Source organism: Choloepus didactylus, chromosome 4 (genome assembly GCF_015220235.1).
Source record: "Choloepus didactylus isolate mChoDid1 chromosome 4, mChoDid1.pri, whole genome shotgun sequence".
Lineage (NCBI taxonomy): Eukaryota > Metazoa > Chordata > Mammalia > Pilosa > Megalonychidae > Choloepus > Choloepus didactylus.
In genome coordinates, this window is record NC_051310.1 from 119,473,619 (window position 1) to 119,545,707 (window position 72,089).

At 38.0% G+C, this 72,089-nt stretch overlaps 1 protein-coding gene across 1 annotated transcript; it reads right to left on the reverse strand.

The window, feature by feature from the left end:
- Positions 1-43,532: 43,532 nt before the first annotated feature.
- LOC119533341 (ARL14 effector protein-like) lies at positions 43,533-44,255 on the reverse strand. The gene has a single exon (XM_037835395.1). It carries the CDS (start codon positions 44,253-44,255, stop codon positions 43,533-43,535), a length of 723 nt encoding a protein of 240 aa, XP_037691323.1.
- Between the last annotated feature and the right edge of the window lie 27,834 nt (positions 44,256-72,089).

The window sequence follows — 72,089 nt, forward strand, 5'->3', positions numbered from 1 at the left end:
TATTTTTTATTGTGAAATATAACATATATACAGAAAAGTGATAAATTTCAAACTACAGTTTGAAAAGTAGTTACAGAGCAAATTTCGAAGTATAGTGTGGTTACATTTCCACAGTTTCGGGGATTCCCTTCTGATTCTTCTAATAGACTAGAAACAGAAAAGAAATATTTTTGTAGTGATTCAGTAGTCATAATGATTTGTTAAATCCTAACTTCCCTGTTACAACTCCTCCCTCTCATTTGATCATTCTCTCAATATTCAGGGCTATTTGGGCAATGACCATTCTAAAACTTTCATGTTGAAAAGGAGTGTTGGCCTTATGGGATAGGGGAATGCAACAGGCTCATGTTCTGGGAGAGAGTGGTACCTCTGAGTTTCAGGGCTTCTCTGGCATAGGGACAATCTGAAGGTTTTAAGTTTCCGAAAAATATACTTAATAAGTAAAACTTTTATAGCATCTTAGATAGAGTCCTGGGTTTTCTTTAGGGTGTCCTAAACTTTTATGAATAATATTTTTGTGGGAAAAAAAAGATTCATTAACAGGAGAATAGCTCCTTTCCTCAGTAATTAATAAAAAGGTTTTCTTTTCTTTATTTTGAAGTGCCCCAAAGTCTGGGGCACTTCAAATAAGGTTTCAGTGGCTAAGATATTTCAAATGGGAGTCAAGAAGTCATTCTGGAGGTTACTCTTATTCAAGCTTCAGCCAGATATTGCAAATTGCCACAGTACGCCAAGCCCCAACCAACAGTATTCCTGAAAATCTGAAAGAAAATGCAGGGCTCTAAGACTCTATAAAAGTTTTAGTTATTAAGTTTATTTTTCAAAACTTAAAACATCCAGACAGTCCTTGTGCCAGATAAGCCCTGAAACTTAGAGGTACCAGTGTCTCCCAGAACATCAACCATTTACCTTCTCTTACCCCATAATATCGACACCTCTTTTCAACATGAAGAAGTTAGAATGGTCATTGCCAAAATATCCCTGAAGATTGAGAGAATGATCAAATGAGAGGGAGGAGTTGCAACAGAGAAGTTAGAATTCAACAAATCGTTATGACTACTGAATCAGATATTTCTTTTTAGTTTCTAGTGTATTAGAACAGTCAGAAGGAAATACCTGAAATTGCAGAAATGTAACCCATGCTATACTTTGAAATTTGCTCTGTAACTATTTGTCAAACTGTACTTTGAAATTTATCACTTTTCTGTAAATATGTTATATTTTACAATAAAATTGTTAAAAAAATTAGGCCTTATATATACAAAAATGTTTTGATAAAATATATAGTATTGGGTTACTTGAGATTATCTTTGTTAGAAAATACACTGCTTTTTTGCTCACTTAGCCCTTATTGAGTTATTATTTTTCTTTCTAGTTACTAGTTGACTTTAAGAATTGCATAAGTAACAATTTTTTTATATGGCACTCTGGCATTTGAGCACTTAAAAATTTAAAAAAATGATAAACCATGAGTGACTTCATATTAAGTTGTGGATGTGTTACCAATTTCAAAATTCATTGCCTAATGAGAATAAGAAATATCTATAGATGGCTGATATCAGACTGTGTACTTCCCACTTCAATAGAGCATATTTAGTACCTCTTAGAAATCAATTCTGTTCTCTTATAGCTCTTTATAAACAGGTTGTAAATATTTGTGGTTTTCTTTTCTTGAATTAGTCTACTTCTCTGTAATAAATTGAGTTTCTGTGTCTTGCAGAGCTTTTGGAGATTAACCTAAGAGGAATGGGTTTGAGGACTCAGAGATATATTACATTAAATATGTTCAAATATTTCCTTCTTCTTATATGTTGTCTGCAGAAATAGTTACTTCTACTCATTTGCCAAAGAGAAAAACTTTTCCTTATGTATTTTCCTTATGTATTTCATTATCCCTGTATAGAAATAAGCTTTCCTGAAATGCCTATTGTATCTTATTGTCAAATTATCTTTATTTTTAAAGCCAGATAAATTTGGAGACATTATTACTTGATAAATTCACTGTTATATTGTGTTTTTAATATTCTGATAATAAGCATAGCTTCATTGGTAGAAATTATGACCATGGTTATGAGACTGCAAAGCAGCTATAGTAATGCATGGTTAGATTCTTTATAATACTGCATTGGGTCTTTTTTTCTCACATCTTAGAAAAAAAAGAGACTTGAATTTTGCAGATTATCACCTTGTTTGGTCTATTGAAGTACTCATGCCTTCCTGGCCCCATTTTTGCTTTTTAATCATTAAAATAATATAATTGAATATCACCACAAAGGGCTGAACTTTTAAAAATCTATAGCCTTTTCTTTTCATTTTGTTCACATTGTATTTATGCTACGTGAAAATGCATTTAAGGATCTATATATTACTGAGGGAAATAACTGCAAGTCTTTCCCTTTTACATAATTTCATATTTAATGATAAAAAGAAAATCATGATGTCATGATGCCCATGGTTCCTCTGGTATTCTTTGTTATTAATTAAAAAATAAACCAGATTTTGTAATTCCCCAGTTCCTTGGGGATTTATTTAAAAAGCAACCTGAATTTTTACCTTCATGCAGAAACACTGCATTGTTTACAAGATGAATATTAAAATAATACAATTAGAATGAAGTGTTTCCCTTTGAGGGCACTCTTGAGAAAGAGAGTGAGACAGACAAACACCTTGGGATATAGCACAGAACATATTATCTGCAAAGCTGATTTGATATTAATGCATTCTGCTAATCAAGTTTATTTTCTCTATTGACTGAAGTTAACATTAATCCTTTAATTTGCAAATACTACTGCTCAAAAAATTACATTTCCAAGTCGATCGCTGGTGGTTATGCTACATGGTGTCATTGTAAGCTTGCTGCTGAACAGATTATTTACACTTGCTTTAGAAGATGAAATTATCCCTAACACATCTTTCTTGCAAAATTAGTAGAAATGCTGGTTGCTATTAAACCTGATCAGCTGGTATCACAGCAGGGTACTTGTGAAAAAATTACTTAATACCTCTTTGTTTACAGTCTTCACCGAGGTGAATATATTTAATGTAATTATTCAACCGCTAACAGCTACTGATGTTAACTATTTCTGTTTAAAGAAATTGTATTTTTTAATAAAACCTATGCCACAGCAAAGATTTTATTTTCTTAAGAAATCATTTTGGTGTGTGTATCTAGAAAAGGAGTCTTAATGAAACAGTCCTGTGCTGATTAAGTACAGAGGTATTATTACACAGAGGAAATTTGATCATTCTTATATCTTCATAAGGGATAGCATATAGAATTTAAAATTTAGATTCCTTAATCAGTCATAATTTATAAGATAATTTGGAGAAAATTCACTTTATGGGTGCCTCAGTTTCTCTCTTTAAATAGCAGTAAATCCTTAATGGGACCACTGTGAATTTAGAACAATCTTAGATGAAAAAAAGTGACTAATCTATGAACTTCTACTCTATTCTCAGCAATTACTGTTATAGGAAAAAAAAAAACACCCCAAAGAAGAAATTGTAAAAGATGTAAATATAATGCCTTTTGGTATATGTGTAGTGCCTGTTGATTTAAAGGGGAACCATGCAAATGTATAGAGTAGAATCTGATTCTGAGTCTCTGATTAGCTCAACAGTTTAGGTTTTTAACTTATATTTATGTTTAACTACATCCCCCAAGAAGCTCTGAGAATGAATATATTTCATGTTTTGAATCATCAGACCAGTTTTAAATCTACTTTGTCTTTTTCTACATGAATAGTCCTATGTGACTGGTCGGCTAGCAAGATCACTTGGTCATCCAGGAACCCTCTAATCCAAGGCACATTCTTTTTCTTGGCTCTGATACATGACTTTAAACTGGAAAAAAAGTTGTTTAAAATACATTGTTCCCAAAGCATCACTCTAAGGAGAAGGTGGCAGGATTGGCTACTATTTTGGTGTTTGGAAAAGCAACTTAATGATATTCATATTAGAAATGATAAACCCAGAGAGTTATAACTTGTCTGTCCAATGTATTATTAGGCTGAACCTCAGCTCAATTCCTATTTTGATGAAAAGAATTTTGTTTTCTTGTGTTTATTAGAATTCTTAAATGTTTAAAAATTATACTTAGAACAACTTACTATTATATAATAATTTTATAGCTATGTTATTATTTGTTGTAGATTAAAAGCTATTTTTGTTCACACCAAATCCCTACACCTAGCACAATTCCCAATGCATAATAGGTGCTTAACAAATATTTATTGGGCAAATGAATATCAGCTGCCTCTGCATCTTTTTGTTGCCATGCCCTTGTGAGACCTGCATAACTGTGTGAATTCCAGATAGCACCACCGCTGTGCCCTACCTTCTCCCCTGAAAAGTGTCACTTAAGGTTCAACCAGGAAAAAGAAACCACTCTATTTAAACCAGAGGGAATTTAATACAGGGAATGGGTTGCACAGGTGCCAGAATAGCCAAGAATATAAAAAGAGGATGGGATGGCAGCCCAGAGATAAGCAGCATCCCTAGTCTGGAGGGACAGAAGGAGGCTCAGGGGCTGGGGGTGGCTGATAGAAGCTGAAAGCACAGAGGGCCCATTCGACAGAGATTGAAGCTAAGCAGGTGATGCAGTTAGTGCCAGGAGGTGCCGGAGAGAGAGGAGAAATACCCTGACTTCTCCTTTGCCTTTGCCCTCTGGTCTCTCATTGGCCTAACCCTGCAGAATGCAGAGCATGGCTTGGGAGCATGGGGAAATCAGCCTGCACTTATCCCACAATACCGAGCAGAGCAAGAAGTACAAGGAATGCATCTGAGACCAAACAGGGTCCTGTCTGACCCACCACCAAAGGAAGGATGGTGCTTTAGCTATAATGCCATTTTCTACTTTCCATCTGCCTCTGACATCTCCCTCCCTTGCCAGTTACTCTGTTTTAGTAATCCCTCCCCCATTGTGACTTCACCAGTGACAGTGCACCTCCATCCTTTACCCCAAGAGAGCCCTTCATGAGACATCTGCCAATTCAAGAGCCAGCAACTAACCCATATTTTATATCCTGCTTGCCCAATCCCAGTAGACATGAGCTCAGCCCAGTAGACCTTGCTCTAGAGCTCGTCCACCAGCTTCCCAGCTGATCTTCTCACGCAAGGGCTAGACGGATGATCCGCCTGAATTCAGCATGGAGACAGCAATGTGACCTTCATGACCAAGGCTAACTTCCAAGCTTTTAGTGGTGTGATTAGGGCAGCCTGTGTATCACTACAATTCTAGGCTTAAATTTTTTGATAAAGACTTTTCTTTGGCAATCATTGGTCCTTCACACTTATTTTATAGTTCATCAGTGAGAGTCTGTGTTTTGAAATAAGGATGAGATTCAAATTAAGATATATTGTTATTAATATTCATGAGTTTTTCAATAAGTTTCTATTTTGATCTCTACAATAGTTCTATGATGTTAAGGCAGGATTTCTCAACCTCAACAATTTTGACATTTTTTTTTGCTGGATAATTGTTTGTTGGGGGCTGTCCTTTGCATTGTAGGATATTTAGAAGCATCCCTAGCCTCTACCCACTGGATGCCAGTAACACTGTCCCTGTGGTTGTGACAACCAAAAATGTCTCCAGACCATACCACATGGCCTTTGTGGGGTTTGGGGGCAGGACTTGCCCCCAGTTGAGAACCATTATTTAAGGGGAGTACAACTATTGAAATCTCCATTTTAGATTAAGAAATTGGAGTTTGAAGATGTTAAAAGAACATGCCAAGTCTTCTTGCAAACCACTTTTATTTTAAGTTTTTACATACGCTATAGTTCATATTTCAATGGGAATTCTTGGGATGAGAAATGTGCTAGTCTGGGGCAAAGTTAAAATTGGGAAACAAAATGCGAGAAGAAAAGATATTATTTATTTTGAAATCCATTTCTAGGCCTTAGAAATTAAGTGAGAATCTTGATTTTGATAAGAAAGTTTGTGGAAATATTATCCTAATAACTGTACGGTGTAAGAAATTGAATGTCAGGGCTACCGGGGCAGCCTGGAATTTGCTTAGCAGGGAAAACAGCACTGTGGCTTTCTTCCATCTGGCTTTGACTTAATGACTAAATTATTTTTGGTTTTCCTACATTTTAAATCTTTGTTTTCTTCAAGATAAGAACACCTTAATTTCCCTCATCACATCTGTCTGCTCACTAATGGGCATGTTTTCCTCTTTGTCAGCAGTTGGCTACCAGATGAAGTTTAGATAAATGGTCTCAGTTTATCTTACAGTTGTTTTATGATGGGGTTTGGATGGACGATCTACAGCAGATACTCCCAGTAAGAAGAGGCCTGCACTCTCTGCAGATCATTGAACCCATATGGATCAGAACAGCTGGAAGGATTGATTTGCTGCCTGAGGCCAGCAATTGAGTCACCAACAGTGACTCCCACTTGCTGACCCTCGTATAATGCATTGCAGTTGACGGAATGTTGATCACTACTCTCCATTTTGTGATGGATGGTGTTATTTAAAACTGATGGTCTTGTAATCCATTGGTGAATTTCCGCAGCTCACAGATGTAAGTGAGGCAGATAGTCAATAAATAATGCCTTGTTGTAGAGGAGCACACATTGCTGTCCACCATGTGGGCTAAATTGTCCTGCCAATAAGCAGGTGTAAAGTTAGCTTAGAGCTGGAATGGAAAGGCTTCTCTCAAAATAAAGACCATTTCTGGCTGGTATTACCTGCAAATATGCTGCTTTCCAGGCTTGTGTTTTAAGATGGCTTTATATGAGATGTTTGGTTCATGGTTGGTTCCTGAAAGCACCTGCATCATCTAGAATGCTAATTGATGGTTGACAAAGTTATGCAAGAGCTGGAGAATACAAAGCTTTACTGATATAAACACACCCACTCAGGCTGGGGTGGCAGGTGCCATTCCAGGAAAGGTGGTTTTCTTTGGTTGGGTAAGGTTGGACGAACCATCCACAGAGAGTTTAGTGGAAGGACTGTCATGTTGACATCAGCAAACTTTTCATCATCTACATAATTGCCCTGGCACTGAGTCCATGTTCCCCAAGCAACCTTCAAATTGCAGTTTGACTTTCTAACTAGTCCTATCTCCAAGCAGAGTATTAGGTAGAAAAAATAAGGGAAGTGTTCTAGTCCACATAGCAGGTATATTTTTTCATTATAAAAATTAATAAATTGGCATCAAGTAAAAAAAGTGAATAAAATCAGTTAAGGAGTTTCAAATTAGTAACAAGATCAGATGTAGTTACATTTATTTGTATGGGAAGAAGTAAAATGAAGCACCAGAGTTGCTTTAGTATTTCATCATGTATTCTTTAAAATAGTTTTCCAATTGTTTCATATGGAAGTCTTCTCTCCCCAACCAGATGTTAGGCTTCATCTGGGCAGGAGACATTTTTTGTGCTATTTTTTATATTCTATAGGACATAGTACAATGGTGGGGACATGGTTAACATTGATTTAAAGCCCATTGCTTATTTTCTGGCTATGCTAATACACTAAATTAATTAATTAAAGTAAAGAGGCATTTGTAAGGATGGACAACAGTTTATTACAAGTGCATGTGAAGTCCTATGAAATAATGAATTGGTTGATTTACAGCAGGGCCATCTGTAGTAAATCCCCATTTCTGTGTAATCCATGGTGCTGTTTTATAAAAGATCATTCATTGTGAGTTACAATATATGTGTCCCTTGAAGGTCAATGGTAGAGGCCACTGTGCATTGGCTTTGTATAGAGAATGGAAAATTCAAAATGTATAAGGAGGGTGAGTAGTCACGTATGCTGGTAGCACATTTATAATCTTATCTCCTGATGTGATATTTGGCTATCACACCACATCACTAAACATGAAGATTGGAACAGTGAGGAGCTCTGCAGAAAGGATATCTTTGGAATAATTCTGTCCCAAACACTGTCATGGATATCACTCGGCTTTATAATACTGTGACTGAGAAGGCTGATTCAAACAGGAAATTCTTGAATAAAGAAAAAGCTAGTATTGATTAAAATCTGGATTTATCCCCTATTTTTCTGGGTATTAATATATGTTAATATTTTTATATAGAGTACACTTCAGGTTGCTTTAAATCCTGGGTTGTTTATGTCTTTGCTTTGCAGTTGTGTTTTGTTCTATTCACATAACCTGTGCTTTCATAGGCAGAGTGCTGATTTGAATGCACTGCACCTAAAATTTCTGGTGTTCTACTTGGGTGATGTCTCACACTGTATTAGTTTCTTGTGACTGCTGTAACAAATGACCACAAGCTTGGTGATTTAAACTGACAGAATTTATTCTCTCACAGTTCTGGAGCCAGGAGTCTGAAATCGGCAGGGCCGCCCTCCCTCCAGAACTCTAGGGGAGAATCGATTTTCTTGCCTCCCCTAGCTTCCTGTGGCTCCAGCCGACCCTTGGCTTGTGGCTGCACCATCCAGTCTCTGCCTCCAGAGTCACATTGCCTTCTCCTCTGTGTGTGCTCAATCTCCCTCTGTGTCCTTCTCATAACGATACATGGGATTGCATTTAGGAATCACCTAGATAATAAAGGATAATTCCCCATCTAAAAATCCTTAATTTAATTATGTCTGCAAAGTCCTTTTTTGTCATGTAAGGTACATTTACAGGTTCCGGTGATTAAGATGTGTATATCTTTTGGGGCAGCATCATTCAGCCCCTCACACTCACCAAGACTGCCTGATGATGCATGACTTGTGCCAGCATCGCCTATTGAAAAACTAGGCTGTGTGTGATTTAGAGTGATCATAGAGAACAGCACTACTTTAGAGATGCTGCAGAAATCAAAGGGAACTATCAAATTGTCACTCTTCTACTTGTTTAAATTATGTTGTGTCTCTAGCTCTGTACATCTTTTTTTTTTTTTCATTTTTAAAACAGCTTTGTTGAGGTATAGTTGACATAAAATATACTGCATATGTTTAAAGTGTGTTAATTTGATAAGTTTTCGCATGTATACACCCATGAAACTGTCACCACAGTCAGGATAATAAATGCATCCATCACTCCCAAGTTTCTCTGTACTCCTCTGTAATCGTATCATCCCTTCTCCCCCACCCTCCCCAAGCAACCAATAATCTTCTTTCTGTCACTAAAGATTAGAGTGTATTTTCTAGAATTTCATATACACAGAATTACACTCAATATACACAGTATATACTCCTTTTTGTTTGGCTTTATCTCACTGCATAATTATTTAAAAATACATCCATGTATTTGATCCATGTATGAATCAACAGTTCATTCCTTTTTGGTTCTGAGTAGTATTCCACTCTTGGATATAACACAACTTGTTGTCTGTTCACCTATTGATGGACATCTGGGCTATTTCCAGTTTGGAGCCCTTGTAAATAAAGCTGCTATGAAAATTTGTGTACAAGTCTTCCTATGAATATATGCTTTCTTTTCTTTTGGGGAGCTACCTAATAGTGTAATGGCTGGATAATATGGTAGGTGTTTAACTTTTAAAGAAACTGCCAAAGCATTTTCAAAGTGGTTCTACTATTTTGCATTCCAACCAGAAGTGTCTGAGAGTTCCATTCACTCCAGTTCCTCATTGACACTCAGAATGCTCAGTCTTTTTCATTTTAGACATTCCAATAGTGTGGTGGTTTTTTATTTGCATTCCCCTAACAACAAATTACATTGAGGATATTTGTTATGTGCTTATTGGTCATCCATAAATCTTTGGTGAAAGGTCTGTTCAAATCTTTTTTGCCTATTTTTAATGTGTCTGTTTTCTTCTTATTATTTTATTATAAAATAAATAATTATTTATTTGGTTTTATCTCACTGCATAATTATTTAAAAATACATAAAATTATTATAAAATTATAAAATTATTTTATAATTATAAAATTTTTTATAATTTATTTTATTATAAAATAATAATTATTACAATTATTATTATAATAATAATTATTTTCTTATTCTTATTTCTCTTCGTTTTAAGAGTTTGTTTTGTATTTTGGGTTCAAGTCCTTTATCAAATATTTGATTTGCAAATATTTTCTCTGAGTCTGTGGCTTGTCTTTTCATTCTCTTAACAGTGTCTTTCAAGGAAGAGACACTACTTGTCTGTAAGGCTTATTGTAGTTCTACAGTATCAGGACTGTGATATTGGCATCGAGATAGAGAAACAGATCATGGAACAGAAAACACACATGTAGGGTCAATTGATTTTTGATCAAGGTAAAAATGCAATTCAGTAAAGAAAGGATAGTCTCTTCAACAGATGGTGCTAGAACAATTGGATATCTGTGTGCAAAAAAATAAGAACTTTTATCCACACCTGCATGATATACAAAAATTAACTTAAGTGGATCATAAACCTGTATGTAAAGCCTAAAACTATAAACTTTCTGAAAGAAAACATAGGAGAAAAATATCATTATAACCTTAGTTTGGAAAGGTTTCATAAATTACACCATCAAAAGCATGATCTTTAAAAAACCAAGTTTCCAAGCTGTGACATTTTGTTGAAATTTAATTCTGCCAGGGTATCCTATCCTCCAGCTACAGGGACTGTTATAAGGTTATCTTAGAACCACTGGAACTCTAGGAGACATTTCCTGTGAACATGAACTTCTGAGAGAGAGTTATTCTCTCTTCTGCAGGAGCTGTTTGTAAAACAGACTCTCTCCCCTATTTGTGAATGAGAAAGCATTAAATGCTTTGATTGTGGTCGACAACTATTTTGAGAACATGAGTGGATCCAGTCTTAGGGTACAGATACTATTATGGAGACATAGATGAACCTGGCATTTGGAAGATATTGGTTGAGCCTTGCCTGGATCATGCCTTGCCTAAAGCCTGGCCTTCCATTTCCTATTATATAGCCAGTAAATTCCATGGATTATTTTAAAACCACGAGTTGTTTTTACAGTTATTGAAATAGAAAGTATTCCATTTTTAAGAGGAGCTATGTGATTTGGTGCATAAATCTTTGTGATTAATTTTTTGATGGAGTGTATATTTCATCAATATACATTGTATGTTACTTTAAAAATTTATATTGTGCAGTTTGATAGTTTTGCCCTAAATGCCATTTGGCTAATAATCTAATATCTTTTCATTAGAACTTCCCTGCTATGTTTTTGCTTAACTAAAATTTTTTAATGCAATTGAATTATTTAGTTTTAGGTTTGTCTCTTGAAGCTAGATTTTCTTACAAAAATACATTTTGAGGATCTTTATCTTTTTTTAAATTCAGTTTTATTGAGATATATTCACATACAATCATCCATGGTGTACATTCAGCTGTTCATAGTGCCATCATATAGTTGTGCATTCATCACCCCAGTCAATTCTTTCCCTTACACCAGAAAGAATAAAAATAAGAATAAAGAAAAAGTAAAAAAGAACACCCAAATCGTCCCCCCAATCCCACGAGGTTTTCACAATCACACTGTGACCCCATGTAAGCTACATTGTTATACAATCGTCTTTAAGAATCAAGGCTACTGGGTTGCAGTTTGATAGATTCAGGTATTTACTTCTAGCTATTCCAATACACTAAAACCTAAAAAGGGATATCTATATAGTGCATAAGAATGCCCTCCAGAGTGACGTCTTGACTCCATTTGAAACCTCTCAGCCACTGAAACTTTATTTTGTTTCATTTCACTTCCCCCTTTTGGTCAAGATTTTCTCAATCCCACGATACTGGGTCCAGGCTCATCCCTGGGAGTTATATCCTGCATTGCCAGGGAGATTTACACCCCTGGGAGTAAGGTCCCACATGGGGGGAGGGCAGTGAGTTCACCTGCTGAATTGGCTTAGCTAGAAGAGAGAGGGTCACATCTGAGCAACAAAGAGGTACTCTGGGGGAGACTCTTAGGCACAATTATAAATAGGCTTAGCCTCTCCTTTGCAGTAACAAGCTTCATAAGGGCAAGCCCCAAGATCGAGGGCTCAGCATACCAAATTGTCAGTCCTCAATGTTTGTGAGAATATCAGTAATAACCTAGGTGGGGACGTCCAACATTTCTGCATTTCCCCCCAGCTCCTCATGGAGGCCCTGCATATATATTTTTATTCTCTGCCCAAATTACTTTGGGATGTATTGCTATTTCATACTAACCTGTACACACCTACCAGGTCTCACTTCGTATTCAAAGTTCAATGTACTTATGGTGTTCGAATAAACTGACCGTACAAGTTAAATTATTTAGTGTGCTGTAGAAGATATATATTCTGCACCAAATAAACATCTTTTCCCTTGGTCTCACACAGAAGTTGAAGTTTTAAAATACAGTCAGTATCGTCCTTTACCCTTTGGCCTGATATGCCTTAGTCCTAACCAGATCTGCTTCATTCATATCTCTAATTGATGTCTGGACTCTTTTTCAGCTTTTTAAGCAGTTGCTGTATGCATTAATACTGACATTCATATCTGCCTAGCTCTAGCTCTGAGGTGTCACACAGATACCCAAAGTTCCAGGGATCAGTCAGGTTATACATCTCAGAATCTGGAGATAGCCATTACAATTCAGGAATGTATTGGCTGACATTCCTGAATGTCAAGAGACCATTACAATAAGTATTTCCCTGATAAGCTGTGCTCTAAGATTCAATTCTAAGTTTACACATTGTAGTCTGTCCATATTGGTGAGGCATTATAGTGTTTGCCATTGTTTCTAGTATAGTTCACTCAAAATGCTGTCTACAGGATCCATCCACCTCATTGCATGTCTCACAGCTTCACTCCTTCTCACAGTTGCTCAGTATTCCAATGTATGCATACACCACAGTTCACCATTCCGTTTATCAGTCGATGTACCCTTAGGCCACCTCCATCCTTTGTGAATATGATTGCCATAAACACCAGTGTGCAAATGTCCATTCATGTCCCTGCTCTCAGATCTTCCAGGTATATACCCCCAATGAGGTTGCAGGACCTTTTGGCACCCACATACTCAGTTTCTTGTGGAACCACCACACTGGAGGATCTTTATCTTTTAATAATGAAATTTATCTATTATGATCCTTAATATGTTTGATTTTGCTGTTATTTCTGTCTTGTCATTTTCTTTGATCTACTAATCAGATTTTCTAATGACTTCCTTTATTTACTCTTGAATTTTGCCTTCCTGATTGCATTTTTTCCCTGTTTTCTAACCTCCCTCTTCCCCTACAGTGATTTGGATGTTCTGCTTTCTATTTCTATTTTACTGCTGGTCACCTTAAATTTGTAAAAACTACATTTACACTTTTCTATCAAGATTGAAATTAATCACTATGTATGACTTTTTCCACCACCTTCAAAATTTTGTGTAAATTATATGAAGTTTTGCACCAGATTATTAGTAACAATTTTGTACACTATGCTTCTGGGTTTTATGAAATCCTTGCCATCATCTGCATTGTATTTATGTCCCTACCATTAAGTCTCTAGAAAAAAATTATATATTTTTTTGATTTATTTTCTCACTGGTTTCTTACCACTCTTCTTCCATCTTGAATTCACTTCTTATTCTATTGGAATATATTCTCAGTTATGTTTTTTAGATGGTGTGAAAGAAAGTTAAACCTCTCAAGTCTTAGTTTTTTCAAAAAGTCTTTGCCCACATACTTGAATTATTTATTGAGTGTAGTGCTTTCCCCTGAACACTTATTAGACATTTTCCCATTGCTTTTTAGCATTCCATGTTACAGATAAGAAGTCTGACGTTAGACACACTGGAACCTTAAACAATTTTCTCTTTGTCCCTAAATGTCACAGATTTCTCTGAGATTTGTCTGTGTGTTATGGTTCCCTACTACCATAATTTTGATGAGATATTTAGCATGCTCTTTCCATCTAGTCAGGTAAACCTTTCTTTTCAGGTAAACACTCTCCTTAGTATTTCTTTGTTTCCCTCCATGTTCTCTGTTATCTTTTTCTAGAACCTTTATTAGCCAGATTTTGGATCTACTTGAACAATCTTCCATGACTCTTAATTTTCTTTTAAATTTTGTCATTTCTGTCCTTTTTTACATTTTGGGAAAAATCCCTCAGCTCAATTTTCTAGCTTTATAGATTGGACTTCAGTCATGTCATTTCTGATATTCAACTCTTATATTAGAATTTCTTTTTACTTTGGCTCTCATATTTTTAAATTCTTGGAACTCTGGATATTTCTTTCTAATAGTAGCCTGTTCTAGTTTTATGGCTATGATATCTTGAATCTTTCTAAAGATACTGAATATGCTTCTTGTAAGTTTTCTTCTTTTTCCTGCATTAATTTGTTTCCTCTCTTTGGAATATTACACAGAGGTAAGTTTGGCTCACTCTGCACTTTAAGTTCTATGATAAGACAATCCCTGTGACTCTTATACTTAACTACATCTAGGCTCAACCCTTGGGGATTGCATTCAGGTGAATGCAATTGTCACAATGCTCTAAAATATGAAGGTTCAAAGATTACTTTTTTTTTAAAACACAAAGAGGGCACTGAAATGGGCAGTTTTCAACTTACTGAGAACTAGTCTTCCCCATTAAATTGTGAGCCTTATGAAAGTTGATAATCAAGTTTTATTTAGCACTGTATCTGCAGCACTTAGCACAGTTCTGGCCTATAATTGTTGCTCAATCAATATTTATTAAATAAAAGGGTGAACAAATACATGAATTCCAAGTTTGACATAGACTATCACTTGATTTAGACAGAAAGTACAATCTAAAGAAAATTAGACTCTTTGGGAAGAACATTTTAATATGTTCTTAACTGCCTCATATATAGTTGAACTGAAGTGAAAATATAGCCAAAGGACACATCTTATAGAACAGCTTCTTGGACACTTGAGAATGGCCACAGGCAGTGGAGAGCACTTTTTTTACCCATCCATCCTCCTAAAGATAAGAGGGAAGACAGTCTGCTGTAGTGTCCCTCATGTTTCCATGCCTTTGCTACAGCTATTCCTTCTTTCACAAGGACCAAACTCTTCCCCCTTCCCTCACTATCTAGCCTTCCTCAGCTACTCAAAGTGGATTGATCTCTCAGTTTGGAACTCCTAAGGGACTTTTTACCTGAATCACACTTTTTAGTACTTAAGTTTTATTGAACAAATATTTATTTCCTCTGTACTTGACTCTCAGCTAGGTTCCAAAGGTGATTAAAAAAAAAAGATGGAAAAAATCACAGTCATGCTTTCAAAGAATCTCCAGCATGGTAGGAAATATTTAGTATATACCAAAATAGCTATAATACAAACTCAGCCAGGACAAATAACATGGGACAAATGAAACAATGTACATGGGAAGTCAGGGTGGAGAGAAATTTTACGTACCTGTTGTGGGTCCAATGGAGAATTGCAGAGGTAGAGAGAAGACAGGAAGAAGCAATCATATGAGCAAAGATACAGGGTCAAGAAAACCTGGGGCATTTTCATGAAATTGAGAATTTGGCTACCTTCTGAGTACAGAAAACGACTCTGACATCAGTTAAGTTTCTGAAGGGTAATGATGGGCTGGAGACATTTGTTATCTACCTGGTCCCTATGGCATGTGGTGGTTAGAAAAAGAGTAATTTTAGATGTCTTTTGCTGCTTTTGTGAGATGTGGGAGGATCTTGATTGTTCTGATAAGGAGTTGGTTTTCTAGTGTTTGAATGTGTCTCTACACATATCATCCTGCAGGCTGGAAATACCATCATGAATTTGAAGATTACAGGGCAGCAATGAGGAACAGAGTTACTGAATTTTCAGAGCATAGGTGAACAGAGGCACTGGATACAGAGTTTGGGGCTTTGCCTCATCCAGCTGCAATCAAGTATTAGGAAATAGGAAACTGAACTAAATAGAAAGTGTCTTCCATCAGAGAATAAGCTTCTTGGACACTGGAAATCATCATATCTTAATACTTACCTTGGATCTCCAAGAATTCCAGCAGAATTCTATAATTGGACCAAAATCCACAAGGCTAAAAAGTCCTGGAATATTCCAGCTTCTGGCTAGCTCACCTTTTTGGGCTGAGTTGTTTTGTTTTATTTCATTGCTTTCCCTCTCCTATTTGAAAGTTATACATGCTCTTTCTATTATTTTATTGGTTATTCTCAAAATTTTATCATGCATCATAAAAAAATATAAAGTTAATATCTTAAACCTTCCTGAATAGTACAAGGACCTAAGAACCCTTTAACTCAAATTATTACCTTTCAACTGATGGGATATTGTTGTTCAGAAGTTTAGATACTCTTTTTAACACCATCAATTAGACATTACTATTACAGTAATGTCAATTTATTTGATTATCTTTTCTTCTTGTATTTCAGACTATTCTTCTGAGATTATTTTCCTTCTTCCTAGAAAATATATTTTAGATATTCCTTTCATGAAAGTTTATTGGTGGTAAACTCTCTCCTTTTTTTTTTTTTTTTTTTTGGTTTTTAAAATTGGAAAATATTGTTTCTTTTCCCTCATTCTTAAAAGATAAAAATAGTTTTAAAACTTAAAGTGTAATTTTACTGGGCACTCAATTATAGGCTGACATTTTTGTTTGCTCAGCTCTTTGAAGATATAATAATTCATCATTTTCTAGCTTCTGTTGTTGCTTACCATCTAATTATTACTCTTTGAAGGTGATCTGTCTTAACTCTCGCTATTTGTAAGATTTTTAAAAATTGTCTTTCCATTGCTCTAGACTTTACAATGTGTTGAAGAATTATTTCATTTCATCATTCTGTTTGGTAACAATTATGCTTCTTGTGTCTGTGGATTTATATCTTTCATCCATTCTCAGATATTTTCAGCCATTAGCTCTACTACCCCTTTCCATTTTCTCTAATTCTGTCCTTCTGGGACTTTGATTAGACAAATTTTAGACCTTTTTATCCAACTTCCATTTCTCTTTTAAACTGTTTTAATATTTTCCATCTCCTTGTCTCTGTGTTGCATTCTAAATAATTCCCACTAATCTATATTCCAGTACACTGATTCTCTCTTCAGCTGTGTCCAATATGCTGTTTAACTATGAATTGAGTTTTCTCTTCAGATATTTATTTTTTAAATCAATTTTATTGAGGTATAATTTACATAAAATAAAGTGCACAGTTTGATAATTTTTGACAAATACTTTCACCTGTGCAATCAACAATCAAAATAAGAATAATAGGCATTTCAATAACTGAAAAATTTTCCCCTGCCTCTTTGGATCTATTCTCTCACTCTCTTAACCCTGACTCCCATCAGCTACATTAATCTAATCTGCTGTAACTATAGGTTAGCTTTTTCTAGTTTAGAATTTTATATAAATAGACTCATACATTATGTACTCTTTTGTGTCTGGCTTTTTTCACTTGGCATAATGCTTTTGAGATTCATCCATGTTGTTGTGTAAGTAATTTTTACCATTTTATTTCTGAGTAGTATTCCATTGACCACTCAATGCCACATATTAGTAATTCATTTTCCTATAATCCTATCCTTATGACAAGTGCCACACTATCTTGATTAATATATCTTCTTAGTAAGTCCTGAAATCAGGTAGTGTAAATCCTTAAATTTTGTTCTTCTATTTCAAAATTGTTTGGCTATTCCAGGTCTTTTGAATTTCCATATTAATTTCAGAATAAGCTTTCCAATTTCTAAACAAACAAACAAACAAAAAACTGTTAAGATTTTGATTGAAATTACATTGAATCTGTTGATCAATTTGGGGGCAATTAGTTGTATCAGTCCAGGTTCTCCAGGGAAACAGAACTGACAGGATATATATTATGTAACTATCAAGAGATTTATTATAGCAATTAGCTCACAAAGACTATGGGGATGGAAAAGTCTGAATTCTGTAGCACAGGCCATAAGCTGGGAAATCCGATGAAGGTTTTCAATGAATTCCCCAGCAGAAGGCAGCTGGCCAAAGTAGAGATGGAAATTCTTCCTTCTGATTGCTGAAATCATCAGTTCTCCTTTTAAGGGGTTCACCTGATTGGATGAGACTTCTTTCATCATTCTAGGCAATTTTCTTAGTTGATTGTAGATGTAATCAGCCATAGACGCAATCAACTTACTGATGATTTCAATCTACAAAATATCTTCACAGTAATAATCAGGCCAGCACTTTCATGACCATACAGCTAGACATGATGACCTAGCCAAGTTGACACATGAACTTAAAATCACATTGATATCTTAACAATATTGAGCCTTCCCATCTTTGAACATGGTATGTCTCCCCTTTTAGGTATTCAATTTCTCTCAGCAATGCTTTGTAGTTTACAAACAGAAAGATCTTCCACATATTTTTGCTAAATTTATCTCTTAAATATTTCATGATTTTTTTGTTTTGTTTTTTTGCTGCCAATGTAAATGGCATTTATTTTTTGTTTCAATTTCCAATTGTTCATAGCTAGTATGTAGAAATATAACTGATTTTTCTATATTGACCTAGGGTCTTGTGACCTTACTAAACTCAATTATTAGTTCTAGTAACATTTTTGTAGATTCTTGTATTATAACATGTCTACTTATGCATAACAAATTAGCCCCAGACTTAAATTACTTAAAACAACATTTATTATCTCACAGTTTTTGTGGGTCAGGAATCAGAGTGCAGCTTTGCTGTACCCTCTGGCTCATGGTCTCTCACAAGACTGAACCAAGGTTTTAAGCAGGGCTACAGTCATATTCAAGACTTGAATGGGGAAGGATCTGCCAGTATATTCATTGAACAGAAGTGATAACAGCAGACATCACTTGAGTTCTTGGGGAAAAGCATTCAGTCCGTCACCATAAGAATGATGTTGGCAGTAGGATTTTTTGGTAGATCCCTTTATCAGCTTAAGGTTTTGGTTAAATATGTTGGTAAGCTAAATTGTAAAAATTTTAAAAGACATCTTTTTTTATGCTGAAACTAAAATGAAGATTCACAACCTCTTTTCTAAAACGCATGGGGCCTGTTATGTTTAAGAATTGAGACTTTTCAGAGTTTAGAAAGATAATTCAATTCATATAATATTTATAATACGATAATAATAATAAAGAGGATAGGAGGGGGAAAGTTTGAATAGAACTCAAAGCATGCTAAAGGCTTGTTTTAGGAGACTTTGTTAGAAAAATAACTCCAAAGTCACCTAACTCTAGAAGCAGTGTGGCAGAGAACTCTCAACTGAAATGGACAGTTGTCTTATCTGATTGAAGCTGCATTATTTTACTTTTGTAAATTTGTAACAGTATATGACTATGTGAACACATTGCTAAGGCTCCTCCTTGGACCTTGGAAGGGACTTGTACAAGTGAGAGGCCCAGAAGCTTAGACTTCATCAGTGTTCATGGTAAATTTTACTCTGGGTACAGGGAAACAAATTGTTAAAGTAGGGGCTCAAAGCCTTACTCTATGTACCTCCTCCCCCAACAATTACCTATGTCCTTCAATAAAAACTCTCCTACGTCTGACACATTTTCCCCTTACTTTATTCTTTTAATGGCTGCATAGCATATCATTATGTGAATATACCTTAATAACCTAACTTCTATTAAGGGACATTTAAGTTGCTTGTAATAGTTAGCTCTCAGTGATTATACTGCACCAAACATTTTTGTAAATGTATGTGCACACGTGTGTTTCTGTTGGAGAAATACCTAGAGGCGATTACTGGGTCAAAAGGAACATATATTTTAAATTGTGAAAGATTCTTCCAAATTGACCCTCCTAAAATTTTGTACAGATTTACTCCCTACTAATAGTATATGCTTGTGTCACTTTTCTTACCCTGAGCCCACACTAGGTATAATCATTCGATGTAATCTTCATGTCTGATATGCTATTTATAATGATGCCTCATTGTTTTGATTTGCATGTCTTTTATCATTAACGAAATTGAGATTTCTTCTGTGAATAGTCTGTGTTGTTTTTGTTCCTTTTGGTTTGGTGTCTTGCTAATCCTGCTAATTTTGTTAGTTTGCTAATGATGACATTTTTATTGATTTATAAAAGCCCTGATATTACCATTAGTATTTTTCTTTGTCATGTATTTTGCAAACATTTCCCCTAGTTTGTCAGTTCCTTTTTAGTTTCAGGTAGAGCTTTCATGACAGGACTCTCCTAGACTAGCTGTGTGATTATGAGGAAGAAATTTAAGTCTTAATTTCCTCACAAGGGAAAAAGAGAAGTCAAAGCATGTCAGTTCTTTTACAGTACTATTGGGAAGAAAGTAGTGAATGTAAGTAAAGACTTAGCTTACCTTCTGTCCATAATAAGCATTGAGTACATCTTAGGTAAAGTTGAATGTGTTTAATATTAACCCCTTTCTTTATGACTTTATTTTTAAAAACAATTTTTCCATTGTTTGACTATACCTCTACTTTTTGTGTTTGAAATGTTAATCTATCTGGACATTCATTTTTATGTGTGTGTATGTGTAACTTGGGAATTTAATATTTCCCCCCAAAGGGATAGCCAGTTTTCCCTGCACTTTTTATTAATATTTCAGTATTCTTTAAAAGCACAGTTAACAACAAAGTCTTTTAGGTCAAGGGAAAAGTATTTCTGTTATAAGATCAGCTTGTAAATAAGCTGTTCTGCGTCTTCTATACTGACAATCTACAGGGAAAGAAAGCAGAGACATATTTGTATTTTTCTTGTTCATACACCTGCCTATGTATAACACAAGATGATAAATCTGACTGGTGTCCTATAAACCCTTTGGTAGTTTAACATAACCAGGCAAACAAAGGCAGGGGAAAGATATTGATTTTGTGTCACACAGATGTAGGTAAGTAATGCTCCCAGGGCACTTTTCCGTGTGATCAAGCAGAGCCAGAGAACACGAGGTATTTAAGAGGTATTTAATGATGTGAGAACTCATTTCTCCGAGGTCAATAGTATGTGCTTAACCTTTAGGCTCTCGCGTGGCCGGCTGCCCCACTGGTTTATGGAGTGGAGGCCGACGTGATTGGGGATTTAGGGCAGTGATCACTTGATCTTTCCGACGTCTGCTGCTGTTACCCAGAAATGGTGAAGAAATCCATTGCAGTGGCTGCAGCCTGAGCTTTTCTGAACCACCCATCTCTCATTTCAGACATACCTCCCAAAGCGGAAGAACATCTTTGGAAAACGGAGCTTCTCACGTGACCGTGAGGAAAAAAAAAAGTTTTTTTAAAATTTAGCTTTTAACATTTTAGAGGGTTTACAAAACCGACGTCTAGGTGACTCTGGACCAAGACTACTTTTGTTTCTTTTTTCCCATTTTTGCATAAGTTTCCACTTCGTGCATTTGGTGTTTTCCAAAGTTGTTTTAAAAAATACTAGTCCTTTGATTCCCTGCTGGGAAGGAAGGAAAGAGGGAAGGAGGAAAGGAAGCTAGCTGAGGGTAACTATGGAGCATAAGCAAGCCCCTTTTGGAGACTGGTAGCATATTAAAGCTCAGCTCCATCTGTACAGAATTGTTTTATTTAACCCAGGATTTTCTATCCGTATTTGACTCTACAATACACCCCCGCCCCTTTTTTTTTTTAACACACTACATGTCTCAACATTTGGGAACTCTGTTCTATTTGGTAAATGTTGCCTTAGGTACACTGCTTTAAAATTGTGTGTAAAACAAAACTTCACCTATGAAATACACTATATCATCATTAACTTCTATTATAAGTCGAGGTGACTTTTTAAAATTGTGGTAACATATACAACATAAAATTTCCCATTTTAATCATGTTCAAGCATCAAGTGCATTCGTAATGAACTATTAATTTCATTCATAATGTTGTGCTTTCATCACCACCACCCATTATCAAAACGTTTCTGTCACCCCAAATAGAAACTGTATCCATTCAGCATTGACTACCCAATACCCCATTCCCTGTTCTGGGGAAAATTTTTGACCATATTAAATAATCAAAATTGAGAAGAATTCCTACCTTAATATTAAAAGCTCGATAGTCCACTTTTGCTGTCAATATGCAAACTCTGTCCTATGTATCTTTCAAAGACGTTAGTCAGGCAGACGACTGGAACAGACAGGAACCTAAGGAAAGCATCTCAACAGCTCCTCACTTCACAGATGAGAAACTGTGGCCCAGAAAGGCTAAAGAAGTGGACAAAAAAACTGCAAACTGCGTCTGTGTCTGGACACTGCCTCAGCTTGTCAGCACTTCTCTCCATTTTGTCCTTCTCTTTATGACAGTTCTCAAGCTGGTGATTTCGGCAGTTACAGGCCTCACATGTGTAAACAATGTTCACTGGAAGAGTGTCACGTGAGAAACTTTCCCCGAAAAGTGATGGAAAAGTAATCCGCCCACGTCCTGAAGCCGTGAGGGCTGACAGACTGGAGGAGACCCTTGGACCTTCCCAGGTTAGAACAACCAGACAGAGGGGCTGATACCCAGGGGGTGGGTTCAAGGGCCACAACAAAGAACATCTAGGAGTACGACTATTTCAGAGAGAAACATGAGCCTTTCTAGCATCTAATGTTAGGACCATATTATTTTTCTCCTTTAATCTGTTGACACCATAAATTATGCTGAGAGAGTTCCTGATTCTGAATTATCCTTGTATTTCTGGAATAAACCCAACTTGGTCAAAGGGCATGGTTATTCTGATGCACTACTTGATGCTATTTGATAATATTTGGTTTAGAATTTTGCATTTATATTCCCATGTGGGATCAGGCTGTAATTCTCTACTTGTGTACTATTTTAATCAGGATTTGGTGTTGGAGTCATAAAATGAATTGAGGCTCTTTTTAACTTTTTTTTACTATGATCTAAAATGTTTTGAATTATAAAGGAATTAGAATTCAGCTGTGAAACTCTTTAGTTCTGGCTGTTTTTAAAATGTTAGGTCTTTAATCACTTTTATACATTTCTGCAATGTCTTCTGTGATAACTGGTCTATTCAGGTTTTGACTTGTTTTGTCATTTAATTTTTAGCAAACTTTTTAAACAACTTCATGAGGTGTAATTTACATGCCGTGATAATTTAGTAATATATAATTTTTTAATTGTACAATTCTATACTTTTAGTAATGTAGATTAATTTTAGCCATTCATATTTTTCTAGAAAATATCCATTTCCTTCAGGTTTTCTTCTGCTGCCATAGAATTGCTTATAATATTTTCTTATAATTCTTATAATATTTCTTATAATTTCTTATAATTTAGTGCTGGCTTCTAAAATGAACATGCTAATGTGAGAGAAATAGAAGAAAATGGCTGTAAATGAACCGGTAAGAGCACATTTATTGAAACAGCTGGTCAAGGGCATGGAGCAGTATGTAAACCAAGACTTATAAAGTGCCCCTATTTCCCTGATTGATAGGGTTTTCTAACTGCTAGGATAGCTTAGGTTCTCAGAGTTCCCTGATCAAAGCCCATGCTGAGAAGGTTCAGACCAGGAAGGCAGAGTCACAACATCTGGCACTCTCTGTTGCTTTAATTGTGGTTTTCTAGTTATCTAATTCCTTTAATTAAGAATTCTCATAACACCAGTGCTAACTGTGTTTCTTTGCCTTATGTGAGGAAATTTCACTATGTCCATATGTCAAACATAATTTTTGACACCAAGAATCCACAAACTGACTCCTCCATATTAAAATCAAAGTTGCATACAAAATGCATTATACCACTAAGTTGTGGAATGATCATTCATGTGGATATGTTAGAGAAAAGTATAAGATGACCCAAAGCAAGTATGAATTTATAGCCAATTTTTTACCAGATTTTCTGAAGTATAGTTTATATACAGTAGAATTCACCCTTTTGAGTTGTACAGTTGAAGTTTTGATAAATGTATATAGTCATGGTATCACCATCATAATGAAAATATAGGATATTTTTGTCATTCCCCAAATTTCCCTTGTGCCCTTTTGTAGTCAGTCCTCTCTCACAGCTCCTGACTTCTAACGATCACACATCTGATTTCTCTCTCTGTAGTTTTGGCCTTTTTCAGACGATGATGTGAATAGTCTGGCATCTTTCAGTTAGTAGTATTTCTGAAATTTATCCATGTTGGTCCATGTATCAGAGTTTGTTCCTTTTTAATGCTGAATAATATTCAGTTGTATGGATGTACCACAATTTGTTTATCCATTCACCCTTTAAAAGACATTTGGATTGTTTCAAGTTTCTGACACTTATGAATAAACCTGCTTAAAATATTAACATACAGGTTTTTGTCTGAATATATGTTTCCATTTCTTTTCTTTAAATGCCTAAGAGTGGGGTAGCTGGGGTTGTATGGTATATGTGTGTTTCCCTTGATAAGAAACTACCAAATGGTTTTTTTTTTTTTTTTTTTTTTTTTTTTTTTTTAATTTTTAAATTTTATTATGCTAACATATATATGACATAAGATTTATCAATTTAACCATTTTATAATTCAGGGCATTGATTCCTTTCACAATGCTGTGTTTCTATTACCAAGAGCCATTACCAAAACTTTTTCATCACCCGAAAGAAAATCCATGCCCACTAAACATAGTCTCCTGTTCCCCTTTCTCCCCGCCCCTGGTAACCTCTAATTTATTTTCTGTCTCTGTGAATTTGCCTATTTTGGATAGTCACAAAAGTGGAATCATGCAATAGTTATCCTTTTGTGTCTGACTTATTTCACTAAGCATAATGTTTTTGAGATTCATCCATATTGTAGCATGTTTCAGAACTTCTTTCTTTTTCATGACAGAATAATATCCCACTGCAGGGATATACACATTTTGTTTATCCATTCATGTGTTGCTGGACACTTGGGTTGTTTCCATCTTTTGGCAATTGTGAATAATGCCTCTGTGAATACTGGTGTACAAGTGTCTGAGTCACTGGTTTCAATTGTTTTGGGGTTTACACTAAGAGTGGAAACTGCTGGGTCATATGGTAATTCCAGGTTTACTTTTCTGAGGACCCAAACTGTTTCCCACAGTGGCTGTACCATTTTACATCCCTGCCAACAATGCCTGAGGGTTCCAATTTCTCCACATCCTCACCAAAACATGCCGTTTTCTGTCTTTTCAATAATGTCGCCCTAGTGGGTGCGAGGTGTTATCTCATTGCGCTTTTGATTTGCATTTCCCTGATGACCAATGACGTCGAACATCTTTTCATGAGCTTATCGGCCATTTGTACATCTTCTTGGCAGCAATGCCTTCTCAAGTCCTTTATCCATGTTTTAAATGGGTTGTTTTGTCTTTTTGTTGTTGAGTTGTAGAATATATATATATATATTATCAATTGTATGATTCACAACTATTTTCTCCCATTCTGTAGGTGATCTTCACTTTCTTGATGTCCTTTATTTTTTTTTTTATTTTTATTTTTTTTTTTTTTAATTTTTTATTGTAAACTTTGACATATATACATAACAGTGATAACTTTCAAAGTATGATTTCACAAGTAGTTAGAGAGCAAATTTCGAAGTATGTCATGGGTTACATTCCACAACATCAGTCATTTCCATTATTGTAAACTATAACATACATGCAGAAAGGTGTCATCTCTTGATGTACAGCCCAACAAGCAGTCATATAGGTAATTTCAAAAATTGTTATGGGTTACAGTTCCACAATTTCAGTTCTTTCCTTATTATGCAATACAAAGTATATACAGAAAGGTGAAGACCTTCAAGGCACAATTCAATAAGCAGCTATAGAGCAAATCCCAAAGGATGCTATAGGCTACAGATCCGCTATTTAAGTTTCTAAAAGATAAAACTTAGTGAGTGCATCTTTTATAGAATCTCAGGTAGGGACTTAGGTATTTGGGAACTACTTTTGGTAAGGGCATGGCATGCTGTGGCCATTTGGGATGTCTGGCTGGATCTTGCATAAGAGAAACCTCCAGGATAGCATCTTTTTTTTTTTTTTTTTTTTTTTTTTTCATACAAAACAAATTGTACTTTCGATTGTTTACAGTACCATTACATAGTTGTACATTCATCACCTAAATCAATCCCTGACACCTTCATTAGCACACACACAAAAATAACAAGAATAATAATTAGAGTGAAAAAGAGCAATTGAAGTAAAAAAGAACACTGGGTACCTTTGTCTGTCTGTTTCCCTCCCCTACTTTTCTACACATCCATCCATAAACTAGTCAAAGTGGTGTTTGGTCCTTATGGCTTTCCCAATCCCATTGTCACCCCTCATAAGCTACATTTTTATACAACTGTCTTCGAGATTCATGGGTTCTGGGTTGTAGTTTGATAGTTTCAGGTATCCACCACCAGCTACCCCAATTCTTTAGAACCTAAAAAGGGTTGTCTAAAGTGTGCATAAGAGTGCCCACCAGAGTGACCTCTCGGCTCCTTTTGGAATCTCTCTGCCACTGAAGCTTATTTCATTTCCTTTCACATCCCCCTTTTGGTCAAGAAGATGTTCTCCGTCCCACGGTGCCAGGTCTACATTCCTCCCTGGGAGTCATATTCCACGTTGCCAGGGAGATTCACTTCCCTGGGTGTCTGATCCCACGTAGGGGGGAGGGCAGTGATTTCACCTTTCAAGTTGGCTTAGCCAGAGAGAGAGGGCCACATCTGAGCAACAAAGAGGCATTCAGGAGGAGACTCTTAGGCACAAATACAGGGAGGCCTAGCCTCTCCTTTGCAGCAACCGTCTTCCCAAGGGTAAAACTTATGGTAGAGGGCTCAACCCATCAAACCACCAGTCCCCTATGTCTGTGGTCATGTTAGCAACCATGGAGGTGGGGTAGGCGAATACCCCTGCATTCTCCACAGGCTCCTCAAGGGGGCACTACATCTTTTTTTTTTTTTTTTTTCCCCTTGTTTGTCTTTTTTTTCTTTTTTTCTTTTTTTTTTTTTTTTTAACTTTCCCTTCTTTTTTCAAATCACCTGTATGAAAAAAAAGTTAAAAAGAAAACAAACATACAATAAAAGAGCATTTCAAAGAGACCATAGCAAGGGAGTAAGAAAAAGACAACTAACCTAAGATAACTGCTTAACTTCCAACATGTTCCTACTTTACCCCAAGAAAGTTACATAATATAGCAACATTTCAGTGAACTTGTTCCTACTACAACCATCAGAAATTAACAGACCATAGTCATTTCTGGGCATCCCCAGAACGTTAAATAGCTTATCTGTTCTTCCTGGATTATTGTTCCCCCTTCCTTAATTGCTCTCTACTGCTAGTTCCCCTACATTCTACATTATAAACCATTTGTTTTACATTTTTCAAAGTTCACATTAGTGGTAGCATATAATATTTCTCTTTTTGTGCCTGGCTTATTTCGCTCAGCATTATGTCTTCAAGGTTCATCCATGTTGTCATATGTTTCACCAGATCGTTCCTTCTTACTGCCGCGTAGTATTCCATCGTGTGTATATACCACATTTTATTTATCCACTCATCTGTTGAAGGACATTTGGGTTGTTTCCATCTCTTGGCAATTGTGAATAATGCTGCTATGAACATTGGCGTGCAGATATCTGTTCGTGTCACTGCTTTCCGATCTTCCGGGTATATACCGAGGAGTGCAATCGCTGGATCGAATGGTAGCTCTATATCTAGTTTTCTAAGGAACTGCCAGACTGACTTCCAGAGTGGCTGAACCATTATACAGTCCCACCAACAATGAATAAGAGTTCCAATTTCTCCACATCCCCTCCAGCATTTGTAGTTTCCTGTTTGTTTAATGGCAGCCATTCTAACCAGTGTTAGATGGTATCTCATTGTGGTCTTAATTTGCATCTCTCTAATAGCTAGTGAAGCTGAACATTTTTTCATGTGTTTCTTGGTCATTTGTATTTCCTCTTCAGAGAACTGTCTTTTCATATCTTTTGCCCATTTTATAATTGGGCTGTCTGTACTATTGTCATTGAGTTGTAGGATTTCTTTGTATATGCAAGATATCAGTCTTTTGTCAGATACATGGTTTCCAAAAATTTTTTCCCATTGAGTTGGCTGCCTCTTTACCTTTTTGAGAAATTCCTTTGAGGTGCAGAAACTTCTAAGCTTGAGGAGTTCCCATTTATCTATTTCTCTTTTGTTGCTTGTGCTTTGGGTGTAAAGTCTAGGAAGTGGCCTCCTAATACAAGGTCTTGAAGATGTTTTCCTACATTATCTTCTAGGAGTTTTATGGTACTTTCTTTTATATTGAGATCTTTGGTCCATTTTGAGTTAATTTTTGTGTAGGGGGTGAGGTAGGGGTCCTCTTTCATTCTTTTGGATATGGATATCCAACTCTCCCAGCCCCATTTGTTGAAAAGACCATTATGGCTCAGTTCGGTGACTTTGGGGGCCTTATCAAAGATCAGTCGGCCATAGATCTGAGGGTCTATCTCTGAATTCTCAATTCGATTCCATTGATCTATATGTCTATCTTTGTGCCAGTACCATGCTGTCTTGGCAACTGTGGCTTTATAATAAGCTTCAAAGTCAGGGAGTGTAAGTCCTCCCACTTCGTTTTTCTTTTTTAGAGTGTCTTTAGCAATTCGAGGCATCTTCCCTTTCCAAATAAATTTGATAACTAGCTTTTCCAAGTCTGCAAAGTAGGTTGTTGGAATTTTGATTGGGATTGCATTGAATCTGTAGATGAGTTTGGGTAGAATTGACATCTTAATGACATTTAGCCTTCCTATCCATGAACATGGAATATTTTTCCATCTTTTAAGGTCCCCTTCTATTTCTTTTAGTAGAGTTATGTAGTTTTCTTTGTATAGGTCTTTTACATCTTTGGTTAAGTTGATTCCTAGGTACTTGATTTTTTTAGTTGCTATTGAAAATGGTATCTTTTTCTTGAGTGTCTCTTCAGTTTGTTCATTTCTAGCATATGGAAACATTACTGACTTATGTGCATTAATCTTGTATCCCGCTACTTTGCTAAATTTGTTTATTAGCTCTAGTAGGTGTATCGTTGATTTCTCAGGGTTTTCTAGATATAAGATCATATCATCTGCAAACAATGACAGTTTTACTTCTTCTTTTCCAATTTGGATGCCTTTTATTTCTTTGTCTTGCCGGATTGCCCTGGCTAGCACTTCCAGCACAATGTTGAATAACAGTGGTGACAGCGGGCATCCTTGTCTTGTTCCTGATCTTAGAGGGAAGGCTTTCAGTCTCTCACCATTGAGTACTATGCTGGCTGTGGGTTTTTCATATATGCTCTTTATCATGTTGAGGAAGTTTCCTTCAATTCCTACCTTTTGAAGTGTTTTTATCAAAAAGGGATGTTGGATTTTGTCAAATGCTTTTTCAGCATCTATTGAGATGATCAATTGATTTTTCCCTTTCGAGTTTTTAATGTGTTGTAATACATTGATTGTTTTTCTGATGTTGAACCATCCTTGCATGCCTGGAATGAACCCCACTTGGTCATGGTGTATGATTTTTTTAATGTGTCTTTGGATTCGATTTGCAAGTATTTTGTTGAGGATTTTTGCATCTATATTCATTAGGGAGATTGGCCGGTAGTTTTCCTTTTTTGTAGCATCTTTGCCTGGTTTTGGTATTAGATTGATGTTAGCTTCATAAAATGAGTTAGGTAGTGTTCCATTTTTTTCAATGTTTTGAAAGAGTTTGAGTAAGATTGGTGTCAGTTCTTTCTGGAAAGTTTGGTAGAATTCCCCTGTGAAGCCATCTGGCCCTGGGCATTTATTTGTGGGAAGATTTTTGATGACTGATTGGATCTCTTTGCTTGTGATGGGTTGGTTGAGGTCTTCTATTTCTTCTCTGGTCAGTCTAGGTTGTTCATATGTTTCCAGGAAATTGTCCATTTCTTCTACATTATCCAGTTTGTTGCCATACAGTTGTTCATAATATCCTCTTATAATTTTTTTAATTTCTTCAGGATCTGCAGTTATGTCACCTTTTTCATTCATTATTTTGTTTATATGGGTCTTCTCTCTTTTTGATTTTGTCAGTCTAGCTAGGGGCTTGTCAATCTTGTTGATCTTCTCAAAGAACCAACTTTTGGTGATATTTATCCTTTCTATTGTTTTTTTGTTCTCTATGTCATTTATTTCTGCTTTAATCCTTGTTATTTCTTTTCTTCTACTTGGTTTAGGATTGGTTTGCTGTTCATTTTCTAGCTTGTTCAGTTGATCCATTAGTTCTTTGATTTTGGCTCTTTCTTCCTTTTTAATATATGCGTTTAGTGCTATAAATTTCCCCCTTAGCACTGCTTTTGCTGCATCCCATAGGTTTTGGTATGTTGTGTTCTCATTTTCATTCGTCTCTATATATTTAGCAATTTCTCTTGCTATTTCTTCTTTAACCCACTGATTGTTTAGGAGTGTGTTGTTTAACCTCCAGGTATTTGTGAATTTTCTAAGTCTCTGATGGTTATTGACTTCTAATTGTATTCCATTGTGGTCAGAGAATGTGCTTTGAATGATTTCAATCTTTTTAAATTTATTGAGGCTTGTTTTATGTCCCAGCATATGATCTATTCTGGAGAAAGTTCCGTGAGCACTAGAAAAGTATGTGTATCCTGGTGATTTGGGATGTAATGTCCTGTAGATGTCTGTTAAATCTAATTCATTTATCAGATTGTTTAGGTTTTCAATTTCCTTATTGGTCTTCTGTCTGGTTGATCTATCTATAGGAGAGAGTGATGTGTTGAAGTCTCCCACAATTATTGTGGAAACATCAATTGCTTCCTTGAGTTTTGCCAGTGTTTCTCTCATGTATTTTGTGGCACCTTGATTGGGTGCATAGACATTTACGATTGTTATTTCTTCTTGCTGAATTGCCCCTTTTATTAGTATGTAGTGGCCTTCTTTGTCTCTCAAAACATCCCTGCATTTGAAGTCTATTTTATCTGAGATTAATATTGCTACACCTGCTTTCTTTTGGCTGTAGCTTGCATGAAATATTTTTTTCCATCCTTTCACTTTCAATTTCTTTGTGTCCCTGTGTCTAAGATGAGTCTCTTGTATGCAACATATTGATGGTTCATTTTTTTTGATCCATTCTGCGAATCTATATCTTTTAATTGGGGAGTTTAATCCATTTACATTCAACGTTAAAACCGTGAAGGCATTTCTTGAATCGGCCATCTTATCCTTTGGATTATGTTTGCCATATTTTTCCCTCTCTCTATTAATATCCTTTATTGTACCCATACCGAATCTCTTTAGTACTGAACCTTTCTCCAAGTCTCTCTGTCCTGTCTTTGTTTCTCTGTCTGTAGGGCTCCCTTTAGTATCTCCAGTAGGGCAGGTCTCTTGTTAGCAAATTCTCTCAGCATTTCTTTGTCTGTGAAAAATTTAAGCTCTCCCTCAAATTTGAAGGAGAGCTTTGCTGGATAAAGTATTCTTGGCTGGAAATTCCTCTCTCTCAGAATTTTAAATATATCGTGCCATTGCCTTCTCGCCTCCATGGTGGCTGCTGAGTAGTCACTACTTAGTCTTATGCTGTTTCCTTTGTATGTGGTGAATTGCTTTTCTCTTGCTGCTTTCAGAACTTGCTCCTTCTCTTCTATGTTTGACAGTGTGATCAGTATATGTCTCGGAGTGGGTTTTTTTGGATTTATTCTATTTGGAGTTCGCTGAGCATTTATGATTTGTGTATTTATGTTGTTTAGAAGATTTGGGAAGTTTTCCCCAACAATTTCTTTGAATACTCTTCCTAGACCTTTACCCTTTTCTTCCCCTTCTGGGACACCAATGAGTCTTATATTCGGACGCTTCATATTATCTATCATATCCCTGAGGTCCATTTCGAGTTTTTCAATTTTTTTTCCCCATTCTTTCTTTTATGCTTTCATTTTCCATTCTGTCATCTTCCAGGTCACTGATTCGTTGTTCAACTTCCTCTAGTCTTGTACTATGAGTGTCCAGAATCTTTTTAATTTGGTCAACAGTTTCTTTAATTTCCATAAGATCATCCATTTTTTTATTTAGTCTTGCAATGTCTTCTTTATGCTCTTCTAGGGTCTTCTTGATTTCCTTCATATCCCGTACTAGGGTCTCATTGTTCATCTTTAGTTCTTTGAGTAGCTGCTCTAGGTGTGTCTCTTCTGGTCTTTTGATTTGGGTGCTTGGGCTTGGGTTATCCATATCGTCTGGTTTTTTCATATGCTTTATAATTTTCTGTTGTTTTTGGCCTCGTGGCATTTGCTGTCCTTGATAGGGTTCTTTTAGGGTTTGTAGACCAGTTGAAGTCCGTATCTCTAATTTATCAGATCTACAGCTTCGTGGAGTACACTTTCTCTAACTAACCAGCAGGTGGCGTCCACGAGCCACCTGTTCTCCACAAGCCAGATCTCCCCTGCTTAGCCTTTTTGGTGAGTGGGGGAGTGAGTCTTGTGGGGCCCAATTGGTGTCCCAAGCTTGCGTGTGTAGTTGGTGTTGCCTGCCCTGTATGTGGGGCGTGTTTCTGGGCAGTCGGGGAGGGGGGGTGGCCCTAACAATCAAATCTCCCTGATGATCCTAGAGTTTTAAAGCTACTGCAATAGTCTAATCCTTCAGTTCAGTCCTGCCACAGTTTGTCTCTGCCACTGACCCACAAGTCTTTGGTATTGGCGTATGGCTCCTGAGACTTGCAAGTGGGCCCCTCTTCCAGGCTGTGCACCCCGGGTCCTCTGTTGAGGGATGACTGTGCTATGTCACAGGTGAGTGCCGTCCCCCCAGGGCAGTTCTGGGCTGCTGGGCTGTGTTGGGAGGCTCCCAGTCTGCTCAAATGATGGCTGAATGGGGCTCTGTTAATTCACACTGCTCCCCCTTCCCAGCTCTGGGACATTCAGCTGAGGTTGCAGGGAAGGCTAATGTCCACGCCCAGTTTTGTGGTGTGTGCCTGTTATTTGAAGCACTTCCGTCACACTGGGTTGTCTGGGGCAGCTCTGGGCTATGGGGCTGGCGATGGGCAGGAGTGTTTCCTGTCCACCAGGATGGTGGCTGTGAGCGGACACCCCCCTTTTCTTGGGAAGTTGTGTTGTTTAGTGAATTTTCTCAGCCACTGGATTATTGCCTTTTGTCTCAGAGCTCTCTTATTTCTGCTCTTGACTTGACGTGCCCAAATTTCAATTCTTTGAAGCTTTCTGTATTGAGCTTCTTAGAGTAATTGTTTTAGAAAAAGCAAAAAGGATTTAAAAAAAAAAAAAAAAAAAAAAAAAAAAAAAAAAAAACGGCCCTCCTCAGAGATCTAATGGGTTATTGAAATGCTAATAGACAAAGCAACCAGGGCCATTAAGGAAAGGTGCCCTGGGCAGAGAGATCAGCCTTGCTTCGGGATTTGCATATGCGCCTCAAGGCCTGATCTCCGCCCTTCCCCTTTCTGTGTTCACCAGAACTCCAAAAATCCTCTGCTTTTACTTTGGAGCTTCTCGTGTTGTTTTCCTTCTATGCCCGTCTCCTCTCTGCTGGGCTGGCTGCTCTCAGAGTCTCTGGTGTCTGGCCTCAGTCTATCTATGGTTGGAGTTTGAATCAGTAGAATGAGTTTCCGATGAGAGCAGCCACTGCAATTCTCCCTTCTCCTTCCTGGAGCTGACAGCCCCTCCTCCCCCGGGACTGAGCCTGGCAGGGAGGGGCGCGGGTCCCCTGGCCGCAAAAACTTACAGATTTCGCTGATCTCAGCAGTTCCACGTTTTCATGAGTGTTGTATGAAGTATGCCCAAAGACAGGTTGCTCTGTGGTGTCCAATCCACGCAGTTCCTGGCTTTTTACCTACTTTCCTGGAGGAGTAACTAAAACATACAGCTCACCAGTCTGCCATTTTGCCCCGCCTCCCAAATGGTTTTTTAAAGTGATTGTATCATTTTGCATTCTCACCAGTAGTGTCAGAGAGTTCAAAGTGCTCTGCCTCCTCACCAACCCTTTGTATTTTTTTTTTTATTTTTATTTTATTTTATTTTTTTATCTTCATTTTATTGAGATATATTCACATACCACGCAGTCATACAAAACAAATCGTACTTTCGATTGTTTACAGTACCATTACATAGTTGTACATTCATCACCTAAATCAATCCCTGACACCTTCATTAGCACACACACAAAAATAACAAGAATAATAATTAAAGTGAAAAAGAGCAATTGAAGTAAAAAAGAACACTGGGTACCTTTGTCTGTTTGTTTCCTTCCCCTATTTTTCTACTCATCCATCCATAAACTAGACAAAGTGGAGTGTGGTCCTTATGGCTTTCCCAATCCCATTGTCACCCCTCATAAGCTACATTTTTATACAACTGTCTTTGAGATTCATGGGTTCTGGGTTGTAGTTTGATAGTTTCAGGTATCCACCACCAGCTACCCCAATTCTTTAGAACCTAAAAAAGGGTTGTCTAAAGTGTGCGTAAGAGTGCCCACCAGAGTGACCTCTCGGCTCCTTTTGGAATCTCTCTGCTATGAAGCTTATTTCATTTCCTTTCACATACCCCTTTTGGTCAAGAAGATGTTCTCCGTCCCACAATGCCAGGTCTACATTCCTCCCTGGGAGTCATATGCCACGTTGCCAGGGAGATTCACTCCCCTGGGTGTCTGATCCCACGTAGGGGGGAGGGCAGTGATTTCACCTTTCAAGTTGGCTTAGCCAGAGAGAGAGGGCCACATCTGAGCAACAAAGAGGCATTCGGGAGGAGGCTCTTAGGCACAACCATAGGGAGGCCTAACCTCTCCTTTGCAGCAACCGTCTTCCCAAGGGTAAAACCTATGGTAGAGGGCTCAACCCATCAAACCACCAGTCCCCTATGTCTGTGGTCATGTTAGCAACCATGGAGGTGGGGTAGGCCGATACCCCTGCATTCTCCACAGGCTCCTCAAGGGGGCACTACATCTTTTTTTCCTTGTTTTTCTTTTTTTTTTTTTCTAACTTTCCCTTCTTTTTTAAATCAACTGTATGAAAAAAAAGTTAAAAAGAAAACAAACATACAATAAAAGAACATTTCAAAGAGACCATAACAAGGGAGTAAGGAAAAGACAACTAACCTAAGATAACTGCTTTACTTCCAACCTGTTCCTACTTTACCCCAAGAAAGTTACCTAATACAGCAACATTTCTGTGAACTTGTTCCTACTATATCCATCAGAAATTAACAGACCATAGTCATTCCTGGGCATCCCCAGAACGTTAAATAGCTTATCTGTTCTTCTTGGATTATTGTTCCCCCTTCCTTAATTGCTCTCTATTGCTAGTTCCCCTACATTCTACATTATAAACCGTTTGTTTTACATTTTTCAAAGTTCACATTAGTGGTAGCATATAATATTTCTCTTTTTGTGCCTGGCTTATTTCGCTCAGCATTATGTCTTCAAGGTTCATCCATGTTGTCATATGTTTCACCAGATCGTTCCTTCTTACTGCCGCGTAGTATTCCATCGTGTGTATATACCACATTTTATTTATCCACTCATCTGTTGAAGGACATTTGGGTTGTTTCCATCTCTTGGCAATTGTGAATAATGCTTCTATCAACATTGGCGTGCAGATATCTGTTCGTGTCACTGCTTTCCGATCTTCCGGGTATATACCGAGAAGTGCAATCGCTGGATCGAATGGTAACTCTATATCTAGTTTTCTAAGGAACTGCCAGACTGACTTCCAGAGTGGCTGAACCATTCTACAGTCCCACCAACAATGAATAAGACTTCCAATTTCTCCACATCCTCTCCAGCATTTGTAGTTTCCTGTTTGTTTAATGGCACCCATTCTAATCGGTGTTAGATGGTATCTCATTGTGGTCTTAATTTGCATCTCTCTAATAGCTAGTGAAGCTGAACATTTTTTCATGTGTTTCATGGCCATTTGTATTTCCTCTTCAGAGAACTGTCTTTTCATATCTTTTGCCCATTTTATAATTGGGCTGTCTGTACTATTGTCACTGAGTTGTAGGATTTCTTTATATATGCAAGATATCAGTCTTTTGTCAGATACATGGTTTCCAAAATTTTTTTCCCATTGAGTTGGCTGCCTCTTTACCTTTTTGAGAAATTCCTTTGAGGTGCAGAAACTTCTAAGCTTGAGGAGTTCCCATTTATCTTTTTTTTTTGTTGTTGCTTGTGCTTTGGGTGTAAAGTCTAGGAAGTGGCCGCCTAATACAAGGTCTTGAAGATGTTTTCCTACATTATCTTCTAGGAGTTTTATGGTACTTTCTTTTATATTGAGATCTTTGGTCCATTTTGAGTTAATTTTTGTGTAGGGTGTGAGGTAGGGGTCCTCTTTCATTCTTTTGGATATGGATATCCAACTCTCCCAGCTCCATTTGTTGAAAAGACCATTATGACTCAGTTCAGTGACTTTGGGGGCCTTATCAAAGATCAGTCGGCCATAGATCTGAGGGTCTATCTCTGAATTCTCAATTCAATTCCATTGATCTATATGTCTATCTTTGTGCCAGTACCATGCTGTTTTGGCAACTGTGGCTTTATAATAAGCTTCAAAGTCAGGGAGTGTAAGTCCTCCCACTTCGTTTTTCTTTTTTAGAGTGTCTTTAGCAATTCCAGGCATCTTCCCTTTCCTAATAAATTTGATAACTAGCTTTTCCAAGTCTGCAAAGTAGGTTGTTGGAATTTTGATTGGGATTGCATTGAATCTGTAGATGAGTTTGGGTAGAATGGACATCTTAATGACATTTAGCCTTCCTATCCATGAACATGGAATATTTTTCCATCTTTTAAGGTCCCCTTCTATTTCTTTTAGTAGAGTTATGTAGTTTTCTTTGTATAGGTCTTTTACATCTTTGGTTAAGTTTATTCCTAGGTACTTGATTTTTTTAGTTGCTATTGAAAATGGTATCTTTTTCTTGAGTGTCTCTTCAGTTTGTTCATTTCTGGCATATAGAAACATTACTGACTTATGTGCATTAACCTTGTATCCCGCTACTTTGCTAAATTTGTTTATTAGCTCTAGTAGCTGTATCGTCGATTTCTCAGGGTTTTCTAGATATAAGATCATATCATCTGCAAACAATGACAGTTTTACTTCTTCTTTTCCAATTTGGATGCCTTTGATTTCTTTGTCTTGCCGGATTGCCCTGGCTAGCACTTCCAGCACAATGTTGAATAACAGTGGTGACAGTGGGCATCCTTGTCTTGTTCCTGATCTTAGAGGGAAGGCTTTCAGTCTCTCACCATTGAGTACTATGCTGGCTGTGGGTTTTTCATATATGCTCTTTATCATGTTGAGGAAGTTTCCTTCAATTCCTACCTTTTGAAGTGTTTTTATCAAAAACGGATGTTGGATTTTGTCAATTGCTTTTTCAGCATCTATTGAGATGATCAGTTGATTTTTCCCTTTTGACTTGTTAATGTGTTGTAATACATTGATTGATTTTCTTATGTTGAACCATCCTTGCATGCCTGGAATGAACCCCATTTGGTCATGGTGTATGATTTTTTTAATGTGTCTTTGGATTCGATTTGCAAGTATTTTGTTGAGGATTTTTGCATCTGTATTCATTAGGGAGATTGGCCGGTAGTTTTCCTTTTTTGTAGCATCTTTGCCTAGTTTTGGTATTAGATTGATGTTAGCTTCATAAAATGAGTTAGGTAGTGTACCATTTTCTTCAATGTTTTGAAAGAGTTTGAGTAAGATTGGTGTCAGTTCTTTTTGGAAAGTTTGGTAGAATTCCCCTGTGAAGCCATCTGGCCCTGGGCATTTATTTGTGGGAAGATTTTTGATGACTGATTGGATCTCTTTGCTTGTTATGGGTTGGTTGAGTTCTTCTATTTCTTCTCTGGTCAGTCTAGGTTGTTCATATGTTTCCAGGAAATTGTCCATTTCCTCTACATTATCCAGTTTGTTGCCATACAGTTGTTCATAGTATCCTCTTATAATTTTTTAAATTTCTTCAGGATCTGCAGTTATGTCACCTTTTTCATTCATTATTTTGTTTATATGGGTCTTCTCTCTTTTTGATTTTGTCAGTCTAGCTAGGGGCTTGTCAATCTTGTTGATCTTCTCAAAGAACCAACTTTTGGTGATATTTATCCTCTCTATTGTTTTTTTTGTTCTCTATGTCATTTATTTCTGCTTTAATCCTTGTTATTTCTTTTCTTCTACTTGGTTTAGGATTGGTTTGCTGTTCATTTTCTAGCTTCTTCAGTTGATCCATTAGTTCTTTGATTTTGGCTCTTTCTTCCTTTTTAATATACGCGTTTAGTGCTATAAATTTCCCCCTTAGCACTGCTTTTGCTGCATCCCATAGGTTTTGGTATGTTGTCTTCTCATTTTCATTTGTCTCTATATATTTAGCAATTTCTCTTGCTATTTCTTCTTTAACCCACTGATTGTTTAGGAGTGTGTTGTTTAACCTCCAGGTATTTGTGAATTTTCTAAGTCTCTGATGGTTATTGACTTCTAATTGTATTCCATTGTGGTCAGAGAATGTGCTTTGAATAATTTCAATCTTTTTAAATTTATTGAGGCTTGTTTTATGTCCCAGCATATGATCTATTCTGGAGAAAGTTCCGTGAGCACTAGAAAAGTATGTGTATCCTGGTGATTTGGGATGTAATGTCCTGTATATGTCTGTTAAATCTAATTCATTTATCAGATTGTTTAGGTTTTCAATTTCCTTATTGGTCTTCTGTCTGGTTGATCTATCTATAGGAGAGAGTGATGTGTTGAAGTCTCCCACAATTATTGTGGAAACATCAATTGCTTCTTTTAGTTTTGCCAGTGTTTCTCTCATGTATTTTGTGGCACCTTGATTGGGTGCATAGACATTTACGATTGTTATTTCTTCTTGTTGAATTGCCCCTTTTATTAGTATGTAGTGGCCTTCTTTGTCTCTCAAAACATCCCTGCATTTAAAGTCTATTTTATCTGAGATTAATATTGCTATACCTGCTTTCTTTTGGCTGTAGCTTGCATGAAATATTTTTTTCCTTCCTTTCACTTTCAGTTTCTTTGTGTCCCTGTGTCTAAGATGAGTCTCTTGTATGCAACATATTGATGGTTCATTTTTTTTGGTCCATTCTGCGAATCTGTATCTTTTAATTGGGGAGTTTAATCCATTTACATTCAACGTTATAACCGTGAAGGCATTTCTTGAATCGGCCATCTTATCCTTTGGTTTATGTTTGTCATATTTTTCCCCTCTGTCTATTAATATCCTTTATTGTACCCATACCGAATCTCTTTAGTACTGAACCTTTCTCCAAGTCTCTCTGTCCTGTCTTTGTTTCTCTGTCTGTAGGGCTCCCTTTAGTATCTCCAGTAGGGCAGGTCTCTTGTTAGCAAATTCTCTCAGCATTTGTTTGTCTGTGAAAAATTTAAGCTCTTCCTCAAATTTGAAGGAGAGCTTTGCTGGATAAAGTATTCTGGGTTGGAAATTTTTCTCACTCAGAATTTTAAATATATCGTGCCACTGCCTTCTCGCCTCCATGGTGGCTGCTGAGTAGTCACTACTTAGTCTTATGCTGTTTCCTTTGTATGTGGTGAATTGCTTTTCTCTTGTTGCTTTCAGAACTTGCTCCTTCTCTTCCGTGTTTGACAGTGTGATCAGAATATGTCTCGGAGTGGGTTTATTTGGATTTATTCTATTTGGAGTTCGCTGAGCATTTATGATTTGTGTATTTATGTTGTTTAGAAGATTTGGGAAGTTTTCCCCAACGATTTCTTTGAATAATCTTCCTAGACCTTTACCCTTTTCTTCCCCTTCTGGGACACCAATGAGTCTTATATTCGGACGTTTCATATTATCTATCATATCCCTGAGGTCCATTTCGAGTTTTTCAATTTTTTTCCCCATTCTTTCTTTTATGCTTTCATTTTCCATTCTGTCATCTTTGAGGTCACTGATTCGTTGTTCAACTTCCTCTAGTCTTGTACTATGAGTGTCCAGAATCTTTTTAATTTGGTCAACAGTTTCTTTAATTTCCATAAGATCATCCATTTTTTTATTTAGTCTTGCAATGTCTCCTTTATGCTCTTCTAGGGTCTTCTTGATCTCCTTTGTATCCCGTACTATGGTCTCATTGTTCATCTTTAGTTCTTTGAGTAGCTGCTCTAGGTGCTGTGTCTCTTCTGATCTTTTGATTTGGGTGCTTGGGCTTGGGTTATCCATATCGTCTGGTTTTTTCATATGCTTTATAATTTTCTGTTGTTTCTGGCCTCTTGGCATTTGCTGAACTTGATAGGGTTCTTTTAGGATTTGTAGACCAATTGAAGTCCTTATCTCTACTTTATCAGATCTACAGCTTCGTGGAGTACACTTTCTCTAACTAATCAGCAGGTGGCGTCCACGAGCCACCTGTTCTCCACAAGCCAGTTCTCCCCTGCTTAGCCTTTTGGTGAGTGGGGGAGTGAGTCTTGTGGGGTCCAATTGGTGTACCAAGCTTGCATGTGTAGTTGGTGTTGCCCGCCCTGTATATGGGGCGTGTTTCTGGGCCGTCAGGGAGGGGGGGTGGCTCTAACAATCAAATCTCCCTGGTGATCCTAGAGTTTTAAAGCTGCTGCAATAGTCTAATCCTTCAGTTCAGTCCTGCCTCAGTTTGTCTCTGCCACTGACCCAGAAGTCCTTGGTATTGGCGTATGGCTCCTGAGACTTGCAAGTGGGCCCCTCTTCCAGGCTGTGCACCCCCTGGTCCTCTGTTGAGGGATGACTGTGCTATGTCACAGGTGAGTGCCGTCCCCCCAGGGCAGTTCTGGGCTGCTGGGCTGTGTAGGGAGGCTCCCAGTCTGCTGAAATGATGACTGAATGGGGCTTTGTTAATTCACACTGCTCCACCTTCCCAACTCTGGGACAATCAGCTGAGGTTGTAGGGAAGGCTAATGTCCACGCCCAGTTTTGTGGTGTGTGCCTGTTATTTGAAGTGCTTCCGTCACAGTTGGTTGTGTGGGGCAGCTCTGGGCTATGGGGCTGGCGATGGGCAGGAGTGTTTCCTGTCCACCAGGATGATGACTGTGAGTCTACACCCCCCTTTTCTTGGGAAGTTGTGGTGTTTAGTGAATTTTCTCAGCCACTGGATTATTGCCTTTTGTCTCAGAGCTCTCTTAGTTCTGCTCTTGTCTTGACCTGCCCAAATTGCAAGTCTTTGAAGCTTTCTGTATTGGGCTTCTTAGAGTAATTGTTTTAGAAAAAGAAAAAAGGATTTAAAAAAAAGGGCCCTCCTCGGAGATCTAATGGGCTATTGAAATGCTAAGAAGCAAAGCAATTAGGGCCATTAAGGAAATGTCCACAGGGCAGAGAGATCAGCTTTTCTTCGTGATTTGCATATGAGCCTCAGGGCCTGAGCTCTGCCCTTCCCCTTTCTATGTTCACCAGAACTCCAAAAATCCTCCACTTTTATTTTGGAGTTTTTTGTGTTGTTTTTTTCTATGCCTGTCTCCTCTCTGCTGGGCTGGCTGCTCTCAGATTCTCTGGTGTCTGCTCTCAGTCTATGGTTGGAGTTTGGATCAGTAGAATGAGTTTCCGATAAGGGCTGCCACTGCAGTTCTCCCTTCTCCTTCCCGGAGCTGACGGCCCCTCTTCCCATAGGACTGAGCCTGGCAGGGAGGGGTGCGGGTCCCCTGGCCACAAAAACTTACAGATTTTGCTGATCTCAGCAGTTCCACGTTTTCATGAGTGTTGTATGAAGTATGCCCAAAGTCAGATTGCTCTGTGGTGTCCAGTCCACGCAGTTCCTGGCTTTCTACCTACTTTCCTGGAGGAGTAACTAAAACATACAGCTCACCAGTCCGCCATCTTGCCCCGCCTCCAACCCTTTGTATTTTTAGACTTTTTAATGGTTGGCCAGTTTTGTGGATATTTAGTGGTATCTCATTGTGATTTTAATTTGCATTTGCATTTTATAATGATTTATGTGCTTATTTACCATTACGTCTTTTCTTTGGTGAATTGTCTGTTTAAATCTTTTGCCCATTTTAAAAATGTTTTTTTTTCTTATTATTGTGTTGTAAGAGTTCTTTATGTATTCTGGATAAAAGATCCTTATCAGATATAAGTTTTGCAAATAATTTCTTCCAGTCTATAGCTTGTCATTTCATTTTCAGAACTGAGTCTTTAGAAGAGCAAAAGTTTTAAATTTTGATAAAGTCTTATTTATAAATTTTTAAATTTTATGGTTCATGCTTTTTGTGTATTAACTAAGAAATCTAAGGTCAGAAATATTTCCTCCATTGTTTCTTCTAGAAGTTTTATAGTTTAAGGTTTTATATTTATGTCTATGATCCATTTCAAGTTAATTTTTCTTGAGGCTCATTTTTGGCATTCAGTTGCATCTAATTGTTCCAGCATCATTTATCCTTTCTCCATTGAATTACCTTGGTAACTTTGTTGAGTATCAACTGCCTGTATTTCTGTGGATCTATTTCTGGACTTTCTATTCTGTCCCATTGATCTATATGTCTATATTTATGCCAGTACTATACCATCTTGATTATTGTAGCTTATAGTAAGCCTTGAAATCATGTAGCGTGAGTCGTCCAGTTTGTGTTTTTCTTTTCAAAATTGTTTTTGCTGTTCTAGGTCCTGTACTTTTCCAATTAAATTTTAGAAGCAGCTTATCAATTTCTACCCAAATCTCTGCTGAAATTTTGACTGGGATTTTGTGATTATATAGATCAGTTTGGGCAACACTGACATGCTAACAATATTGAGTCTTCTAATCCATGAACATGGTATCTCTCTATTTATTTAGGCTTTCTTTTTGTTTGTCTCATTACTGTTTAGTAGGTTTCGACATGCAGATCTTTCACCTATTTTTTTTTTAACATTTAATTTTTTTTATTTGAGGAATACATGGAGAATACATGGAGAGTTAGCACTTAGATATGCAAATTATTTCCAAAACAGTTTTTAACACTCAACTACTCAGCTGTATCAAAATTAATTTCCCCTGAAGTCAGACAGTTCTCAGCTTTAGGCAGTTCTTGCTTTGTATAGTAGTGTGGGGCCATAAAAATGGCCATGCAAGCAATCTTAATAATCAGTGGGAAGAATTATGGTTGTTCTGTGACCTTTAAAGGTTTTTTTCAAAATATTAAAAACTCTTATCAGTTACAAATGCAAAAGAAAATGACAAAATAGCAAAACATATTTAGTATACTGTAATTTAAAACATTAGAAATATTGAGAATTAAAGTGTTTTTGTTTCATTGAAAAAAGATGATAAAAAATAGTTTGAACAGTGCTTGCATTCTTCTTTTTATTGAATATCTTATGGTTATTGAGTGAGCATCTTTCCTGTACCTTGGCGAACTATCATACTCCTTTTAAGTTTGGATCAGTTTCCAAAGTTTTGTATTTTGTACTTTCAATCTTGTGAAATATTTCTGAGAGTTTCCTTTAATGTGAAGTTTTTTTTGTCAGCACCACTTCCTCTGGAACATATTCATCCTTTCATCACAACCACTTTCCTCATTTATGTTGATAAATATGCCTTCAGTAAGTTCCTCTGGCTGTATATCTAGAGTCTCTCCAATTACAGCAGTGTCAACATTTCCATGATCAGCTATCTCTTCTCTAATTCCTTTTCTGTTGGATTCAAACTTCACTTCTAGTGTTAACTTTTCATTTCTTTGCTACACTTTCACCTTTGTTGGCCAATTTTCTCTTTCAATTATCCACTTTGTAAAATGTCAGATGGGTAAAAAGGAGACAATCCAACTGCACACTTTGCTATCTGTGTGTTAACTGAATAACAGATGCAAGGTGACCAATCACTGGCAGAATCTGGCATGTTTATTATGAATTATTTCTCCTCCTTCTATTTCAATTTTCTCATACAGCTACTTGTGGTCACAATGGCATTCAGCTCCACATTTGGTAGAAACACAAGCAGGACAAGCATAGAAACATCCTAAGCAGGCTTCATCAAGGCAGTCACAGAGATCCATCCCACTGAAAATCAGGAGACCCTGACTATCATAGACCTTACTCTTTGCTGGTATCACTTGTCTGTCTGAACCAGCTGATGCATTTTTTGTAAGCCTTCTTTTTTCTCTTTTACCAGTTTCTGGAGCAAATTCAGTTTGCTTTCCTGAGTTTATAAACTGTAATGACCTTAAAGCTTTAGCAGTTCTTCCATCTGAATCAGGTTTTCTTCTCTGATGGTCTTCAGAATCAATATCCACACTTCCATTGATTACCTGTGTACATTTTGGACAAAGCTTCCACCCAGGTACAAGCTGCCTTCCAAATTTTGCACTCAGGAAAGTGGCATCATCTAAATCAATTCCATGCAAATTTTTTTTGACTAGTATTTTGTGTGTGTTAAATGGGTCACAACACGACTTCTGCAAATCTTCAAATCTGTCAATGTAAATTTTTGCATGATGGAAGCAGATTGTGTTATTCCCAGAAAGTGTCATTCCAGTTCTAAGTTGAAGTAAAAGCATATCATTTGATGACAATTCTTGCAAAGTCTTGAAACCTGTATGACGAGTATGGTATGTTTTATGGCACTCATTTGTGGTACGAAGCTGGACTCCAACTGAACAGGGATCCATCATTCTTGGTTCTAGTAGATTTTCCATTTTATTTTGCTTAGCAGTCTCTCTCTGAGTAGCCCATGTGATGACCACCCTTAGCTTTAGCTCCCCTTCATCCCACCTCAAGCGGGCCCCACATCCACGCAGCCTTGCACCTACTTTATTTGATTTTTAATGCTATGGTAAGAGTACTGTGTTTTAAATTTCAGTTTTCAATTGTTTATTGCTAGTATATAGAAATATGATTGATTTTTGAATATAGACTTTGTATCCTATGACCTTATTATAAACTCACTTATTTATTTAGTAGCTTTTTAGTAGATCCCCAATGCTTTTTTGAATGAATTATATCCTGCTATGGTAGAATACAGCTCTGCTCTCAGAGGTGGGAGCTCTTTAACTCCTGTGGGTGCCTAGTTAAACAGTGATAAAGATTTTTGTAAGCCTGAAAGTGACCACAAAGCTTTTATCATGTTTTAAGGCTTTTGTTCTGAGTGCATATCCTGTGTATAAAATAAAACAAAATGTTCATCTTCTGTACTTTATCGGAAATTGTTGCTTCTTCCAAGTAGACTAACATATATTTGTAGATCTTCTGGGTCAGAGGTCAGGGTATTGGTAGTAGAAGAATGTATGTGTGTGCACTGTGGTGTATGTATGTAGATTTTGAAGATGACTGTCAAGTTCCTGAGGTAAAGATGAGGGGTGAGCTCCTATCAATAGGTAGCAGAGAAGGATGGTAGGGGCATCACTTGGAGACCTTCCAGGAAAGATTCAAGATCCATTGGAGTGTCCTGATGGTCAGCATGGTTATATATGCTTTGTGTTATGCCTATATAATATCTTATATTGGTGTTTCCTAAATTGAGTTCTGTGATACACTGATCTTTTTTCTTCTCAGTAAACAATTCCACAATCAAGTAAATCTAGGAAACACTGTGTAACATATCCTCCTCTTGGAGTTTCACAATGCCCATTAGTATACTAAAGACTGTGAGAAAACCTAAAGTCAAGATACGTGTTTACACAACTTTGTTTAATCCAGCATTCCCCAAACTCATTTGACCAGGGAACCCTTGTTTATTATAAAACTTACTAAAATCCAAAAGTTCTTTAGCTTGTGTTCTGCAAAATACACTCTGGAAAATACTACCATGGATAATTCTATTATCTCTTTCTCACCTGTAATATGAGAATAACACTCATATAAGGTTATGTTAGAACTAGCTGATTGCTACAAAATGCTCTGAGCAATAGAATATGTTTAGAAGTCTGGAATGGAGAGCGGTTTGTATTTCAGGTGTCTTTATTTCCTTCTGTTTCCAATTAGAAATGATAAGTAAATATTCTCCTAACAGTTACTATTAAAATAAGCCAAGAGAATTCTTGCCACACATTTCAGTGTTCCTTGGTCTTTCATGATGTTCTCCTTTGCTTGTACTTCAAACTCTCTTGCTTTCCTCTGATTTGTTGCATATCTGAGCCATCAAATAAAAGGTTTTCTACAACAGGCATTATGCCTCCTGCTTATAAGCTTTGTGTTGTGATCAGGGTGATGGATGAAAAATAAAGTAGATACTCAGTCTTTCAGAGAAAATAACTTTCTAATGATTGGCAGCATGCAATTAAACCAGCAATAAAATAAATAACATCGTAATTTTTAGTGTGAGGCAGTTTGTGTTGTAACTGATCATGTTTGAGACAACAGCTGATGACGGGATTTGTGTTGATCCTTGATGCAAAGTTGTCGCTGGTAAGTAAAGTGCAGTTGGAAACCTGCTTCAAATTGCCTGCCTCTGTAATTAAAAGTATAAATATTTCAAGTCGAATACACCCTATTAGTGAGATTTTAGGAAACAAAAATTTAATTTATTCACATTCGATATGGTCTGTAAATGCCACCATTATATGCCTTCCACTGGCCTTTGATTAGCTATGGATTAATAAAACTTTTATACCTCCTTTGTCAGCCTCATTTTGAACTCTGTTTTTGCATACTGCTACTATTAAATAAATGAATTAGTGTCCAGAAATGTGTCATGCATATTACCTAGCAGCAGGACGCATAATACAGTGGTCAGCTCCCCAGGAGCGTTATAAATCCTAATGCGCTCGGTAACCTGCTCACGTGGACCTATTAAAAGCATGATGATTTAGTGGAGCAGTATTTGTGCTTAACAATGGAATTTTAGTTAATTCAAAACAATGTAAATCATCTCCAATTACTGTATTTGAATATTCACAGTTGCTTCACAAGAACATATATACGGTTGCTAAGCCAAAACAACAACAAAAAAATTCCTTTAAAGCATTGTACTGAGTTACTTGCCTGGAGTTTTAATATTCGGGTAGATTTTGGTAGCTTATGTTAAAATGAACCCAACCCTGGAGAATCTGTGTGTCTGGCACAACTAGTTAACTCTCTGCCAAAGCCATTTAGGGCCTCCAGGAAATGGAAAGAAGGAGGTGCAGGAACAGGGCCTGGGATGCCACTGCTCACTGCGGAGCTCAGGTGAGCGCGGTAATTGTGCTGGAGCTGATGCCAAGGGTGGTGAGGGGACGTTGTTATGTGTGTTCCTAGAGGCAGCTGAGGGCTTTTTTGTTGCTGCTGTTATCAAAGTCGCGTCAGATCCATGTCAGTAGCTTCTTGATACTGCAACCGCTGCTGCATCCCTGTGGGTACAGCACAGACCAGAGAGGCTCCTCTGGTTTGAAATAAGCTCTTTTATGCTCAAGGTCTCAGAGGGCCTTTCTAGGAAATAATGATGATGAGCTGTCCAGCTGCAGCAACTGCTTTCAGCATTGCGGAGCCTTGGCGCTCCGTCACGATCAGCATAGGAGCACAGCCCATTCCCCGGCCAGTCCCCAGTCTTTCCCGTAAGGGGAAATTGGGGCAGAATTAATGGAGAATGGGAAGGACTTTATTGAAGGAGTTCCTTCTGTGTATTGTGGATCTGGCCATTTAAGGACAAAGCACAACTTCCCTGGCCTTCAAAACAAGTCTGGAATGAGTCAGCCACTTTTATTTAGTGAAAAGTAAAACTTGGAGAGAATGCTGTGGGGCACATTTTTTCCACAGTTTGCCAATTGACAAAGGCCACATTGCATAACATTGTAATTATTTGTAATATCACCACTGATTTTAATCGGTGATGATCAGAATTACTGGTTTTGCAATCAGCAAAAATGGATTCAAAACCGGATGTGCCTCTTAAAAGCTGTGTGCCCTTGGGTGAATCACTTGCTCTCCCTGAGCCTCAATGTACCCTTCTGTGAGGGGCATATGTTTATGTGCAACAACATGTTCCCCTGTGGTTATGAGTGTAAATTAAATGGAAATGTGTACATTAAACAGTCACATGGTAATTTTTAATTTTTTACTGCCAATTCATAAAGCGTACAGTTGTATTAAGCAAATGTAATCTTGGTTCAAGGTTGTATGTACAGGCAGAGCAAGTTGTTTCTTGCTCTGATTTTATATAACAATCATTTTTATTTTATTGGCTTTGTTTCATGTCTTTCTCCATCCATCCATCTGTCCATTCCATCCCTTTAATTAGTAATACACATGCATGGTAAAAAAACAAAGAAAGTCACAACAGTACTAAACAGGAAGTTTCCCTCTTACCCCTGTCTCCCAAACCCCCATTTCCTCTCTCCGGAGGCAGTCTCTATTACTGGTTTCCTCTGTGTATTTCCAGGCATATTCCATGCACATACAAGCACATCTGGCATAGCTAACAAATACTGTTTAGCACCTAAACACATTAATACTACATCTTGTGAGCTTTTCAATTAGTGCATATAATTTGCTGCATTTTTCTTAATAGCTGTATAATATTATATAGTTTGGGTGTACCTTAATTTATTTAGTGAGTCCCCTATTGATGGGCATTTAGGTTGTTTTTAATTTTTGTTGCTGCATACAATCCTGCAGAAAATATCTGTGTGCTTCATTGAGCATATGGGTGAATAGGGCTGTAGGATATTCTTAGAGCTATAGGATAAATTCCTGGAAGTGGATTTGCTGGGTCAGATTTTTATAGATGTTGCCAAATTGCCTTCAAAAAGGATTGTACTAATTTAACCACCCTCTGATAATATGAGAATACTGGTTTTCCTATACTCTTGATATTTTGTGCTGACTTTAATTTAGGGCCTCAATAAAGTTTGGAAGTTTGCCTCATATAATATCCTGACCAGGTTAATTTGCTTCTTTCCAAATTACTGGCTGTTTTTGGTGTATTTTTCAGAACTGAAAGATCTAACCAATGAAATTTAGTGGTTAAATGTTAAAATTAAATAAATATAAACAGAACCATATGCTTTTAGAAATTAAAGGGTCTTTGAGCTTCTAGTTCAGCAGAAGAAAACCAAGGCTTTCAATTGCTTAAGTTACTTTTCTCAGACCACATGGGCATTTAATGGCAGGTGGAGGGGGAAGCTTGGCTCTCCTGACTCGGGTCCCATCCTCTTTTCAACATACCATGCTGTTTCCAATGTGTGTGAATATCGTTATATAATATGGATCATACTTTCCACCCCACATATGTAATACTAATCCAGGTCACATTCAAAAGGCACCTGTGATGAAATGAATGAACTTTGGGTTCAAAGTCAGATCTGTCATTTGTCATTCAAATCCCAGATCTGTCATTTATAGATTGCGTTTTGGGGCAACCTCCTGAGCCTCAGAATTCTCATCCATTAAACAGTGAGAACAATGCCTATCCCATGATATCCAGGAGGAGTGCCTTGCAAAGTGTCCAGCAGGTATAAATGTTTATTGTTTTATTTTGTATTGTTCATTTGCACAGATAATTAGCAGCACTTTCATGTTCTATCAGTATGATTTCCAAGCCATCAATTATGCAATTTTTTAAATTCCAAAATAGTGTCTTCATTGTTTTGTCAGATACAGATTAAACAACAAAGTCATTCTTTTTTTTTTTTTTTCATTTTTATTGAGATTGTTCAGATACCATACAATTATCCAAAGATCCAAAGTGTACAATCACTTGCCCCTGGGTACCCTCATACAGCTGTGCATCCATCACTACACTTAATTTTTGTTCAATTTTTAGAAACTTTTCATTACTCCAGGCAAGAAATAAAGTGAAAGATGAAAAAAGAAAAAAAGAAAAGGAAACTCTAATCCTCCCCTATCCCTAACCAACCCCCCTCAATTGTTGACTCCTAGTATTGATATAGTACGTTTGTTACTGTTTATGAAAAAATGTTGAAATACTACTAACTGTAGTACATAGTTTGTAATAGGTATATAGTTCTTCCCTATATGCCCCTCTATTATTAACTTCTAATTGTATTGTCATACATTTGTTCTGGTTCATGAAGTGATTTCTAGTATTTGTACAGTTGATCATGGACATTGCCCACCATAGGATTCAGTTTTATACATTTCCATCTTTTGACCTCCAACTTTCCTTCTGGTGACATATATGACTCTGAGCTTCCCCTTTCCACCTCATTCACACACCATTCGGCGCTGTTAGTTATTCTCACATCTTGCTACCAACACCCCTGTTCATTTCCAAACATTTAAGTTCATCCTAATTGAACATTCTGCTCATACTAAGCAAGAGCATCTACATTTCTTCCACAAGGCAGGAGAGAGAGTCATAGAAGGTAGAGAGGCAAAAGAAAGAGGAAACAAAAAAATGACAGCTAGGAAGCAGCAAAAGGAAAAATAACCTTAAATCAAAGTAGAATAAAGAATCAGACAATACCACCAATGTCAAGTGTCTAACATGCCTCCCCTATCCCCCCCTCTTATCTGCATTCACCTTGGTATATCACCTTTGTTACATTAAAGGAAGCATAATACAATGATTCTATTAGTTACAGTCTCTAGTTTATGCTGATTGCATCCCTCCCCCAATGCCTCCCCATTTTTAACACCTTGCAAGGTTGACATTTGCTTGCTCTCCCTCGTAAAAGAACATATTTGTACATTTTATCACAATTGTTGAACACTCTACATTTCACCAAGTTACACAGTCCCAGTCTTTATCTTTCCTCCTTTCTTGTGGTGTCTCACATGCTCCCCACCTTCCTCTCTCAACCGTATTCATAGTTACCTTTGTTCAGTGTACTTACATTGTTGTGCTACCATCTCCCAAAATTGTGTTCCAAACCACACACTCCTGTCTTCTATCACCCTGTAGTGCTCCCTTTAGTATTTCCTGTAGGACAGGTGTCTTGTTCACAAAGTCTCTCATTGTCTGTTTGTCAGAAAATATTTTGAGCTCTCCCTCATATTTGAAGGACAGCTTTGCTGGATACAGGATTCTTGGTTGGTGGTTTTTCTCTTTCAGTATCTTAAATATATCACACCACTTCCTTCTTGCCTCCATGGTTTCTGCTGAGAGATCCGCACATAGTCTTATGAAGCTTCCTTTGTATGTAATGGATTGCTTTTCTCTTGCTGCTTTCAGGATTCTCTCTTTGTCTTTGACATTTGATAATCTCATTATTAAGTGTCTTGGTTTAGGCCTATTCATATCTCTTCTGTTTGGAGTATGCTGCGCTTCTTGGATCTGTAATTTTATGTCTTTCATAAGAGATGGGAAATTTTCATTAATTATTTCCTCTATTATTGCTTCTGCCCCCTTTCCCATCTCTTCTCCTTCTGGGACACCAATGATACGTACATTATTGTACTTTGTTTCATCCTTGAGTTCCCGGAGACGTTGCTCATATTTTTTCATTCTTTTCTCCATCTGCTCCTTTGCGTGTAGGCTTTCAGGTGTTTTGTTCTCCAGTTCCTGAGTGTTTTCTTCTGCCTCTTGAGGTCTGCTGTTGTATGTTTCCATTGTGTCTTTCATCTCTTGTGTTGTGCCTTTCATTTCCATAGATTCTACTAGTAGGTTTTTTGAACTTTTGATTTCTGCCGTATACATGTCCAGTGCTTCCTTTACAGCCTCTATCTCTTTTGCAATATCTTCTCTAAACTTTTTGAATTGATTTAGCATTAGTTGTTTAAATTCCTGTATCTCAGTTGAAGTGTATGTTTGTTCCTTTGACTGGGCCATAACTTTGTTTTTCTTAGTGTAGGTTGTAATTTTCTGTTGTCTAGGCATGGTTTCCTTGGTTATCCAAATCAGGTTTTCCCAGACCAGAACAGGCTCAGGTCCCAGAGAGAAGAAATATTCAGTATCTGGTTTCCCTGTGGGTGTGTCTTAGAAAATTGCTCCACCCTTTGATGCCTCAGGTCACTGTGCTTTTCTGCCCAGCAGGTGACGCCTGTTAGCCTATAATTCTTGACTGGTGTGAGGCAGTATGGCCGTGTTCCCCCAGGCTCTGGGGTCTGGTTCTGAATGCAAAGGGCCCCACCCCTTTCCTCCTAGAGAAGACAGAGCTCCCAGGTGGAGGTCATTAGCATTTCAATGGTCTTGCTCTCTGCTTGTGCTGTCTCCGCCCTTCCCCAAGTCACAGCCCTGGAAACTTAAAATGACTGGGGCTTTCTCCACTGAGCCAAAAAAGAAACAGATAGTCCCCTTCAGACCCAGTCAAGGCGACCCTCCGGCTCTCCCAGGTCAGTCGTCACCCAAAGCCTCTGTCTGTTTTTTGGGGATGCGTACCTGTAGTGAGCAGTTCACACTCGCTACTTAAAACCCCAGTTGGAGCTCAGCTGAGCTATATTCACTTGCTGGGAGAGAGCTTCTCTCTGGCACCACGAGGCTTTGCAGCTCGGGCTATGGGGGAGGGGGTCCCACGACTTGGATCCGCAGGTTTTACTTACAGATTTTATGCTGTGTTCTCGGGCATTCCTCCCAATTCAGGTTGGTGTATGATGAGTGGATGGTCTCGTTTGTCCCCCCGCATTTATTCTGGATTATTTACTAGTTGTTTCTGTTTTTTTGTAGTTGTTCCAGGGGGACTACTTAGCTTCCACTCCTCTCTATGCCGCCATCTTGCCCCTCAGTCAACAAAGTCATTCTTGACAAGCCCACCCTTTCTTACTGGTAGGGGGTTGTGGAAGAATTTATATTATCTTTTCAGTAATGGCAGCAACCTATTTCTAAAATGCCCATTTTGCTTGAGAATGTCCAATAATCAGCATCCCTCATCCATATTCCAGGGAAGGAAAATGCAGCTAATTTCACATTGCCCTTTCATTGAGGGGTGAGGTGAGAAGGGGGAAACTCAAGTATTATCAGTTCTGATTGTGGGGTGGGAGATATTTGGAAAGGCACCACAATGCCACCAAATATTTGTTAAGAACATGTGCTCAGATTAAGCAGCTGTAGTCCTGGCACTGTTGGCTGGAAGAGGAACAAGTTAGGAGTAAGAAGCAGGGGTTCTGGGGAGACCATTGCCACTCAAGAGCATGTGATCAGTCAATAAATCATTTAATTTTCCAGCATTTCAGTGCCTTCAGTGATAAAAAGATTCCACTCATTTCATTAACTTATTTGTTTCCAGGATACTTCTGACCAAGCATAGCTTTACCTGTGATTTATCAGTCACTTGCTATAAGCTAGGCACAGGGCATCTCAACACTTTGAGGCAGATATTATTATTATCATTGTCCCTGAATTCACCCCTCCTTTATTGATAAATAACTTGTTATTTAGAGAGGTGAACGACTTTGCCTGAACCCACATAGTCAATCAGTGACAGTGGTGGGATTTAGACCCCATGTCTCTCTTACTCCAAAGACTGTGTGCTCTACTCCACTGTCCTGTCTCTGGGACCAGATAAGCACTCTGCGGGGTAGATAGCATCATCCTCTTTTTACAATAAACCAAGGCCCAGAGAGATGCTAGATGAGCATTACTGATTGTCTCACGGGGTTTGGGGAGGACCAAATGAGAACAAATGCCTGGGAAAGTGCTATGTAAACTCAACTTCTGCAGATGGGTCATGCTGATGGCGCTCACCCACCACACAGTGACGATGCTACAAGAGCAACTGGATAACAGTGGGGGGAATTTGGCAGTCAGTTGCTTTGCTTGAACAATGCCTTTTTTGTGTGTTTTTAAAGATAGACTGGATATTTTGACATGGTACAAACATAGCCATAAACTAGTATTATAAACACTGTCAAAGTATTTATGGTTTGGATTGCAAGTGACTGTGTACAGATACACACACACACATACACACACACAATCTCCTTAGTGTTTTCTTCCTTAAGCTTCTTGAGATTCATTAGGTAGAAAGAACAGGAATGTGTGCCAATAGTTAAAAATAAAGTTGCAGAGAGCTATTAAGGCAGTAATTTGCCATTACAGAAATGAGAAATTAAAAATAAAAGGATCTAGCTGCTCTTTATCCAAAAACAACTCATTCATTCAACAAATATGCTACTGAATTTAACAGTTCCTGCTTCTAGTTAGTTTGCCTAATGATTCTGTGTCTTTATTTTCTAATCAGAGCATAAACTAGAAAGATGCACAGTACCTCAAGGCAATATCATAAGATTAATACATTTGTTTTGAACACTTAGAGATTTTAAAAAAGAACATAAAAATCATTCATTATCTGACCATGTACTAACAACTGTTGTTCATGGTGTTTTTCCGTTTTTTTTTCTATTAGTGAATTTGTGAGGATCTCAACAACTTGGTAAGGATCCAAAGAGAATGAATTGTTTGTCAAACCTCAGCTCAGGGGAAGATAAAAGGGATGTTTTACTTATGTTTAAAGGACTTACATTAGAAGTGAGAATACTGGAGAGAGTTGGCTGAACCTGTGCCTTGCTATTGTATAGGAAATAATTTGATTTGTAAAATCTACACACTATCGTTTTCTTATGACGTTTCTGGGTTTTTAGAAACATAGCACATTTCACAATTCACATGAAACCAGTAAATGATTAATATAAACATGAAATTGCCAAAACTATCCTACCAGATGAATTTGCTCACTTTTCTTTCCTTGATATTTAACTGTAGCCCGGACCTCTCTTCTGAGCTCCAGGCTTTTATGGCTCACATAATGAGACACCCCAACTTGTCATCTCACAGGCACCTCAAGCATAACATGTCCAAATTGAACTCTTGCTCTCCCATCCCCACCTGCTGTTCCCTTAATCTCTCCATCTCAGTTATTGACACCTCCACCCACTCATTGCTTGAACCAGAAATCCAGGAGTAATTCTTGAGTCTTTCCTCTCCCTCATTTCTGCATCTAATCAATTTTGTCATTTCTACATCCCAAATGTATCTCAAACCTGTCCACTTTTCTCCATCTGCTTCACCCCAACTCTAATCCAAGCTATCATCATGCTCCCAACTAAAGCAATAGCTCACTCAGTGACCTCCCTGCTTCCTCTCGAGCTTGCCTTCAAGCCAAGCAGCTGGAATGCTGCCAAAGCCCCAGTCACGGGCATTTCGCTCCACTGCTCAAGGTTCTTCAGTGGCTTCCCACTACCTTGAGGACAAAATCCAAAGTTATCATCACGGCCTCCGAGGCACTCTGGACCCCACTACCTCTTTGGTTTTATCTTCCTCACTCTTTCATTCACTTTAGTTCAGCCCTTCTGCTTTTAATCTCTTTGTTCTTGGTCTAGCTCATTTATCTTCAAGTTTTAGACTTTTTCATAAATATCTCTTCTTCAGAGATCTTCCATGAACCCTCTTCAAAATAAGCTTCCTTTTATACTTTCTTATTTCCTTCACAGCCATCATAACAATATAATTATATAACTAGTTACATGATTATTTGTTTAATGTCTATCTCCCTACCAGACTGAGAGCTCCATGAGGACAGAGCAGAGACGGTGTCCCTTTTGCTCACTGCTGCACCCTCAGAAGCCCAATACCTAGCACAGAGGAGGACTCAAATATTTGTTGATTGAATGAATGACTGAGTGAATGGATATTATCTCCCTTTTCTGCCTCTCTCTGGGATTAAAAAAGGATTGAACAAACATGGAAAATAGAGGAAAGAAGTTTCCAGCAATTTTTTCAAGCATTTTCTTTTCAGTGAGCACCATTTGTCTTCAAGAGGGAATTGCAGCCTTATGTGATTTCTGATTGACACATTTCTTATGGACACTTGCACTTCCCTATCTACTTGTCTACATTTTATTTTTACTTCAGAGCCCACCTTAATGCCACCTCCCCTAGTCACTTTTTCTGCTGTCTCAAGAACTTATTATTCTCTATTTTTATTCCTATGGTATTTGGGATACCAGGTACAAATGGTATAAAATGTTCATAAAGCTCAAGTCTTAAGATTCAGTCCCAGAGCAATCACGTGGTGTAAAGGACACCTTCCAGCTAACCCAAAGACATTTAGAAATAATACATAGTGCCCAAGCAGTATTTCTTTGGAAAATATTTATTACTGTTTAAGCTGCTCTACAAATATTTAGTCAACATGCATTATATGCTAGAAACTGTGCTCTACAGTGAGCAAAACCTGACAGAATCCCTGCCCTCATGAAGCTTATGGCCCAGGGCTGTTTGAACAGTTGAATTCATGCAGAGTCACAGAAGCTCATATGCACACCTTCCAAGATTTATTGTGGAATCTGAACCAGAATCCAAGGCCTAGAAATATCCTAATGTCTTTCTCCCAAGGATATTACCAATAATGTCATATCCTTTTCTAGGTATCCTAACTTGAAATTATATTAGGATTATTGACAACCTGTAGCCAATGCTTGATTACCACATCATATCCCTCTGCTTGTCTGAATCATCCCAGCTGTGGCAAAGTGTTCCACACACAAATGTCTGTACTGCGGAGTTTCTGCTCAGCATTCTCTAATGTGCAGAAGGCCACTCAGCCAGGCACAGGTGCAGTCCAAAGTGTGTGTATGTTAGGGATGGGGGTTAGTACTCCAGAGGGCACCCCTCAGTCGGTGTGGGGCTTGGGCCATTGGATAAATGCCCCAGCCACCCATTTTAGCATGCTGCATTTCTCAGGTTTGCTCTACCTGGTTCCTCAGAGGGTCTACAGTGGGATTGAGCCCAGTTGCCCACATCCATAGCAAGCACATTAACACGCCCTTTGTTGGCTCTTCTCCCTCTCAAACAACTACCTGCACCCAGTCCTCATTACAAGGTTTGCATTCAGTGGAACTCAGCCTCACACTCTGGACTGCCCTCACTTCCAGGAAGCTCAATAAAAACAACCAAACTTATTGTGGCTAATTGCTTCATCTTTATCTCGAATGTCACGATGTTCCCTGCCAAAGTAAAGACCAATGTGGAAAATTTCTGAGCATCTGCTAGGTTCTGGGAAGACTAAGAGCAACAAGACAAATATGATTCCTGCCTCCAAGGAACGTACTGTTTATCGGAAGAACCACAGTTAAGCTTTTCCTAAGGCTGAGTTACGAACAAGAAAATTGGGTTAAATTTCCTTCTTCAACTTACATGTGATATCTGTAGGGCTATGTGACCCAACCCATTACCTAAGTCTGGCGTGGACCCCATTCTCTCTTTACTGTAAGCTTGGACACTCAGTTCCAAGCCTGGACATTACAAGCAACAAAGACTCAACTCAAACTCACTTAAACCAAAAAGCAATGTATTGACTAGAGTAGCTAGGAAGTCAAGGGGAACCCTGGCTTCAAGCATAGGTGGTTCTGAGTCTCAATAATGTTAGCATGGTTTGGTCTGTCTTCATCCTTCATGTGTGACTGCTTTTGGGTTGACCTCTCCACAGATTGACAATGGCTATCAGTAAGTCCTGACTTACCTGGTGCTTTTTATATATTATTAAAAAAAAAAATTTGTACTCCTTATTTTGAAACACTTTCAAAATTACAGGACAGTTACAAAAGCAATTCAAACCTCATATAGAGAACTCCAACATTCCCCTGTCCCCACCCCCAGAAACCCCAATCCACCAATATTAATATTTCCACCTTAGCCATATCATGCTCCTTGAACACTTTATATTGCCATGCAAGTTTCCCAAGAAAAACGATATTCACTTATGTAACCACCTTAAGTGCAATTACCAGGTTCAAAAAATTTAACATTGATATAAAGCTTACAGTCTAAATTCCAATTTTTTCATATGTCTCAATAATTTTTGGGCCTCCTCCTCTCCTCCCTTATTAGATCCCATCCAGGATCACATATTGCATTCATTGTTGTTGTCTCTTTAGTTACTCTTTCTTTTATAAAAATTGTGTAAGCATATATACAACATCAATTTCTTATGTCAAGCACTCCAAGCATACCATTCAGTGGGATGAATCACATTTACAATGTTGTGATACCTTCACCGCTATCCATTACTGAAGCTTTCCCATCTCCCCAAAATAAATCCTATACCCATTATTCATTAACTCCTCATTCTCCTGCTCCACACCCCTGGTAACCTGTACTCTACTTTCTATCTCTATGAGCTTACATGTTCTAATATTTTCCTTGTAATTGCTGTGGGGTTAAAATTTAACATCCTACATCAATAACAGTCTCCTTTGCTTTGATATCAATAGTATACACCAACCATATTCCTATACCCCTCTGTCCACCCTCCTTTATTTTTGTAGTTCTTGTCACAGATTACATGTTTATACATCATAAGTCTGAAATCACTGGTTTATCATTATATTTATGCATTTGCCTTTTAGATCTGGTAGGAAGTAAAAAGTGGCATTTTTACATAGTACTGGCATTTGTATTTACCCATGTCATTACCCTCATTGGAGATCTTTATTTCTTCATACAGCTTCTACCTGTTGTATATTGTCCTTTCCTTTTAACCTACAGAACTCCCTTAGCATTCTTATGGGGCCAATCTGGTAGTGATGAACTTCCTTAGCTTTTGTTTATCTGCGAATGTCTTAATCTCTCCCTCAGTTTTGAAAGACATCTTTGCAAGATATAGAATTCTTGGTTGGCATGTTTTTGCTTTCAGCACTTTGAATATGTCTTCATGCTTTTGTGGTTTCTGATGAGAAATCAGCCCTTACTCGTATCGAGACTCCCTTGTACATGACACGTTGCTTCTTTTTTGCAGCTTTCAGAATTCTTTCTTTATCTTTGGCATTTCAACAGTTTGATTACAATATTTCATAGCTTGGATCTACTTGGGTTTATCGTGTTTGGAGCTTGCTGAGCATCTTGGATGTGTTTACTCATGTCTTTCATTAAATGTGAGAAGTTTTCAGCCATTGTTTCTTTGAATATGCTCTCTTCCCCTTTCTCTCTTCTCCTTTTGGGACTTGCCCAATGTGTATATTGGTGTGCTTCATGGTGTCCTGCAGGTTCCTCAGGCTCTGTTCTCTTTTCTTCATTCTTTCCTTTTTTGTTCCTCAGACTGGATGATTTCAATTGTCTTACCTTCAAGTGCACTTCATTCTTCTGCCGGCTCCAATCTGCTTTTGAATCCCTCTAGGGGTTACCATGGTTAAATTTTTTCACTATGGACTTCAGCCTTGTATGGTTCCTTTTAATAATTTCCATCTCTCTATTGAAAATCTCTTTCTGTTCCTCTATGCTTTACCTGATTTCCTTCAGTTCTTTGCCCATGTTTTCTTTTAGCTCTTTGAACATATTTAGGACCATTTTTTTTTAAGTCTGTCTGGTATGTCGTAGGTCTAATCCTTTTCACTGATAGTTTCTAATGCTTTAATCTTCTCCTCTGCCTGGGCCTTCACTTCCTGCTTCTTTGTATGTTTTCTAAACTTTTGTTGAAACCTGGACATTTTGATACTTTAATGTGTTGTCCCTGAAATTTAGACTCTATGGTGTCTGTTCCTTATGCTTATATTCATCTAGTCTTATGAACAAGTTTTCCTTGGATGCCAGGAGCAAGAAAAAGAAGAAAAGAAGGATAAAAGAAAATACCTTTCCAAGTCTTTGCAGATTGACCTGTGTAAGTGCTCTCCTTCAGGGTATGTCTACACAATAGTTTTAGAAAATAGCTCCAGGACAAAGCATAGGCGCCTCCCTGATCCTTTCTTTGCATGAGTCTTGTCTTGGGTATGCGTGTGTGGCCCTAGGATTTCCCCTGTTTAGATGGATATGAATGTCCTCTTTTCTTTAGCTGACTCATAGTCTTGAGCACTGCACTATATGTTCTAGAGTCAGCAATCCCTTGCCCCAGGCAGTTCGACTTGACTACTCTCCCACAGCATTTTGTAGGAGAGCTCTTTGAGCTGCTTTCTTACACACAGGGGAAGTTCTGGGACAGTGAGCCTGTGACAAGTGTCTTAGTTCAGTCCTTCAGGCCACCACCAGACAGACTGGTCATACATACATGCTCCTAGTACATGCATGAGGGTTACTGTGCTCCATCCGGAACTCGAACCAGGGATCTGCACAGGAGTACACGCCAGCTCCTCCTTGAGCTGATGATGGGTGGGGAAGGGGCCACCCAGTGTACCACGAGATCCTACCACTTTTCAGTTGCCTTTTTCTTAGTTAGGTGTCCCCTCTGTTACTGCAATCCTTTAACTGTTTTCTAGAGCTTTGAGAAAGATGTTTCTGTCAGTTCTTGCTGGTTGTTCATAGCTTCTGCAGAGGGTCAGATCCCTGAAGCTTCTCACTCCGCCATCTTGATCAGGGCAGGGCTCCCCACCCAGTCCTTTTTATCTCACAACTTGACTCCAGCAAAGAAGATCTCTTCTCTTTCTCAGCATCCATTTAAAATAAGCTTCATGAGGACAATTGGCCTTGCTTGGATCATGTGTTTATCCTTGAAATAACTGTGGTGGCTAAGGGGATGCATAAACATGGCCAGGGCTGAGTTATTGCCCATCACTGTCTGGGAGGGATAAATGCCATCCCTCATGAAGTGGGGACTCTCTTACTAGAAGCAAAGGGGAAATTAACCATGACAGGCTGGCACCCTAAAGCTAAGCACAGTCCTTTTTAGATCCCAAGGCTACAAAAAGAAGTATTATCATCTTTTCTCTGGGAGTGGGGGTGTGGTTGTCCCTGACCAAAATGAGATTCTTGAGTGGAGGGCATGTGTTTGGTTTTTTTGGATTTACCAAAAATAAGAAGATTGCCTCAAGTTTCTGGAGCCCTGAGAATTACTCTGGGGCTTCCATAGATGCCCAGGACAGCTGGGTCCTGTATCTCTACTGACTTCTGGGCATTGCAGGGATGAACATCACATCCAGATCTTTCCTAATAAGAGCACTAAAGCCACTAAAACAAACCCCCCCACCAATGGGAGCAGACAGGGGAGCAGTGGTGTGGCTTCATGCTGGAGTACATTCCAGAGAATGGCAGATGCCCTCTACCATCTGCCACTGGATCAGGGGCAAGAGCAGTTTCCCCAAGCCTTTAAAATGTTGGGACTCAAGGAGAGGAGCTGGCAGTTGGTCATGTCAAGGCTGCCTGTGCCAGGTCTGTGCCTCTTTTTCCCAGATGCTGCTGGGTGGGAAACAGAGCTATGGACCACCTCACAGTGTGTTGGCTGCTGCAAGAGGCTGATTTCCCTGCTGGTCCAGTCCACAGCAGTACGTGGGCTTGCCCAACACCAGAGTGGCAAAGGTGAAGACTCCACGATCATTGTTATCTTCTTTTTACCTAAGCCTCAATACTTCTAGGCTGGAGGCACCCATATTACCTGGTCTCTCTCCACATCAAGCCAGAGCCTTTTCCATGATCAGTGGGCAGCAGTATATAATCTCTCAATGCTCATATTGGCCTCTTTTTCATTCCTACTCTGCCTGTGGCTCTACCAGCTCTGCATCATTGCACAACCTCCTGGCAATTCCAGGTTTTCAGGGATCACCCAACAAGTCCTATGGATTCAACTTCTTTTCTGTCCCCACCTTCCTTTTCTTCTTAGCTTATCATTAGCCATTTTCCCCCAGTTTTGAAGTTTGCTTATTTGAAATTCATCATTGAGTTAGTCCTCTGGGAGTTGCTCTCAATTACAAATTGAAGACTAATTGTGCCTTGATCACTGTTGCTCTAATATGCCTCCACTGTAATAGCTTCTTAAATTAACTCCTGCCTCTTATTTAACACTAAGTTATGGCCTTAAAATGGGCTTTGATTTGTACTAGGAAATGCAGCAGTTGATGAACTGTGGAGTCACACCTAAATTTTTTATTAATTCCTTTTTTTAAAAAAGTTGCATTCTGCATTATTTTTTAAAATCTAAAAGTAAAATATACTCAATGGAAATGGCATAGACTTTGCTTTTTTTAAAAAAAATTAAATTCAGTTTTATTGAAATATATTCACACACCATACAGTCATCCATGGTGTACTATCACCTGTTCACAGTACCATAATATAGTCATGCATTCATCACCCCAGTCTATTTTTTGAACATTTTCCTTACATTAGAAAGAAACAGAATAAGAATAAAAAATACAAGTAAAAAAGAACACCCAAATCATCCCCCCATCCCACCCTATTTTTCATTTAGTTTTTGTCCCCATTTTTCTACTCATCCATCCACACACTAGATAAAAGAGGTGCTATCCACAAGGTTTTCACAATCACATTGTCACCTCTTGTAAGCTACATTGTTATTCAATCATCTTCAAGAGTCCAGACTACTGGGTTGGAGTTTGATAGTTTCAGGTATTTACTTCTAGCTATTCCAATACATTAAAACCTAAGAGGTGTTATCTATATAGTGCATAAGAATGTCCACCAGAGTGACCTCTCAACTCCATTTGAAATCTCTCAGCCACTGAAACTTTATTTCGTTTCATTTCGCATCCCCCTTTTGGTCAAGAAGATGTTCTCAATCCCACGATGCTGGGTCAAGATTCATCCCCGGGGAGTCATATCCCGTGTTGCCAGGGAGATTTACACCCCTGGGAGTCAGGTACCACATAGTGGGGAGGGCAGTGAGTTCACCTGCCGAGGTGACTTAGAGAGAGAGAAGACCTCATCTGAGCAACAAAGAGGTACTCTGGGGGAGACTCTTAGGCACAGTTACATGCAAGTTTAGCCTCTCCTTTGCACTAATGAGCTTCATAAGGGCAAGTCCCATGATCGAGGGCTCAGCACATCAAACTGCCAGTCCTCAATGTTTGTGACAGCATCAACATCAGTCCAGGTGAGGAAGTCCAACTCTTTTGCATTTTCCCCCAGCCCCTCAGGGGTGCCCTGCAAATATATTTTTATTCTCTGCCCAAATTACTTTGGGATGTGTCGCTATTTCACTCTAACCTTTACAAACCTACCATGTCTCACTTCCTATTCAAAGTTCCATGTAATTGTGGTGTTTGAACTGACTGTAGAGTTATACTGTTTAGAAAATATAGATCCTGCACCAAATAGACATCTCTTCCCTTTGTCTCACATGGAAGTTGAAGTTTTAAAACACAGTCAATTTCAACCTTTACTCTTTGGCCCAGTTTGCCCTAGTCTTAACCAGATCTGCTTCATTCATATCACTAATTGAATAAACTTTGCTTATATGTAAATGGTTTGTCATATAAAATTCCTTACAATTTTCCTGATTATTGCCCATCTTTTTTTAAAATTCAGTTTTATTGAGATATATTCACATACCATACAGTCATCCATGGTGTACAATCAGCTGTTCACAGTACCATCATATAGTTGTTCATTCATCACCCCAATGTATTTTTGAACATTTTCCTTACACCAGAAAGAATAAAAATAAGAATAAAAACTAAAAGTAAAAAAGAACACCCAAATCATCCCCCCCATCCCACCCTATATTTCATTTAGTTTTTGTCCCTATTTTTCTACTCATCCATCCATACACTGGATAAAGGGAGTGTGATCCACAAGGTTTTCATAATCACACTGTCATCCCCTGTAGGCTATGTCATTATACAATCATCTTTAAGAGTCAAGGCTACTGGGTTGCAGTTGGATAGTTTATTTCCTTCTAGCTATTCCAATATACTAAAACCTAAAAAGGGATATCTATACAGTGCATGAGAATGTCCACCAGAGTGACCTCTCGACTCCATTTGGAATCTCTCAGCCACTGAAACTTAATTTTGTTTCATTTCACTCCCCCTTTTGGTCAGGAAGATGTTCTCAATCCCATGATGCCAGGTCCAGGCTCATCCCTGGGATTCATAGCCCGTGTTGCCAGGGAGATTTACACCCCTGGGAGTCAGGTCCCACATAATGGGGAGGATAGTGAGTTCACCTGTCAAGGTGGCTTAGTTAGAGAGAGAGAGAGAGAGAGAGCCACATCTGAGCAACAAAAAGGCACTCAGGGGGAGACTCTTAGGCACAATTATAAGCAGGTTTAGCCTCTCCTTTGCAATAACAAGCTTCATAAGGGCAAGCCCCAAGATTGAGGGCTTGGTATACCAAATTCTCAGTCCTCAATGTTTTTGAGAATATCACTAATAACCCAGGTGGGATGTCCAACATTTCTGCATTTCCCCCCAGCTCCTCGGGGGTCCTGCATATACGTTATTGTTCTCTGCCCAAATTACTTTGGGATGTATTGCTATTTCACACTAACCTGTACCAACCTACCAGATATCACTTCCTATTCAAAGTTCCATGTATTTATGGTATTTGAATAAACTGACTGTACAAGTTAAATTATTTAGTGTACTACAGAAAATATAGATCCTGCACCAAATAAACATCTCTTCCCTTGGTCTCACACATAAGTTGAAGTTTTAAAACACAATCAGTATCGTCCTTTACCCTTTGGCCTGATTTGCCTTAGTCCCAACCAGATCTGCTTTTCATATCTCTACTTGAAGTCTGGACTCTTTTTCAGCTTTTTTAACAGTTGCTGTATGTGCTAATGCTGACATTCATATCTGCCTAGCTCTGGCTCTGAGTTTCAGGTGTCATACAGATACCCAAAGTTCCTGAGACCGATGAGGTTATAAACAAAGGGATCAGCATCTCAGAATCTGGAGATAGCCATTACAATTCAGGAATAGATGTGACTTCCGTAAGGACTTAAAATCTAGGGACCATTACAATAAGTGTTCTCCTGATAAGCTGTGCTCTAAGATTCAATTCTGAGTTTACACATTGTAGTTAGTTCATATTGGTGAGGCATTAGAATGTTTGTCTTTTCATTTCTGTATTGCCTGTCTTTTGTAAGGGCATCTGAAAAACAGAAATCAACCAATCACCCTTGCCCCCATGCACATACCATTTTTATATTGTCTTAATATATTCTCTTACTCAGTGTGCCTCTTTTCCTCTTTTCAGTGGGGAGGGGGAAGGTTGGAAGGGAGAGATTCAACTGCTGATCACAGTTGCATGATCTGTATTTTGAGCTTTTGTCTGACCATTTGCACTCTGGCAATCAGGTGACAAGCAGCAGGAAGGGAAGAGCTAACTGGAAATTGACCTGGGGGTAATAAAAATGTGGTACTAAACGAGGGATAATAAGAGGAGGCAAGGAAGTGATCTGAATCAAGAGGCCATAATGGAAGGAAGAGGAGCTGTTAGAGCAGATAACATCCCAAAGTCTCAATAAAGGATTCGTTCCCTTGCAGACATTATCTTCAGGGCACCTCTACCAAGGTGCTGAAGAGGTGACTTCTACAAGTTTGACACAGGCTGGAGCTGAAATTCAGACTTTGAGTTAAGAATACACTTTTTATGTTCTTGCAAAATACGGCTACATGATCTTAAGTGTAAATTTAAAAATAACTTAAATGGCGACATACAGTGTTCTTTTGGTCTCAACCAAATGATGATGATAGAAAAAGTCACCTTCCCACAAAATTGAAGATGGGGGCTGAGCCTCACTTGCTTTGCTGTTTCTGCCTCTGTGCCAAGTTTCAAGGAGACATCTTTCCTGCTTTGACTCTCTGGTTATAGCAGAGGCTCAAAAAACAAACAAACAAACAAACAAAACAAAACAAACAAACAAAAACTAGCCTTAAAGACACTTATCAGATTCAAAGGGAAAACCAAAAGGAAATATAAGAAATGAAAATGTCAAGCTCCTGAGATACGGGGTTCAGGTCTTACGTAGCCGCTTCAAGGCAAGTCCTCCACCTGGGCCCTCTCCACTGACACCTTGCTGGTTCCTGCTTGGCCTCCTTCCTGCCTTCCTCCGATGGGCATTCGTCCTGTTCCTGCCATTCCAGACTGACCCCCTGGCATCCTGACCTTCTCTTCGCTGAGCTCTCGAGACCTCACTTCAGCCTTTCGGCTCACTTTCTCCTAGTTCTTCCTCCAAGGGACTCTTCTCATCCATAGGCATTGGGCTCTGTAATGATGGGCAAAGGATGGTCTTTCCCTCCTTTCCCATCTCAAATGCCTATGGGAATCTCCCAGAGAATTTTGACTCACTTTGATGTCTCTCTCACTATCACCCCATGCAGAAATTAATTCAGAATTAGAAGTGGAAGGGTGATTTCCTTGAGTTGCCACCACACTCAGATCCTACCGTAGCCCTGAAGAGGATGTGACTAATATGGAGTTGCCAAATAATAAACCAGAACTTCTCCCATCTGGCTGCTGACCACCTCTGGTTCTGCCAGTGGCAAATGTCCTTGCCCGTTTATTTTCAAAACTAAATTTTATTATTCCATGTTATAAATATAATCACCGCTTATTGTATATAGACCATTTGGAAACTGCAGGAAATTAGAAAAGAGGAGGGAAACTCATCCATAGTTGCATACCTAGGGACAAATACTGTTAACATTTTGCTACACTGACTTCCAGTCTTTCCTTTCTATAAAGTGTATTTTTTTCCTAATATATTAGATACTGCATTATTTCTGCAATTTTAATTTAACATTGTGGCACATATTTCCTCCTTTACTATAAATTTGTAAATATACTTAATGAATGAGTGCATAATAATCCTTTGGATGTATAATAGTTTACTTAACCTAAATGAGCCAAAATAAGGGAATCCATTTCCAATTTTTCACTCTGATCATTAATGTTTGTTACTAACACCTTCATGCGTGAGCACATTTTAGGTATTTAGCCTAGTTTCTTAACAGTACATTCCCAGAAGGTGGATAACTGGGTCAAAGGGTATAAACCTTTTTAAGGCTTTTTGATACTTATTGCCAAAGTTCCCTAGCCTTTTAAAAGAGATGCTAAGAAAACTGTTTTGTGGCAGTCATGGAGGCTTTTACTGATTCCAGAGGAAGGATTTGCCCCCCTCAGTTGATTTGAAACAAAATAAGCTTAAAGAGTTTTACAGACTGAAAAGTGGCTCACCAGTGAGTGACCCTCATGTGGCTTCATTCATTCCTGAAGACAAATTAACCTCCAACCAAACTACCTGAGATGTGCTTGTATGATTTCAAGATTCCCCCAGAACTATCTTCCAAGTGTGAAACACCGTGATTTTTAAACTTTATGTCCATTTACATTTATGGCACTTTTCTTGTTATTAACTCTCCTAGATAACTGGAGAACAAGACTTTACAAATAGCTCTTTTACTCTTAAAAGCCTACATATGTCTGTATATACTGTACAGTATACCACACACACCACACCCTAAATCTGACTCAAATGAAGACAACAAAAATGCTAATCATATATCTTTGACGAAGCAGATTTAATTTCTCCCTTTTTCAGTACACACACACGTTTTCAGTTGCATTTCCTTTCAGTAGGATAGGTGATGTTGCCTGCTTTCCGGCAGAAATAAAGGCTCCTCTCTCTCTTGTAATGTTATGCACTGATGAACGGAAAGCATCGGAATTTGCTACAAATCACTGTACCTGCTGCTTGGCACTATTTTCCTCTTGTTCTGCCTTCCAGGCAGACATGTCTTGTCTATCCAAAGCCATTTGAATCCCCCAGTTCAAAGAATCTTTGTTTAGATGGCCAGTGTGTTCCCAGGAGCATTGGAAACAGCTATAAAAGAGACACATATTTCATATGTGGTGGCATCATGCCAATCTGATACCACAAATATTGCTTTTCGAAACTGCTTGCCAGCATCCCAGCTCAGGCACAGCAGGCAGTGGAGGTAAACACGACCACTGTTAATGCATATTCACAAGGTGTCCTGGTCTCCTGTGAGGTGTAATGAGTGCCCACTGGGTAGTTTGTATCCTGTTAAGAGCAGACTGGTGGTAACTCTGAGGGAAGCAAAGGCACTAAAATATTGTAATCAGATTCCTAGGGCACTGTTTTTCCCTAGCTCAGAGATTAGAGATTTCCCCTGGAAATGTGATTCACATGAAAGTCTTTGCATCAAAATATTGTACTAGAAGAGGACGGGGGTTACATATAGATCTACAGTCAGGCCAGAAATGTGCGTATATAAATGTGTATGTGCCCCAATATTTATGTGTACACATGCATATACCACAAATGACATGTATACCCCCAGCGTATGTGTTAGATAAAAACAGACAGAGAGCAAAGCTTATTCCACCATCTGTGCATGCAAGCAGAGGAAATGGTCCGTTCCAAGGTTAGACAGACATCTCTGAAGACTCTCCTCACTTGGTTCCTGATTGTATGCATAATAGGCTTTTCACCAAGTGGATGACTAATTCATTCATCTGATTGATAATTAGAACCAACAAAGAACAGATCAACACAAATCACGAGGGCAAAAACATCTGGGACTCAGTTTAATGAGAATACCCCAAAATCTCTTTAGTGGTAATTGCCAGTGCAAGCACAAATAGCTTTCACAGTTGTTTTGCAATGATACAAATTAGCACCAAGATCTGAAAGCATACTGACTGTAAAAACACTGTGGAATTTAGCGGGGCCAAATATATGTATTAACCCTAGATACTCTGGCATATAATTTGGGGACTTTTTTGCCAGCAAAAAAGGTTAAGGCTCAGGACGCTGGAATCTTACTGCTATTTGCACTTGAAACTCCCGGTGGGCAAATTCATATCTGAGGCAGTTTTCTCCTTTCCCCACAGATCCTTTACCAATTTCAAATGAAAACCCCTTGAGAATTTTTAAATACCCAAGATGCTCTAAAAATCTGCAGTTTAAATTCTTTCTCCTTGTTAGTAATACAGATACCATACAAACAATTTGAAGGTTTATCTAAAAATTCCAGACAAAGCTCTCTATCTTTTGGAATTCTCTAGCGATACAAATGGAACAATTTGAAATGCAATGCCTTAGGCTTTCTTATCATTACCTATGGAGAATTTCTTATCGTTTACCTATGGAGAATTTGTAGAAAATGTAGAATTTTAGAAATGTAGAATTTAGAATGTAGACAAATGTAGAATTTGTCGAAAATGAAGGACTCTAATGAAACATTATGATCAATCTTACATTAATGATGGCCTCAGGCGCATTGTCGGCGCTAGTGGGAAATGACTAATTTCTATCCACCTGGTATGTCTGGAAAAACCTTCCACAGGAGAGTTGGGGCTTAGATTCATCCTAGGGAAGAAGAACGTGAATGGACAAACTCATGTGGGTTTTTCAAACCAATCCTGTCCCACAACCACAATATTTGGTTTAGGTGGAATCAAGTTGAAGGAAAAGTAATTTTTAGGGCATTCCTGTAGTGAAGATTTTACCAAAAGGATTCAAATGCACATTAAAAGCAGCTGGAAGAAGAGTAGTCTTGACTTTGCCTTGGAGACTCTTTTTTTAAAATTATTTTTTTTATTGTAGTTATATATATTCCCAACACAAAATATCCCATTTTTAACCACTTTCAAGTATGTGATTCAGTAGTACTAATTATATTCATAATGTGTGCTACTATCACCACTCTCCCTTACTATTACTTTTCTATCACCCCCAAATATACTTGTATGCCTGGGACTCTTAAGTTAGGATCTCCTGCTAGTGGTATATACGTCTCTGCTCTTTTTCTTTCCTTTACATGTCAGTCAAGCCCCCAATGTCTATTCCCTCATTGTCCCTGTGCCCTTTCAGATCTACTTTGTGAAGCAACATCTATAGGCAAGGAACAATTATTTTGACATGATATAAATTGTAAATGGTGGATAAAGTAATGGCCTTGGATGTGATATAGTTGGAAATAATGTCTCTATTAACCCTTAATAGCCCACTGCCCCAGTAATAGCTAGAATAGGGGTCAAGAAACCATGTCCAAATCCCACCTACTATTGTTTTTGTAGGGCCTGAGTTGAGAATGGTTTTAACGTTTTTTTAAATGGCTGGAAAAAATCAAAAGGGAATAATATTTCATGACAAGTGAAAATATGTATGAAATTCACATTTGGGGCACATGAATAAAGTTTTATTGGAACACAACCCTACCCCATTCGTTTTTCATATCAACTGTGGACTGCTTTTCATGCTATTAAAATCTGAGGTGGTGTAGTTCCACTGGCGATCTTATGGGCTGCCAAGCCTAAAATATTCACTCTGACTCTACAGAAAAAGCCGAGCTAGAAGAAAGCATTATGAGGCAACATGAAGGGTTGCAGACTTGATAAATGTATACTTGACAGATAAATTCAACATCTGGTTGGACAAACAATACCATACCCCATTTTTTAAAACTGATAACAGTTTCTTTTATGTAATGGTGGTTAGTTAAAGCATATAATCTCAGGCTTCTTCCATGCCCCCATCGCAACTGTTCAGCATTCAGCTTTGTGAATTTACTTATAACTCTGTGGCCCCCTGGATTATTTATCATAATGTTGCCTTTTGCATCCTTAGTAACAATTTTGCTAAATTATTTGTGGTACCACTCTTCCAATTGTAGTTTTTAATCCAGCGCAAACATTTTCAGTTGGTAGCACAATCAATGGAATCCCAAGTGTTCAAATGATAATGTAAAAAAAGATCAAGCAAGATGTGGAAAATTCAAAGGAGAGAGCATTATAACCTGGGTTCAGTAATGAAAAACAATCTGGGAAAATAGTTTATAAACAGGTTACCTTCCTGCTTAATTCCTCCCTCATTTACAATATACCAGACAGAGATTTTAAATAAAGACGGTCTTATTCTACAGGGAGTCTACTGAATGGCTTCATTTGAGGAAATGAAAAGAATCTTCATCTTGTCATATTCATTGTCTAACAAAAAAAAACTAATGAAAATAAAGAAGATTTTGATCACACAATGTGTTGCTACTTCTTCAGAATGCCATGTTGTTAATATGAGTAGATATGGTTGCTTCAAAAATTAAAGTACTATATTAAACTTTTGTTTTCAGAACAGATTTAAATATACTTTTGGTGGGCCAAGGCTTGGAATATTTAAAATAACATGAAATTTCTTATCTGGACAACTCGATAATATTAGGTCTAGTTGCGCCAGCTCATTTAGAAAGAGAAATGTCAAAGAATTACTTCCATAGTCTAAAACACATTCACTGTATAGTGTAATAGAATGGTCAAGAAGGGGGTCTATTAGCTTAGTCAACACTGCAATTACAATAGCACATTCCAAAACATTCCACCAGAAAGTCCTACAGGCCCTCTCTGTCTTGCCAAACTTGCAACTCCTAAGCGTGGGTTTTGTATTAACTCTAGGTTTTGAATTAGAATTCCCTATCTTACAGCTTGGAGCTAAACTCTGTTTACAAAACAGTATTTACACTTGATAATTTTGCAGATCAAACTAATTAAATCAATTTAAACTGGTTGATTAACCAAATGAAGGCTGATTGCAAAAATTAGTGGGTTTATTTTGGAGGACTGGAAGGTAAGCTAATTACTGCAGTGATTACTTGAACCTGGAGTACTCTAAATGTGGTATAAATTGAAACCTCATAGTGAACTTAGACTGGGAATTCATTACAGTTTTTAAAGCACTGTTTATACTATTCAGTCCGTTCCTCCTTGGGGAAAATTTCCTCTCTCTGTATTTTGTTATACTGGTAAACAATTGCTGGGTTCTGTGCTTTTGTGGTGCCATCCAGTAAAATGGGGAGCACTGTAGAAAAGTTATTTACTTTTAAAGTGTTATACACCAGTGCCTTTCAAACTTTAATATGCATACTCATTACCTGAGGATCTTGTTAAAAGGCAGATTATGATTTAGTACTTTGGGGTTGGAAATGATGGTGGTGGTGGGGACATTGGGGCATGGTGTGTGTGTGGATTCACTTGCGTGGGTGTGAATTCATTTGCATGTGTGCACATGTGCATCTATAAGCCTGCATTAAGATTCTGTCTGTCAGACTTCCAGAAGATGTTGCTGGGGCTGCTGGCCGGTTCTTGGGCCACACTTTGAACAACCAGAACATTCACTGAAGCAGACAGCTAAACTGTCGGAATTGGATTTTGATGATTCAGGATGGGTTATGGAGACCAAGGGTGTATGTACTAATTGGTGATGAAACCTGACCCACTATTGCTAGAACTGCCTGGCAGGTGGCCTGAGCAGGTGATCTGGGCATCAGCTTATTTCAGTAATGCCTACTACTTATGGGTCCTCATCGAATGGTTTTTCTCATGGTTTTCTTATGCAGGTATATGAGTAACAGAATATTTATGTCTGTATATAATGCTCTTTACTAATTGGTTTTTAAAGCATATCATTTTAACCAAATGTGAACATAGGGGAGCATGTGGTCTATATTTTGCTGATTTAAATATCACTGAGCTTTCAGTTCTCTGTTTTGCCTTAGTCTGAGATTTATGAGATGGTATTTACAATAATAAAAGAAAGACTTGAGGTTCTGTTCAAAGGAGGGAGATGTTGGTTTTATGCAAAATTTTAAAGGGAAGCAAACAGCCTCCTTTTGCAGCCAAACTGGAGGATAGGCATGTCTCTATTTTCAGTGTTGCATCTGCTTTTGATACTGGGGAAAAAAGTTAATTTTCCTGGTTAATCAATGAACCTGTCTTGACATTTGGTTTGCTGAATGTTGCAGGTTCATAGCAAGAAACACCTTATCCCTACAGGAAATCCCACAACCTTTATTAATGACTATTCATTGCCATTTGATAAGTGGTGCCTCCTGTGTGCCAAGGGCTTGAGGGTACAGATTTGAATAAATTAAGACCACAGATTGTGTTTTTTGTTTTTTTTTAATTAAATTCAGTTTTATTGAAATATATTCACATGCCATACAATCATCCA

Coding starts and splice junctions, on each gene's coding strand:
- LOC119533341 (XM_037835395.1), bottom strand. CDS start 44,255: ATGATGGATCCCTGTTCAGTTGGAGTCCAGCTTCGTACCACAAATGAG.